Genomic DNA, 71,512 nt, shown 5'->3' with positions numbered 1-71,512 from the left:
TGACTGGCTAGCTCTGCTGTGCCTAATGTGCCCCAGGAGATGGCTGCGTCAAGGGGAGTGCATTCTCCACCCCTTATTCCATACCACTTACGTCATGCTCATGTCTCATGCTATCCAAAACAGTCTCTCTAACCACCACCCCCCTTCCCATCCTTTGATACAATACACAGATACCATTCCCTTAGTCTGTGGATCACCCCTGTGAAATGTCTGTAAAATGTCCATAAATGTCCACAAAACGTCCATTGAGTTAATTTGACTTTGGGCTCCATCTGTTATGGTGGTCACTCAGGACAGGAGAGATGTTGTATGGCATGGGGTTATGGGGCACTAAAGCCAGCTCAGGTGGGGTCACTGCTGCACTTGCACTGCTTCTTGTAAGGCTTGTCCTCCCTTGGTTCATGCAGTTCTTGCTGTAGTTATTCCTATAACATGCAACTCCAATCATGGGCTACAACAATTTAAAGGTATTTCCATTACAATCTCTACCCGTCTTCCCTTTGGACCAGACCACAGGGTTTAACATTGCAATGAAGTCCTCCCCTTGCCCCTGCTCCGGCTTGGACTTATCCACAGATTGCAGTCCCTTAGGGTTGTACCTGCTCCAAGTGGAGCCTTATCTGTGCACCACAGTCTCTTCAGGGGTATACCTGCTGCGGCATAGAGCTATCCACAGCCACAGTCACACTGAGGTGCACCTGTTCCAGCATGGCCTTATCCATGGGTCACAATACCTTCTGAGATATACCTGCTCCAGCATGGCCTTACCCACAGCCACAGTCCCTTCAGAAGTAAACCTGCTCCACCATTACCTTTCCCATGGCTGCAGTCTCTCCAGGGGTGTACCTGCTCTGTTGTGGGCTTATCCATGCCCACACGCTTTGAGGTGCTCCAGCATGACCTCATGCACAGCCACTGATGCTTCCAGGTGTACCTGCTGCAGCATGGACTTATCCTCGGCCACAGATGCTTCGAGGTGTACCTTCTCCTGCGTGGGCTTATCCTTGGGCCACAATCCCTTCAGTGGTACACCTGCTGCAGCACAGACATAACCCCGGCCACAGACGCGTCGAGATGTACCTGCTCTGATGTGGATTTATTCACAGCCACAGACGCTTCGGGGTGTCCTGCTCCCATGTGGACTCATCCAGTCCCTTTCACTCGAGTTCACACTGGAGTTCCAGCCTGTCCAGTACAGCAGCACAGAAAGAGCAGCGATGCCCTGGCCATCTGCCAGCCCAGGCGCATGGCCATTGCTGTTATCAAAATGTTCCTAGGCACAGCAGAGCAAGATGATAAGCAGTATGGCAGTACAGCAAGCAGCGAAAGCAAAAAGCAGCCACTAATGAGCGCTAGACTCTAATATACAGTAAGGCAAGCAAACCCCATGGCAAGCACAGGAGCCTGCCGATTAATAGCTAAACAGCAATAACAGCTATAAATTCGATCTAGCACATTCTAATCAAACCTGTCGTTATCTTGAACCCTTCGAGCGCCACACTGGGTGCCAAAAAGGACTGTCGTGGTTTAAGCCCAGCTGGCAACTAAAGACCACACAGCCACTCACTCACTCCCCCCAGGTGGGATGGGGGTGAGAATTGGAAGAGTAAAAGTGAGAAAACTCATGGGTTGAGATAAAGACAGTTTAATAGGTAAAGCAAAAGCTGCACAGGCAAGCAAAGCAAAACAAGGAATTCATTCACTACTTCCCATCGGCAGGCAGGTGTTCAACCATCTCCAGGAAAGCACGGCTCCATCACGCGTAACGGTTACTTGGGAAGACAAAGACCATCACTCCGAATGTCCCCCCCTTCCTTCTTCTTCTCCCAGCTTTATATGCTGAGCATGACATCATATGGTATGGAATGTCCCTTTGGTCAGTTGGGGTCAGCTGTCCCAGCTGTGTCCCCTCCCAACTTTCTGTGCACCCCCAGCCCACTCACTGGCGGGGCGGTGTGAGAAGCAGAAAAGGCCTCGACTCTGTGTAAGCACTGCTCAGCAGTAACTAAAACATCCCTGCTTTATCAACACTGTTTCCAGCAAAAATCCAAAACACAGCCCCATACGAGCTACTATGAAGAAAATTAGCTCTACCCTAGCCAAAACCAGCACAAATAGTTTCATGCCGCGACTGAAGCCAGCCATTGGGGTGGGCAGCGCCTTAGAAGGTTGGAGTCTCCGTGAGGATGATGCTGTCTCCAGCCTGCTCGTGCACCTGCAGCCCCGCTGTGGGCATGCCTTCCACCTGAAGCTGGGCACCACGGATGATATGCCGGTGAGGGAGTCCAGCTTCCACGTGGAGCCAGAGTGCACCTGCACGAGAGAGCAGCTGGTGGAGGACATGCTGTGCTTCCTCCACCACCTCAAGGAACAGCTGGGGAAAAATCAGGAGCCCAGCGTCCTAGGCACCCTCTGCACCGGCAATGATTCTGTAACTGAATCAGTGATTCTATAACTGTCCGTGCTCCTGCGCTGGCACCATCGGAATAATTTGTCACCCTCCACAGCTGTGCGCATTGCCTGTGTACCGCAGGGAGCCTGAAGTGGCTTCCTTGGGGGCCATACGCAAACCAAGTGCTGGGAGCCCGACAGCATTGCCCTTGGGCGACCCCAGTGAGGTGGGTATCATACTGTTGGAGTGGGGAGCCCTTTGCACAGCGGACAAGTGCCATGACTGTGGAGCTGGGCTGTGGATGCTCTGGCTCCTGTACAAGTGTGAGGCTCGTTCACCTTACCTTGTCATGACTCGCAAGCTCAGGTTCCCACCACCTTAACGAGGGAGACTTAACACGTGCAGCAAGGTTTAAGAAAGCTTTTCAGATGTCTCCCGTTCAAAGCCTGCACTTGCGCAGTCTATGCCACATTTAGGAGAAGCAGTGGCCTGACGGCAACTGTGTGGCAGAAGAGGTGCACTCGTATCTGCATTCGGGACACCTCCAGTGGAAATCCAACGATGGTATATGGGCGAAGATTTACAAGATCTTTGATAATTATCACATCAAAAGAACTGTCTGACTGTCCATGTCCGAGTGCTAGAGAAGGCCAGACTTCTCCCAGTCTTCAAGTTAGACATTGCCGAACATGGCCAGTTCTTCCATGATACGCAAAGCTACCAGAACCTTCCTCACCTAATGATGTATCTTTGGAAAATGAAGTTAAAATTAAGGTGAGATGCTATCTGCATCTTTCACATCAGTGGTTTTCATTCTGTGGCCTAATCTTTCTCCCCAAAATTTTGTTTCATTGGAAAATGGCCATAATAACGCTGTATTTACCATGCATCTTTGGTGTTTCAAAGAGCTATAGCACATTATGGTTTTGGTATATGAATGCAAGAAGAGAAACATGTTATTTAAGATCCCCTTGTGAATTTTTTCATTTGAATACAGCCATGGTATTCTTTTTTAGTGCTTTGCATCCCTCCAGCTTCAAAGAGCAAGCTTTGAGCTACAGTTAATGATCTTTTGCTGATCTCTCCTCTTGAACCTGTTGCTAGTTTCTTGGGGCTTGTTTCCCTCTTGTGTACCTTTGAGCTTTTGAACCAATGTAAATGCTTACCTAGCAGGTTCATCTCGCCAAGTTCTTTTGATCAAGGACAAGGCTGAGAATCCGGGGAACAAAGAAGAATGACAAGCACTGATTGACTCCATGAAGACAATGCAATCTGCTCAGCCCTCTGCATCCCAACAGATTGTTACCACAAAGTCAGGCTTGCCAATGACCCAGGCCATCACATTAACTGGTTCCCGTTCCAAGAGGGTCCGGGTTTTCCAGGCTCTTTGGCAATTTCCTGTCACTTCCTCAGACTTGCTTACCCTTCTGCAGTCTCTTCTCAGAGAGAAGAGTATCCTAGATTTAATTTTCTCTCTTTTGTATTCGGTAAAAATCCTGATACACTGACAACTCTGGTCACAGCAGCATTATTAAAAACTTTTCTTGACTAGTCTGTTTTCTGACTCCCAGAGGATAACTGGCACAGATAGCCAGATGCTGCAGGATGTCTGTCCCAGCTGTGTTCAGGCACAACTGAACACCCACAGTACAGCCCCTGGGTCCCAGCAGTGCCCCAGCCAGCAGCTGTTTCTTGCCCAAGAGCATGCTGCAGGACCCGCCTGGCAGCACTGGCAGCTTGCTGCCAGTTGTCATCTTTCCCTGAGTCCCTTGGCTGTCATGCTGCAGAGACACGATTCCTCTCAAGAAGGGAATTACTACAGTCCAGGGCTAGCTCCTGGGAGTCCCAAGATGCCAAGGAAGGAGGACTGTCAGGAGCAGGCTGCCTAAGAAGGAAGGTTGTTGTCTGGTTTTCTGTGCCACTGTGAAGACCTTTAAATGCCGAGAGTCTGTAGGCACAAGGGATGCTCACGTTGCAAGCTTACAAGCATGAGAAAAGCTCGCAAAGAAAGAAGTGCTTCAGGCAGTACATAGATTCATCCATGCCTGACACTATTCACTGTGTAATAGCCAGGTCGCAGTTGCATGTGAGCCTGCGGGCTATGACAGTGGCCCTGAGCAAGCATGCCAAGAGGTGTGCCTAGGTGCAGAGGTGGTTAAGGACAGCACAATGTCTAGAGAGGATCCCATAGGTTATACTGTCCCTGTCTGTGTGCAGAGGCTGCTCTGGGGGCAGTTGGTTTCAAGTCGGGGGTGCCCTGGCTTGGCAACAGGCTGATGCCGCAGCTCTGTCGACAGGTAGCAGGATCACAGCCATACGCTGCACCACACCACAGCTGTCTGGCACCACATGTCTCCGAGTAGGAAGGCTGAGGGAGATCTAATTGCTGTGTTCCACCACCCAGAGCCTGTCTTTTCTGAGAGGTGCACAGTGAAAGAACATAAGGAAATGGTCACACATTGCACCGAGGGAAGTATGCCATGAGAGCAGATAAGCCCTGGAAGAGATAGCCAGAACGGGTGGAGAATCTCCTTCTTTGGCATCTTTAAAAGTTCAGCTGGACAAGACCCTGAGCGACATGTCCTAACTTTGGTGTTGGCCCTGCTTTGAGTAGGGGGCTAGACTAAAGACCTCCAGAGGTCTCTCCCAACACAAATTCTCTATGTTACTCCGATTGTGACAGTGAGGATCAAATGGCCTTGGTGACCTTGTTGTGTGGGTGAAAGACCTTATAATGCAGGTGTTTCCATTGCTCTGGAGGCCTTCAGGTAGAGCTACCAGTAATGAAAGCATTGTCCAAAGATTGTTGGAGGGGGCACTGTTGATGCTGGGGGGAGTCTTTTCTTTGATAATGACAACAGCGTAGATGAGCTTGTACAAAACTGCATTAGTTGAATCCCTAATGTATATGATGAACAAAGAAAGAGCCAGCACATGTCCCCTGATGAGCTGTTAGTGATGGCAGATATATCACTGAGCAAAAGGAGTTGCTGTTTACAGTTGCCAACACTGTGACCAGGAATCACCCAGCACTTGGGCAGTTTTCCATGCTGGGCTGCCTGGCACAGCAGCCCTTACCTCCTGCATACTAGAGCTCTTATCTAAGTGTCAGCCAGCTAGCAAAGGCAAGTGATCAGCTTTAGCATTTTCTTCAGTCATGGAAATCAGCCCATTTCCTTGACAGCTGATAGTTATCTGCAGGAATTTGGCTTTGCAGATCTTAAATAACAAATCAGGAAGTCTGAAGATCTCTGTTGAAGAAAGCTTTGGCATAAGTCTTTAATAGCCTGGCATAAGATCACAGCGTAAAAACCAAAATGACCCATGTTAGAAGACTGAATGTTCTGACCACAGTTATGAGTAACAGGTATTTATAGGAGAACTGTAAGAAAGTGTAGAAGTGAGGGTCATCTAATGGTTTTAGCCCTAAGCACAACAGGAAGTACAACCACAATCACATGGTAAGGCATTTCCATGGCAACTGATAACATTTTCCATTAAGCTGGAATTAATTTCAGGCTATAATCTGCCTAAGGACACAGAACACATAAGGATGCAGTAAGATAGCTAACGCCGTATTTAAAAAAGGAAATGGCTGGACTGTGGGTGTGATGGGAGTGGGAAGGAGCAAGAGCAGGACTCAGCGTAAGAAAACCCTGTCCCAGCGTGTCATGTCACGGGCAGGAAATGCTCCACGCCCTCCATTACCACCGGATCTCACTATGTGGGTTTCCCTGCAATGGACTGGGCAAATAATGCAGTTGGGAGAAGTCTGCATTGCTTCTCTTTCCCTGGTCCCATAACTGCATCATGGGTCTCTCCTAGCTTTGGAACAAAAAGTATCAATTAAGTGCCTTACCAGACACGCTGCCTCCATGGTTGCCAGGGCCCTGACCAGCCCCCCAGGGCTTCTCTCCACCCTGTCCATGGCCCAGGACCCCCCTCCAGCCTAAACCAGGGCTGTCAGTCCTGTCCCAGTGACACTGCAGGTTGTCAGTTTCCCCCAGCCTTGCCTGGCCTAGCCATGGGCCCCAACGAGCCAGGCCCACCATTGGGCCAACATCCCAGTCTGTCCTCGGCCTGGCCCCGTCCCCACAGACCTGTCCGGCCATCCCTGGACTTGACTCTGAGCTGCAGATCATCCTGCCTCACCAACATGATCCTGCTTGATGATCTGCAGGCATGATTGATCCTGCTGAGGGTCTCCAGGCCTGCTCTGTTCCCTGGATGGGAGTGGTGGGACAGGCCTTGGTGTTAGCACACTCAGCTCCTGACCCTCGGGCCCTGAGGAAGCTGCCGGCCCTCCCTGCACCCTGGCACAAGTGTCCACAGTGCTGTGATACCTAGGTTCTGCTGCAAGTCCTTGCTAGGAAACGACACCCCAACCCACTCACAGCCTCCTGCACCCTAATAGGTCCTGTTGTTGCTGTAACTGCAAGCACAGATTCAGTGGCAGTGGGGCAGTCCCAAGGGGAGGCTGAACTGGGCCAGCGGAAGTCCTCCTGTCAATTTATGAGTTGTGGAGAAGCGTTACTGCTTGATAGCTGGATCTGTTGGTTTCCCACAACTGAAAACTACAGTGATGAGGCATTACATCCTCTTCTTCAGCTCCTTGAGGAACGAGGGGCATTGAATAGGTCTGTTAGACCATCTGGCCCAAGGTCTTGGGGAATGTGAGAGAAGAACTGCCCTCACCAGTGATTTATTTTGATTAACTAGCATCTAGGAGGGTTGTATTAACTTGCATCTAGGTGGGGGATAATGGCTGCTAGTTCATCAGATAGACTGTCCCCATTTGCCTTCCCAGCTATCTAGACAGGTTATCACCCTGATTATGAAGCAGATGTGAGTTGCCAGCATCAGCCCTTGGATGAGGATGTTGTACCTACAGCAGCTCCCAGCACTTAGGAAATGCTTAGTTTCATGACTGGGGTGAGTGACATCAGGCTAACCCAGTGTGCAGATCCCTGGGGTGGGACGGAGTCAGTGATGGCGCTTTGGCTCAGCCCAGATCCCTCTTCTCTCAGTGACTCTCACTCAGTAGCTACAACAATTGGCACACCTCCAGCAGCCTCCACCAAGAGCGTGTTTTGCAGCTTTTAATCTAGGCAAAATAAGGAGAGGAACACAGTCACAGCTAACGGAAATTATTCTTACCTTTATGAGGAATGGCTTCAAGTGGAGCACTCCACTGAGTGAATATGGATTCCCCCTTTGATTTTTCCCCAAAGCAACTTATTTGTGAAGATCCCAGTAGTGAAAAGATACTGTGCTTTCTTTCCCTCTTTCCTTCTGCAAGTGTCAACCCAAGTATGAAAAAGATGCTGTCTGATGGGACACTCCTCTCATGTCAGAACAATCTGTAGTGATTACTAAAGATTCGCAGGCAGATATGAAGAAACAGACTGAGAAAAGATGTGTATTCCCTGTTGCAGAGCTAGAGGAAAACAAAGGTCACCAATCTTCTGAATGCTTCCTTGCAGTCAAGGGCTTCTGGAGATGCATGCACAAATAGCAAACCTGCTATCTTGGAGATGGGGCTAGAGGGAAACCCAGCTTAGTATATATACACTTCAGAGGAGACAGCATGAGAAAGATGAGGTTTCCTAGCACCTTACCCACCCTGCTGCAACTGAAGTCAGTATCAAAGTTCTCACCGTCTTCCATGAGTTTCATTGTTTTCCATCCATTTTCCCTGAGATGTATTGAGGAAAGAATCCACCTGTATTATTTTCATGTCTGCTGTGCAGACAAGGAAATGCTGCATTTGTACATGTAAAGGGATTTCTCTTGTCTGAGAGACAGAAAAGGGTGAAGCCATAGGTGTCATTATTTGTATAGATTGACACGCGGAAACGAACTTCGTAACTCACACACAGTTATAAAGCAGGCATGTTTATTGTGGCGCCGGGTGCAAGGGGATTTCTCCACAAAGCTTGCACACAGGGTTAAAATCATGACAGGTATTTAAAACAGTTAACAAAGTTAGTTACGCCTACTGGTGCTACCCCTTAATTAACTATTGGTTAATACTTTTCTTACTTCATCTTAAAGTTACAGTTCTCTTTTAATTCACCACGCATGCTCAGAGAGTAGGGGGCTCAATTGGGTTGAGGCTTCTCTAGCTAGGAGGTGTGTTTTTTAGTATTAAAATGAGATTATAATGAGACAAGTTAACTCTAGGGCACTATTTTGGCAGTCTTTTCTATTTTCCTACGATTCGTCCTTGCGCTAATCATTATTGCTAGTTAGCAGAGAGTCAGTGGAGACAGTCTTTATCTCTAATATGTCTAAGTACCGGGTGCAGTTGTTACAAAGTATCTTCTCTACACTTTTCTTTCTTACTTTTAGCCCTTGTTTCTCAAGATGCCCTGTAACATTCCCCCCTTTTCTTTCCCTTAAGCAAATTCTTTTGCTCTTAAAAGTGGTTTGTTATGTTTCATCATTACTTTTAGTGTCCATACTTGCCCAATAATTTCCTTTAGTTTACACCAAAGGATAAGATTCACTATTGTTAATGTTGTGGTGGCTATTAGTAACCCCAATATCGGGTGGGTCATTATGTTTAAGATTTTGGTAGCTGACGGGGAATAACCCCTAAACACATCCCACCAATTGTGCTCTCCGTCTGCCTTCACTCGTTCCACTACTTGGTGTATTTCCTCTGTATCATGATGGACAGTAATTAAAGTCTTTCTTCCACTTCCTTGAACTTGTTTTAACAATCTTTTTAAATTTTCATGTTGTAATAGTTTTTTTATTAGAGTGAGATTCATTCCAATAGGGGTGGGCTGTATATCCTGAATCTACGTATAATTAAATTGTAGCAATTGATAAGTAGTAACAGGAGCTGTGTAGTTAAAATCACATCCTGTAAGACTAACAAAGTTGTCCACCATTTGATCATCTGCTTGTACAAGATCACATTGAGATCTCAGACAAACACATCCCATACCCCTGTAAATTATGATGGTTCTTAGGGTCTCGTTGGGATGCACCTCAAAGTGACAAACATTTTGTTCAGTGTCAAGACAAATATCTTGCCCTTTGATGGTGTTTCCTTCACAAATAAATCCTTGCTGGTCTCGTACGATACAGGCCTCGACATTAATAGTTTGCCACTTATTCCTGTTTTTCATAGCCCATACCCTATGTCCTAGGGGATAAAGCACAGTTCCATGGTAATTTAATCCTAGTGCAACAATCGGGTATATGTTATACACTAAAGCTTTATATATTGTTAGTACAAAAGCTGTAGCTGTGTTGTTAGTAGGGTCAAAGGTAAAATTAACCAAATGCCACCACAATTGGAATCTCCTTTCAAATTTCGTTGCGTTATTCCAAATCACCTTTCGGATTTCTTTTGGTAGGATTCCGTCTTCTCCTTCCCTAATGATTGCAGCTGCTATTGTCTGTAACCATAATTGAGCTTGGATACAACTGAGTGCTGTAGAAACATTAGTCTGAGCCATGTCTAATGCATTTATAATCAATTCATTGTCCTTTCATTAAGCTTTTCCCACTGTGGTAACATATTTGCTGTAAGCCATTGGCTGGTTCCTAAAGTTAGGAGGGAAGATCTTAAAGGGTTCTGTATTTTGTTTAGATCACTGGTCAGCGTTGGGAGTTTGTTCCTTATTATCTCAGTATCTATACTATTTAAAACTCCCAGTCCTGTTCCTACTGCACCAATCACATGTCTCCTTTTTCTCTTTCGGGAAGGAAGGGTCCTCTTATGTAACCATGACGTCCACCCTATGTGTAAGGGTCTTATAAATGATGAACAGGCTGGTTGAACGGTGGAAATATCGTTCTGTATTAATAATTCCACTCGCTTAAGAGACCATATTGGATTAGACATTACCTGTTGCTGACCGACATATTTAATTACGTATGCTCCTGTCGGATACACATATGGTCCTATTTGCTCAGGCTCTGTGGGACTTGATTTAGTAGCCTGAGTCGAGGAAGTGTAGGCAGGGGGAGTAGTGGTTTCCTCTGGTGTCTGCAACCGAAATCTAAAAGTTAGAGCTTGGGCCCCCTTTTGAGTTGCCCCCAGACATATTATGGTCACCGTTTGAATTGTATTGAAGGGATACCGACAAACGTCCTTTCTTTTACATATTGTGCTACCTGTTCTATTGGCAGAGTCCCAGACAGAATCATTTTTGACAGGAATTTGGGTCTGGAGAGGAAGCGGCTTACTTACATTAAGGAGTTTACAACCTATCTGGACCTCCTTTCCTTTCTCAATCATCCAGGTATAGACCAATTCTATTCTTTCCCATTCAGTTGGTCGCAGTGTCATGTTATTATTACATATTGCCACAGTTGCCAAATTCAACCCGTTCCCGAGCTTCCCATATACCCAAAATAAGCGTTTGTCCAAGGCCACTCCCAACAGTGGCTACAGTTCAGTAGAGTCATAAGAATCCATATCACCGCTTTCGAATGCGAAGCTTCAATGGTCCCATAGGTGTCAATTCCCATCATGGCTTAGGGGCTTTCTTCACTCTGGTGTGATGTACCCACGAGATCTGCTCTTTAATCTTGATCGCTGTAGGGGTTGTCAGCAGCACCTGGAAGGGGCCTTCCCATTTCGGTTTCAGAGGTGAATCTGTAAAGGACTTCACATACACATAATCACCAGGCTTAACATTATGCACCAGCCCATCAAGACCTCGGGCTCTGGTTCCTAAGACAAGTTTCTCTATCTCCCGAAGTTGTTTTTGCAGGTTTACAATATAATCAGATAACATTTCATCTCCAATCTGAGTTGATATTCCCGCCTGTACAATATAGGGCCTCCTGTACAGTATTTCAAAAGGGCTCAACTCCTCTTTAGTTCTGGGCTTAGTTCTAATTCTCAGGAGTGCCAGAGATTGTGGCAATCCGGCCTTCTCCTGCCCAATTTTACAATCTGTAACTTAATTAAGTGGTTCATCTTTTCCACTTGACCACTTGCTTGTGGCCTATATGAGGTATGTAACTGCCAATCTATTCCCAAGAGTCTACTAACTTGCTGAACAATTTTTGCAATGAAATGTGATTCTCTGTCCGAGGAGATTGTTGCAGGAATTCCAAATCTCGGTATTATTTCTTGTAATAGTGCTTTAGTTACTTCTCTAGCCTTATTAGTTCGGCAAGGGAATGCTTCTGGCCAGCCTGAAAAGGTGTCTGATAGAACCAGCAGATATCGAAACCCCCCTTTTCTTGGAAGTTCTGAGAAATCAATTTGCCACTGCTGCCCTGGATAGTTTCCTTTCCCTATCTGTCCAAGTTGGACTTTAGGGCTTACCTTAGGATTATTTTTCAAACATATTTCACACTGCTGTGTCACTCGTTTAACAGTGGTGTAGAGGTTCCGGGCAACTATACGCTGACTCAGATGTTTATACAAGGCCTCAGCTCCCCAGTGGGATTTCCTGTGTTCTGCTATAACTATGGCCCACAATAACGCAAATGGGATTATTATTTTGCCCTGCGGAGTCTTTGCCCACTTACCTTTCTCTACTTCTCCCCCTACATCTTCAACTAATTCCTGATCTTCTTTGGAATACCTGGGTTCACAATCAATTTGTATTTTACCGTCTGGGACCAAAGACTGCACCTCTCATTCACCTTTCTCAGCTGCTCTTTTGGCTTCTCGGTCTGCCATAGCATTGCCCAATTCTTGAGCGGTATGTCCTTTCTGATGAGCCTTGCGATGCATGATAGTCACTTTTTCAGGTTGCGGTACTGCTTCCAGGAGCCTAAGAATTTCTTCAGCATGTTTTATATGTTTCCCTTGGGTGGATAGGAGTCCCCTTTCTTTCAATATGGCTCCATGGGCATGGACTACCCCAAAAGCGTATTTGGAGTCTGTCCAGATATTAATCTTTTTGTCTTTGGCTAGCTCCAACGTTCGGGTTAAAGCGATTATTTCTGCTTTTTGTGCCGTAGTATTTGGGGCAAGGGCTGCGGATTCTATTACCTGATTCACGGTGGTTATTGCATACCCTGCTCTGTGGACGCCTTGTCGAACAAAGCTACTTCCATCTGTGTACCAGGAATCCTCAGCGTCTTCCAGTGGCTCCTCCTTTAGATCTGGTCGGCTGGAATAGACCGCTTCAATCCTTTCCAGGCAGTCACGTGATACCGGTTCTCCCGTGGTTCCACTGAGGAAAGTTGCTGGATTGACAATATTAGTAACAAATATTTCCACATCATCCTGTTCCACCAGAACAGCTTGATATTTAAGGAATCTCTGTGGTGAGAGCCAATGCCCCCCTTTTACCGCTAATACTGTGGATACAGTATGAGATGTCAGCACTGTAATCTTTTGGCCCAATGTAAATTTACGTGCTTCTTGAAAATTTAGCACCAATGCTGCTACCGCCCTTAAGCAGCTAGGCCAACCTTTACTTACTTCATCAAGTTGTTTGGAGAAATACGCCACTGCTCTTCTATATGGTCCCAAGTTTTGGGCTAGGATTCCCAGAGCTATTCCCTGTTTCTCATGGGAGAGCAACCAGAACGTCTTAGTAATATCTGGTAACCCCAAGGCAGGGGCTTCCATTAATTTCCTTTTCAGTTGCTGAAATGCTCTTTCTGCTTCCCCATTCCAGGTGAGGTCTTTTGGATTAGATTTTAACAGTTTATAGAGTGGTCTTACCAAGAGTCCGTAGTTATAGATCCATAGACAACACCATCCCGTCATCCCTAAAAACGTACGGAGTTCTTTAGCCATCTGTGGTCGAGGAGTTTGGCAGATGGCCTCCTTTCTTGCTGTTCCTAGGGTCCTTTGGCCAGCAGTTATCTCGTACCCGAGGTAAGTTACCTGCTGCTGAGCTATTTGGGCTTTCTGTGGAGAGACTCGATAGCCATTAAGTCCAAGGAAATTCAGCAGACTAACTGTCCATAGTATACATAGTTCTTTTGTTTTAGTGGCTATCAATAGATCATCTACATATTGTAACATTATTCCATCTCCATGTGGTTGCTCCCCCTGTTCCAAGTCTTTAGCTAGTTGGTTCCCAAAAAGAGTGGGGCTATTTTTAAACCCCTGTGGTAACACAGTCCACGTTAGTTGTGTCTTTCTCCCAGAGTCCGGGTTTTCCCCCTCAAATGCAAACAGCAACTGGCTCTCTGGAGTCAAAGGTAGGCAAAAGAAGGCGTCTTTTAGGTCCAATACGGTAAACCAGGCCAATTCAAGTGTCAACTTAGTTAATAATGTATATGGGTTTGCCACGACAGGATGCAAATCCTCAACAATTTTATTAATAGCTCTGAGGTCCTGTACCATTCGATAATTACCATCTGGCTTTTTGATAGGTAGAATGGGAGTGTTATATTCCGATTCATACTCTGTTAGTATCCCATATTTGATAAATCGGTTGATTATTGGTCGGATTCCTTCCCTATCTTCAGTTCTGAGGGGATATTGCTTAATTCTTACAGGCCGCGCCCCCAGTTTGAGCCTGATCATTATTGGGGAGGCATTTTTGCTTTCCCTGGTATTTCTGAGGCCCATACTCCTGGATATACTTGGTTCTGGATTTCGTCAGGTATTTCTGAGCTAACAGGAGTATCTATGAGGGCCAGACTCAGAAGTTCAATTAGCTGGTCATCCCCCACTCGAAGCTCTATTTTTCCTTTTTCAAATTTTATTTCCGCTTTTAGTTGTTCCAGTAAGTCTCGCCCCCAATTGAGGTTTTGGTGAGTTGGGCATATATAAGAATTTGTGTATCCCAAATTGTTTTCTCAATCTAAATTTAAGAGGCTTTGAAAAGTACGCCTTTTCACTTTGGCCAGTAGCTCCTTTACCGTTACAAAATCATCATCCGTAGGTTTTAAAGCTTGGTTAATAGGTTTCATCTTGAGAAAATAAAATCAAGGACAGGGTCTGCCCTTTCTCTGTGATTCTAAGCAGCTGTGCTGCTGCCTCCGAGAAGCACCTTTGAGGCAGGAGAGGCCCCCTTGGGCACACACCACGCAGCACCGAGCTCAGGCCTCGTCACAGTGGTTTTACTGGGCTCCAGCTCCGTTTCCTAGCTGGGGGAGGCCACGGGACCATTTCCCTGCTTCCACCCCATCTGGGAAAGGTGGTACCGGCTCCCCCTCAAAAACAACATCAGTTGCAACAAGATATTGTAATTCAAGGTTCCGTTAAAGGGCCATTTCTCCTCATCATTTTTATTAAAGTCTTTCTGCTCACACTCCCTCCTGGCAGCTCTCCTATCTCCTTCCAGTGAGCTAAAATACAGCCTAGAAGGCTCCTTTTCAATATTTTGCCACTTTGTTTACCTCCCATAATGAACACCCTGCCCACAGGGGCTTATTCCTCAGCCTAAGAATACAACTGGATTGAATTGACAACAATAATACCTTGTCCAAGGCAAAAGATGCAAGGGTGTACTCGCCCCACAGCGAATGCACCTAAATTCAAGACAATTGTCAAAAAGGAAATAATGTACTTATGACACTCCAAACACTTAGCACAAACAAACAAGCAACACCAATGGCAAATCAGACAGTGCTCCACGCCAAATAAATCCGTCACTATTCTGTTCTACATTCCCCCCCCCCCCACATTCCAGCGACATTCTTACTGATTCCTTATACCTTTTATATTTTCACAAAGCACCTGCTTCCTTGACACTCACTACGCCAAAAATCATCTCGTCCCCAAACCGTACTCAAACGTTCTGTTTACAACCAAAACATTCAACAACATCATGAAAAATCCTGATATCTGTGTATAGGACAATAAGGGTTAACAATCAGTTCGGTTAACACAGTCTGTCATACGCTTCGTCCGTCTCCGGCCGCTCTCCTCGCGGAGAACATGGAACCGCGGATCAGGACCCCGCACTCGCCCCGCAGTCCGACTGCGTCTCACTCACTCAAACACTCACCCAACTTAAAACAACTAACAACAACATTAATTGTATATAATGAAGCACTTTTCACAAAATACACAGTACCGGGCACAAAACTTCTTAAGTATATAGATTGTAGTGACTATCATAAAATGCCAGTTATAGCCACAATAATATAAATTTCAATTCCCATGGGTTATAATAGTTGGTACAAACGATAGCAACTCTGCGTACTTCCCTTAATCAGGGATTCCCGCGTTCCTGTAGCTATCCCATACTCCCGCAATTTCAGCGAAGAGCACCCCCCGCGCGTACTTCCCTATCCAGGGATTCCCGCGCCCTCACTACTGGATTCCAATCCCTCCTGGGGCGAGCACCAATACTCTTTACCTCACGTAGGACATCTCCTCACGACTTACAGGTTCCCCTTCCTTAACATACCTGGTCCGCTGATGGTCCTTGTCTGTCCCTGCAGTGATCGGGCGAGCGAGGGAGGTCCTCCGAGAAATCTCGGGGCGCGCCAAGGATGTCCCCCTCTCAGCCGGTCCCGCAGCCGGGCAGAGAGGGTCCCATCTGGGGTGCCAAAATTGACACGCGGAAACGAACTTCGTAACTCACACACAGTTATAAAGCAGGCATGTTTATTGCGGCGCCGGGTGCAAGGGGATTTCTCCACAAAGCTTGCACACCGGGTTAAAATCATGACAGGTATTTAAAACAGTTAACAAAGTTAGTTACGCCTACTGGTGCTACCCCTTAATTAACTATTGGTTAATACTTTTCTTACTTCATCTTAAAGTTACAGTTCTCTATTAATTCACCACGCATGCTCGGAGAGTAGGGGGCTAAATTGGGTTGGGGCTTCTCTAGCTAGGAGGTGTGTTTTTTAGTATTAAAATGAGATTATAATGAGACAAGTTAACTCTAGGGCACTATTTTGGCAGTCTTTTCTATTTTTCTACCATTCGTCCTTGTGCTAATCATTATTGCTAGTTAGCAGAGAGTCAGTGACGGCAATCTTTATCAGCAGAGAGTCAGTGAAGACAGTCTTTATCTCTAATATGACTAAGTACCGGGTGCAGTTGTTGCAAAGTATCTTCTCTACATTTTTCTTTCTTACTTTTAACCCTTATTTCTCAAGATGCCCTGTAGCAGGAGTCTGATCCACGCTCAATCCCTTCCAGTCTCACTCGCAAGGTCCCATCTGGGTCGCCAAAACTGTTACAAATCTGTAATATAAAAAGTCATCTACACAATGTACGTAGGTGAGCAGGTGCTTCTTTATTGCAGCGCTGGACACACAGGGGATCACTCCACCTAGTACCGCGTGCTTAGTTTCTCGGCTGCAAAAGTTATATACAATCAAAGTATACATATTCATCATATGTCCAAGAAACAGTTAACACATTCATACAATTTCCGAGAACTCATTAATCTATGTAAATGCTCGTGACCCATGTGCCTCCAGGTACACAGCTGGTCGGCTAAGATCCTCTGGTGGTCGTCCATAGTCTTCCTCATGGCATTCGCTAGTTGAACCCAATCTTTGCGCATGCTCAGCTTACTTGCAAAATTCCATTCTTGGAATCTTCCTAAGTTTTCCTCCGTTTACTGACCAGGCCTACAATTTATCATTCTCTTGACTAGCAAATCCTACCTATTCACAATGCTACATTGTTCAGCAGTTAGTTGATGGTTAAATCACAGATAAGTCATACCTAGTTATCATTACACAAAATACATAATTTAATTTTTCATTAATCGCTCTCTTGATTATACCATTCTATCAATATCCTTACTTGAAATAATCAATGTTTATTTCTATTAATACCTATTGTTTGGCATTCTTGATATTCAAATCAAGATGGGAAACGTAAGGAAATTTCCAAGCAGCATCACTGGTTCCTATCAGGTCACATTGTTACAGGACTCAAACAAAACTTCTCTATTGGATTCTTCATTGTTCCATCCTGTTACGATTAGTTCCTTACTATGGAACAGTGACTACCTGGTGAGGTTCCTACCAGTATAGTTTCAAACTTAACAATCCTAACTTATACATTTCTACATTATTATTTTATTTATTAATCAAACTTAACTTTTCTGTATGATCAAACGGTGATTATTTGAAAATTAGAGTATTTGCAAGATCGTAGTCTTCACCGACTGCAGCGCTGGGGAGACCATTGAGAGGAGGATGGTGCCGCTCTCGGCAGAGGGCTGCTGTGCAGGGATTTCCCTTTCCTTTCTGTGTCCCACGTTCTCCCCTCTTTTTCCCTGGGGTATGGGGTCAGGTGAATGCCATCAGCTCCCAACAAACCTGGCTTCTCAAAGGTAGAGCCATGATCAGAGAAGCCAAAACCTTGAGTACCAGCTACGCAGCCAGGCATTCAGTGCTCAGTTTGTCTGCTCCTTCCCGAACCCCTTCCTCCTCCTGGTGAGATAGAGGAGAACACCACCTGTGCTCCTGATCCTTTTGGCCTTGCTCCGAGGGACACGCAGCCTCTTTTGCCGCTTCTAAGTTGCCTCGTCACAGTATTGTTTGACCCTACTTTGCGTAGCAGGACTGGATGATATCTTGTACCATTCAGCAGGCTTGGCAGCCTCTCAGTGGCGTCAGGAATGTGAGCTGCTGGTGGGCAGCAAACTTCTCTAGACAAATTGTCTGGATGGCAAACAGGCGCTTCAGTGCCCCTCAGTAAGGAATCTCCAGTTGCTAATAGCTTACGCGCTTTCCTGGTGGCACTGGTTCTAATGCGGGCGGGTGGGTGGCTCACCTTTGCCTGCTTGACTTTTCCGGGATCCTGTCCCTTACTCACGTGCTCTGAATTCTCCAATCCCAGACTATCATGCCTGCTTCCTAGCCCCTGGAACACCTCTGTGAAACCCTCCCCGTATCTGGCATCATTGATAAGTAACTGTAGCAAGACCAACTCAGGGTCGTTTAGATCAAGAAGGAAGCAGGGGGATGGTGACGCCGCAGATTTATAGCTGCTTTGCAAAATAGTAGTACGCGTGTGTTAAGTAGCGATTGGTCAAATCCTGTTGTACCTGGTCGCCCAGTGTCGCGTTAAAAAGAATGCAGTTTGGAAATTTGTCTGTCAGAGTCCCAGGACTTTCACTGACCCATTTATCAGAGCCCCAACAAAAGGACTTGCACTGAGCAGATGCACAAAAATCGAAATTAGTTATTTTATTGAAAGCGACAGAAACAGATTCGAGATTGCCGTTGATAAATTCACTAACTACAATAGTGCTACTAATTAAGGTTAATATTGCTAGCAAACTTGATAGTAATACAAGAACCCGGGGATGACTTTCACCCAGAGGGTGAGAGGCGCAGCGCTTACCCAGAGAGGCGTCCCTGCCTGGGGTGGAGGAAGAGAACACAGCCCGTCGACTGGTCCGTCAGGTATCGAGGTTCTTCTCTCCCACCTTAACAATCATTTTCTCTGTCTTTTATCCCCAAAACTATGAGGTTCCCCCCCCATATGTGACGTGTAGCATGATTTGGGTGGAGAGACGAGTGCTATAGTCATATATGTTTAGCATGACCTCTATAATCTTCATTAGCATATGCAGGGGTGTGAGTTGTAATATGCATTTCACAGGTAATGAGGCAAAGGTCAGTTATCGGACACGAAGCCTTTTCAAAGAACAAAGGACCTCTCACATTCCTGTTATCTTACTGTCTTTGCTGACCATAAGCAGGGCTGTCCTGCCTCCACAGGGCCCCCTCCTTATCTGCACCCTGTGTTAGCCGGGTGAGTCTCCACTTCCCCGGGTCGCACAAGAGATAGCAAGGGCAGTCTTAACAGATCTTTGTGCACAGGAATCCCACCTCATTATCCAAATTCCACATTATCCACCCCGTGACTATAGTCACTCGGATCGAAATCCAAATCACACTCGCATAAAATCGCTTTTGGGGGTATCCCTCACATTAGACTTCTTTTCCTCCACTCCAGGACTCACCTTTGATTCTGTACAGTCAGAGATCATACGCACCTGATGAGTTAACACCCGGGTAAGCATAGATTTGGCACAAGCCAGTATCATACAAAAAACAATTATTACAATAACTACAATAATCACAGATTGCAATAAAGAAGCAAGCCAACCTGATAGTGAAAATCCCAATCCATGTAGCAGCTTATTCAACCAGGTTGTTTCCATCCCTTCTCTCAATTCCCGGCTGGCCTTTGCCACACGTTTTATGTGATCTAGTTGTTCGTCAAGATCTTTAGTTACATTTGGTATATGAACACAACAAGTATCATTTGCTAAATCCAAATATCTGCATACTCCATTTTCATGCAGCAATAACAGATCCAAAGCTAGTCTATTTTGCAATGTCATTCTCGACGTTGCCTGCAGTTGTTCATTTAATTTCTCCAGTCCAACCCGAGTCGCATTAGCCAATGCTTCAATTTGTCCTGTAAGGTTATACAGCATCATGCGATTCTGGAAAGCCATTATCTGGGGTGTAAAGATAGACTCCAAAGTCCATCCAACTACCGTTCCTGTGGTCGGATGCTGCCAAGGGTCTTCTGGTTCCCGTTTGATCCGCCCCCACAGGGGTGGCACAAGAGGTTGTTTTCGACAGAGAGGACAAAGTGTCAACAATCCCAATGTGTGCTGATGTCGTGGACCTTCCACTGGCAGATCAGTAGTCCATGTTCCATCACTACTAACCCAAACAGTGCGTCCCATAGACGGCAATGTTAGCTTCTTACAATTTATATGGGTATTGTTAACTGTCAAGCGTGACCAGGTGTCATTGATAGAGGTGGCATAGTTACGGCAAATACAACCAAGGCGAAGGGCTCGAGCTATCGGGCCCAGTTTCTGAATTTCACTCTTTTTGCTATTGCAATTGTAAACTTTTAGTACAGTTCCAATTATAGTGTTTTGGTTTAACCGAATGGGAAATCTTAAAATTGGTATATACATCAATGAGGGTATTTGATGGTCCAATAGTCCCATCCCAATCAATGCACCAGTCAGTGCTCTGCATGTAATGCCAGTCACCCGTTTGGGGTGCGTCCCATATTTTGGGTAAGTGCAGTCCCCAGGGAAATTTGTCACATGTGGTTTTGATTGTCGCAGGAGAATATTTACCCTCCCAGCAGGTCTCCTTTTGACCAACGTATGACCAGCCAAGAGAATATATTGTAATGTTTCCAAACTTCATCTTGCCCACACTAGTTTTTGTCATGGCTGTGAAGGTTCGATTTAGATCAAGGGTTAAAATTCCCCAGTCCAAAGCTGAAGCAGCCGACTTGGGTAGAGGCAAACATGCAGTTATTTGACTGACATTATGTATATGCCCAAAAGCACGGATCAATTGCAATATCAGGTTTGAGGAAAAACCCCATCCACAGCTAGTCAACAACAGAATACTCAAACTATATTTTACCAGCATCATGGTTAAAACTTCCAGTTGCCAAACTATCATCAATACTATGAGAGCAAGTCAGATTGTTAGAGCTATTAGCAAGCCTTGAGGACGCTCCAACTCCATGTAGGATAGACCGTGGTTCCAGGTGTAATTTTGTTGTTGTCAATGTTTCTGCAAGGAAAAACAAAAGAGAATGCTCGGTCGTATTGTGACCGGCAGAGTTAAGTTAAAAGGTAGGTACCACCCATCTGGTACTAATTCGGTGTATTTTCCCAGAACTGTTCTTTGCTTCTCAAGTATAGAAATTCTTTGGGGTTGTTAATACCATTGCCACTGTTAAAAACATATCCTTTATATCTAGGGTTGCCATCCATGTGTGAGATGCTCTCTGGATTTGGGTCACTACCTCTGCAATATTTGGTACAGCGGCAGTTAAAGGTGCTGTATTGGCATTAAATTGGCTATAGTCAATCGTAAGCCACCACTGTCCGTTTGGCTTTTTTACCGGCCAGACAGGAGAATTATACGGGGAGTGAATGCGAGTGATAATATCTCTTTTTTCCAAGTCTGTTACCACCCCGTCAATGCCCGACTGCATGGTCGCTGGCAGTGGGTATTGTCTCACATTAGTAATTTTTGTTGGGGGCAAGGGTATGGACATCTCTAATAAATTTATGCTTTTTGTCTCATCCCCTTTTGTGTTAACTTGCCCAGCAAAGCTCCAAACTGAGCCATCAGGGAGTGTCCATGTTCTACCAAATAATAAATTAAATCCCAATATGTTAGTATTGGCTGCACCTACCAATACCTCAGTTCGAGTCAGTTTATCTTCTCCTGGGAGCCATAAAGTGATCTTTGCTGTGGGGCATTCTTTTACGATCCCATCAATCCCTGTGAACTTTAGTTTGCGGTGACCAGGTTTGACATTTAGGCGTTCTGCCGTCTCCTTAGTAATCACTGATATTTGGGCGCCAGTATCAATGAGAAAATCTACAAAAACTCTCCGGGGTCCCACTGGTATAGCAATAATTGGTTCATGATATTTACTAGAGAGCCACTGCATAGCTAACACCCTCCGGGCAGGATGGCTCACTGTCCTCCCCGGGGACATGCATTTTTTGGCAGGTTATCTTTCATGCCAATCAAATCCCCCTGTGGCGCTGAGGGTGTGGGTTTATCAGGGGCCAAAGGCCTCCCTGGTGACAGACCTCCCTTTAGCGAGTCACTTCTCCTGCTCAGCGCTTTTACCAGAGCTCGGACATCAGCAGTGCATGAGCCGTGTAACAACCGTCGAGGCATTCCTATCGCCACAGCCTGTCGCCAGAGTTCATTACGCTCCTTATCAAATTTAGTTTTGACCTCAGGTTTTGGCTTAGGAGTATGGACTTGACGGACTCGGTGAGGGGTGTGGTTGTGGGGCTTCTCAACAGTCAAATCGACCCAGCCCATCCTGCATCTGTAATCTACCAATTCCTGTACAAACTCCCCCCAAGTAGTTACACGAGCCTGTTCTGCCTGTCTTCTCTGTCGTGCACCACCCTGTTGCCCAGCATTGTGGGTGGCCCGTAAGCAATCTTGCACATTTGCCACATACGTCTTTAGACTGTCTGGGAGTCCACGGATAAGGGGGGTTAATCTAGCTGGATCAATAGGGGCTAACATCGGGGAGCTCCGTAACAAGCTTCGCTCATACATGGCCTGTATACAGGCTGCCTTTTGCACAGATGCATTCAAGTCAGAGAACCCCAAAGTCTTTATCACACGGGGGTCTCCCCTATCTTGCGGGTCAATACCACCAGCCCAATAAGCAGCCCTTGTTGTCAATGAATAATTATGATCACCCAGCGTGGTGGTTAAAAACACTCCAGGACCCCAGTAACCTCTTGCTTCCTCTTCACTTAACAAAATGTTATCCCCTCCTGTGAGGGAGACGCGCCACACATACTCAGTCTCAGACTCCCCTGGGCGCCGCGAGTATTTTTCCCGCAGCTTGGCTAAGTCAGTAGGAGACCATGGGACAGTTCGCATAGTGGTACGAACATCATCTCTCCCCTCATTTGTGACTTCAGTTTTAATAAGTGGCCGTACAGATACCGGCTCTGGGGTATAATCATAATTGGAACCCTCCTCTGGTTCATCAGAATCATAATCATCACACCAGATATCTCCATCCCATATTTCAGGGTCAGTATGCCGAACAATTTTGCGGATCTGTGCTGCGGGATTGCTAGCTGTCTGCATTGATTCCAGCACAGAGCGCAACTTTTCCCGGAATGGACTTTCTATAGATTTTTCACCAACAGCCAACAATAGCGTCTTAAGCAGCTCATTTTCCTTCTTTAAATTTGCATTTTCTATTAGGAGGATATCTACTCGCCTTCCTAACTGTTCACGTTCAAAATTTAGCGATTTCTGTAACACATCATTGTGTGACTTTAAGGTAACGTATTCCACATCTGCAATTCGTTCAGGAGGTGGGGATTCCTTAGCCTCCTTCTGTGCACAGGATAAACAAGCTCCTAAAATAGCACAAACAATTCCTTTACCCTTACCATCTTTAACCTTCTGCTCACTCCTGCACTGTTCAATTCGCTCTATTATTTTATTTTCATTTTTCCAGAATTTCTGGGCCCATTCTAGTCCCGCTTGGGACGGTGCACATTTATATTTTTGTAGCAGTTTATCCATGGCAATCCTGACCGTGACGCCAATTTTTACTGTCGCGTTAAAAAGAATGCAGTTTGGAAATTTGTCTGTCAGAGTCCCAGGACTTTCACTGACCCATTTATCAGAGCCCCAACAAAAGGACTTGCACTGAGCAGATGCACAAAAATCGAAATTAGTTATTTTATTGAAAGCGACAGAAACAGATTCGAGATTGCCGTTGATAAATTCACTAACTACAATAGTGCTACTAATTAAGGTTAATATTGCTAGCAAACTTGATAGTAATACAAGAACCCGGGGATGACTTTCACCCAGAGGGTGAGAGGCGCAGCGCTTACCCAGAGAGGCGTCCCTGCCTGGGGTGGAGGAAGAGAACACAGCCCGTCGACTGGTCCGTCAGGTATCGAGGTTCTTCTCTCCCACCTTAACAATCATTTTCTCTGTCTTTTATCCCCAAAACTATGAGGTTCCCCCCCCATATGTGACGTGTAGCATGATTTGGGTGGAGAGACGAGTGCTATAGTCATATATGTTTAGCATGACCTCTATAATCTTCATTAGCATATGCAGGGGTGTGAGTTGTAATATGCATTTCACAGGTAATGAGGCAAAGGTCAGTTATCGGACACGAAGCCTTTTCAAAGAACAAAGGACCTCTCACATTCCTGTTATCTTACTGTCTTTGCTGACCATAAGCAGGGCTGTCCTGCCTCCACAGGGCCCCCTCCTTATCTGCACCCTGTGTTAGCCGGGTGAGTCTCCACTTCCCCGGGTCGCACAAGAGATAGCAAGGGCAGTCTTAACAGATCTTTGTGCACAGGAATCCCACCTCATTATCCAAATTCCACACCCAGGAAAGGTATAAGAACCTCGTGTAAAACCTCGTTCGGGGTGCCCCAATTTGAATAGGACACCTCATGCGCACGAATAAAGAATTGCTCTTGTAATTCTGTCCTTTGCATCCTGGGTTCTCCCTGGGTCGGCACGGGCCCCTACAAAGTGATACACAGACACCCAGAAACGCAGCGCTTATTCAAACACACCATTTATTGGCAACTTTGCACAGAGTAAAGCTCCCAGAGGGAATGGACTCTCTCAAAAAGGCAGGGGTGGTCGCTGTCCAGGTGGTAGCGGGAGTCTCTGTCACAAGCCTCCTTGCAACAGCCTCTTCAGCTGCATCGGCTCAGACTCCCCAGAGTGTGCTTTTGCTCTGGAGGAAAGGTCTGTTCAGCAGTTCCCACTGCCAACTGAGCAGTGTCTTCTCCATATGCTGCATGCTCGGTTCTGCGGCACCAGCCTCCCGGGGAGCGTCTAGGATGGGTAGACTCTCCACCCGGCCCCCAGTGAGCACACCGAGGCACATCAGCAGTGCCTCTTGCTTGGTCCTTGCACAGCCGGAGCTGCCAGCAAGAATGTCTGAGCCCCTGTGAAATGCCATCCCGGCCGCAGCCAGTGCGAGGGGAAAGCAGGGCGAAACTCGTCTTTGTCGCCACCATCGTCATCACCATCTGCTGCGCTGGGGACACCATTGAGAGGAGAACGCTGCTGCTCTTGGCAGAGGGCTGCTGCGCACGGGGTTTTCCCTTTCCTTCCTGTGTCCAGCCTTCTCCCCTCTTTTTCCCTGGGGTACGAGGTGGTTGTGTGCCATCAGCTGTGAGCCGCGCAAACACAGCTCTGCATGAAGACCTCTTTCATTGTCCATAGAACAGCAGCCTCGTGAGCCTATCTTGCAGCTCATCGAACTCACGCAGTGCCTCAGCATGGGCAGCAGGATCCTGTGCCAGGTGCTGGAAGAGGTTGAGTGGCTCGGCCGTTTGGAAGGCTGGGGGCAAGGTGATCTCCTCGGGCACGGTCTCATTGCCAAAGAAGAAGTGATCAAGGCGTTTCTCCTCCAGGCAGCAGCGCAGGTACTGCATGATATCCTGCAGCCGTGGCAGGAAATCTCCCCCCTGGTGCCCAGCTCCAGGTGGAAGGCATGCCTACGGGGGGGCCGAAGGGGCACAAGCAGGCAGTAGACAGCATCATCCTCATGGGGACTCCAACCTTCAAAGGCACTGCCCACCCCAATGGCTGGTTGCAGCACCGGGAAGAACGTATTTGACAAGAGCACTTGGAAGACACGGAGGAGGTCACGCACCAGCTCCTCCACCAGGTTCCTGTAGGCCAGCTTTTGCACTGGCCACTGGATGCGCTTTGCAAACACCCTGCTCACATCCCTCTCATCATCAGCATCTTCTCCTTCACTTTCTTCCACCTCCTGCTCCTCTTCCTCCTCCTGCTCTGTGTTGCTGCTGGAGCTTTCCTCTTCCCCGCTGCTGTCCACCTCACGGCTTCTTTTCGTGCGCTGCCAGCAGAGCGCAAAGAGCAGGACCAGGACTCCAGCAACGGCCCAGAATTGCCACTGCTGCAAGGCAGCAAAGAGCAGGGCTCCCCAGGCAAAGCCGCTCTGCTCCTGGCTACTCAGCTCCAGGCTCCTCAGCTCCTGGCTCCTTTGCTCCAGCTCCTGCAGCAGCCGAGTCATCTCCTGGCTCAGCTGCTCCGCACGCTGCTGCATGCGCTCGCGTGTGGCCTCATCCAGCTCATCACCGACCATCTGCGGGTACTGGAGGAGGCTTTGCACAATGAGTGCGAAGAATTCTGTGACAGCCATGGCCTGCAGGAGGAGGGAGAGAAGGGGTTCAGTGGGGCTGGGAGGGAGAGAGCTGGGGGGCGGGGGGGGGGACGGGGACGGGAGTCGCAGGGATCTAGGGGAAGGTAGGAGAGGGGGCAAGGCATCTGGGAGGCAGCAAGGCCTGCTCTCAGCCCCGGCGGTGGCGGCGGCACAGCGCCCTGCTGCAGGAGCTCCCATGAGCGTGGTGAGAACCCACCGCCCTGGGGCTCCGCGTTCCTGCCCACGCCCTCCTCCAGCTCAGCCTCCCCCCGCGTGCGCACTCACCGCTGGCCCAGGCCGGACTGGGGCAGCGCTGCCTGCTGGCGCCCCTTATAACCACCCCCATTGTGACTCGTGCCCTGTGCTGTCACAGGCGCCAGAGCGCATCACAGGCACGCCCGCCAGCCAGCCCCAGCCTTTGGCCCTACCCCGGCTCAGCGACTCACAGCTGCCCCAGGCAGCCAAAGCCCCGACACCCACAAAGTACAGACCCACCCAGCAGGACGTGCCTCCCAGGGGCTCCCTTTACAAAGCAGACAGAAGCCTCCCAAGCCCTTACCAAACATAAAATCGGGTGACGTAACCCGTGGATGCTTGTTCCTTGAGATGCCATCCTGTGAGATGGGATCGGCTCCCTCGGTGCTGACCTCTGTGCTTGTGGACATGGGTGTGCTCTTGGTGCCTTCGTGACACCGATGGGGGGTGGTGGTGTATATCCTGGTGGTGGGGTGGGACCTGCCCATGGCAGGACCTCTGCTCCTGCTGTGCCACTGCGAGAGGACATTGCTTCCAAAGAGACATTTCCCAGGGTGATGAGGAGGTGCGGGTGGAGATTTCCCATGGGGAAACTCGCTCTGCCGATAGAGCAGCGTCTTCTCCATGTCCAGCATGTTCAGCTCTGCGGTACCAAGTCCCTGGGGAGTGTCTGGGACAGGCAGATTCTCTACCCGGAACCCAGTGAACAAGCCTCTTGCTTGGTCCCTGCCCAGACGGAGCTGCCAGGGAGTTTCCCGGCCCTTGTGAAATCAGCACCATGGCCGTGACAGTGCGAGGGGAAAGCAGGCGAAAATCATCTTCGTAGCCACTGTGGTCTTCACCGGCTGCTGCGCTGGGGAGACCATTGAGAGGAGGATGGTGCCGCTCTCGGCAGAGGGCTGCTGTGCAGGGATTTCCCTTTCCTTTCTGTGTCCCACGTTCTCCCCTCTTTTTCCCTGGGGTATGGGGTCAGGTGAATGCCATCAGCTCCCAACAAACCTGGCTTCTCAAAGGTAGAGCCATGACCAGAGAAGCCAAAACCTTGAGTACCAGCTACGCAGCCAGGCATTCAGTGCTCAGTTTGTCTGCTCCTCCTGAACCCCTTCCTCTTCCTGGCGGGATAGAGGAGAACACCACCTGTGCACCAGGATGCGGGCGCAGATCTGCAGGCATTTGAGGTGGCAGCTGTCATGCGGGGCGTGCCTGGTCATATGCCTGAAGAACTACTGCCACAGCGTAGCTCTCTGGCCGCATTGTTGTTGGGGTGAAGATGGCCTCCGTAGTCTGGCTTCTCCAGAAGATGTCCAAGTCGCATTTCTGCACCCCAATCTTCACCTCAATGAAGAGGCTATACTTGCTGCCTTTTGTCACCTGGAGTTTGGAGGAGTGGCTGGACGGCAGCACTGTTATATGGCATTTGGACAACAGAGTCAAAACCACCCATGCTGCTTCAGAGGCATGAGCAGGCAATAGTTGATGTCTGACCTGGCCACTGTATGTGGTCGTTCCCTGAGGCTCATGTTAAAGCTGTGATTAGAAATGTTCCCAGTCTGGTATGGCCCTCAGTTTATTATCTGTTATTGTTTTTTTATGTAGGCAGCGATGAAGTTGCAATAAGAAGACCAAGGGTGATCAAAAGAGACTTCAGAGCCTTGGGACGAATGGTTAAGGGATCAGGAGCACAAGCAGGGTTTTACTTTGTGCTTAAGTAGTGTTTTCCTCTGTGCCTTCAGTTGCAGGGAATGAAGAGGGAAGAAACAAGAAGACCCAGCTGATCAACACCTGGCTCTGTGACTGGTGTCACCAGCAGAATTTTGGGGTTTTTGATCACAGGTCAGCCTCCATGACACTTGGCCAGCTAGCGACAGATGGGGTTCACCTTTCTCAAAGCGGGAAATGGTTGAGAGCCTCTCTGTAAAGATTCAGAGAAAAGCTAATAAAGCAGATGTTCTTGCAGGACTCTACTATAGATCACCCAGCCAGGATGACAGCACCGATGTATTACTCTCTAAGGAATCAAGGGAAATTTCTAGATCAGTCACCCTAGATTGTCCTTATGGGCGACTTCAATGTCCCAGCTGCGAACTGGGACTGTCATAGAGCAGACACGAACAGGCCCAGGAAATTCCTGAAGGCCACATTGATGATAACGTTTTGATATGGGTACTAAGGGAGCCGACTAGGAAAGACGCCCTCCTAGATTTGTTGTTTGTGAACAGAGAGGGACTCGTGGGCAAAGTGGTGATTAGTGGCATTCTTGGTCACAGTGACCACGAAATAGCTGAGTTTCCAGTTGTTGGCAACAGGAGGAAAACTGCCAGCAAAACTTCGAGCCTGGCTGTGGGGACAGCAGACTTCAGGCTGCTCAAGGAACTAGTTAGTAAGGTCCCCTGGGCCTCTTCGTTAGAGGGTATTGGGGTCCATTAGTGCTGGTCACTTTTTAAGAGCCATCCCTTAAGAGTGCCGGACCAGGCAATTACAAAGTGTTGGAAGTCAAGCAAGCAGTGCAGAAGGCTGTTTTTGCCGAGCAGGGATCTTCTTCTAGAACATAGGTGCAGAAGGAAAAGTGTATAGCCACTGGAAGCAAGGACAGGCAACACGGGAGGACTACAGAGATGCTGTTCGCCACTGTAGGGAGAAATTCATGCGGCCAAAGCTTGATTAGAGTTCAAGCTGTCTAGCACTGTGAAGGACAACAAAAATGGCTTTTTAAAATATGTTAACAGCAAAAGGAGGATCAGAGATAACATTGGTCCCTTACTTGATGAGGTTGGTCACGTCACAAATAGGGATGTAGACAAAGCAGAGAAGTTTAACGCCTTCTTGGCTTCTGTCTTTAACACCAATGATGGGCCCTGGGACCCCCGGAGCCTTGTGTTGGAAGATCGTGACTGGGGGGATGATGAGCTCCCAGCTGACTCTGAACTTGTTTGAGACTTGCTGCTCCAGCTGAATGCGAAAAAATCTATGCAGCCTGACGGGATTCATACCAGGGTACTGAAAGAGCTGGCCAATGTTATCGCAGGACCTTTCTCGATTATTTTTCAGCAGTCTGGGGAGTCTGGAGAGGTTGCAGTTGACTGGAAGCTGGTAAATGTTGTCCCAATTTTCAAGAATGGAAAGAAGGAAGACCCTGGTAATTACAGGCCTGTCAGTCTCACTTCAGTGCCTGGTAAAATTACGGAGAAGGTTATTCTGGGAGTTACTGAAAAACACTTGAGAGACAATGCAGTCATTGGTCATAGCCAACATGGGTTCATGAGGGGAAAGTTCTGCTTAACTGACTTAATTTCCTTTTATGACAAGGTCACCCATTTAATTGACCAAGGGAAGCCAGTAAATGTGGGGTTTTTTGGATTTTAGCAAAGCTTTTGGTACTGTCTCTCCCAGTATCCTTCCGGACAAAATGTCCAGCACACAGCTAGACAAGTCCATAGTATGTTGGGTGAGCAACTGGCTGATGGGTTGGGCTCAAAGAGTTATGGTAAATGGGGTTACATGAGGCTGGTGACCAGTCACCAGTGGGGTCCCACAGGGCTTGATTTTAGGGCCAGCGCTCTTTAATGTTTTTATAAATGATCTGGGTGCAGCAATCGAATGTACATTAATTAAGTTTGCTGATGATACTGAACTAGGAGGAGCTGTGGACTCCCTCAAGGGTAGAGAGGCCTTACAGAGAGATCTGGATAGACTAGAGAGCTGGGCAATCACCAGCCGTGTGAAATGTAACAAGAGCAAGTGCGCGATTCTCCACCTGGAATGGGGTAATCAAATCGGGGGATGAGAGGCTGGAGAGCAGCGCTGCAGAATGAGATCTGGGGGTTTGGGTTGAATGCAAATTTAATAGGAGTCAACAGCGTGCCCTGGCAGCCCAAAGGGCCAACTGGGTCCTGGGCTGCATCGAGCACAGCATAGCTAGCTGGTTGAGGGAGGAGATTGTCCCACTCGACACTGCACTGGTGCAGCCCCACCTCGAGTACTGTGTGCAGTTTTGGGCGCCTCAATGTAAGAAGGACATCAGACTATTAGAGTGTGTCTAGGTGTCTAGAGGAGGGCGACCAAGATGGTGAAAGGCCTCGAGGGTAGGGCTTAGGAGGAGCAGCTGAGGTCGCTTGGCTTGATCAGCTTGGAGAAGAGAAGGCTGAGGGGTGACCTCATCGCAGTCTACAACTTCCCCAAGGCGGGCAGCAGAGAGGCAGGTGCTGATCTCCTCTCTCTGGTGACCAGCGACAGGACACGAGGAAATAGAATAATGCTGTGTCAGGGGAAATTCAGACTGGGCCTTAGGAAAAGGTTCTTCCCTAAGAGGGTGGTTGGTCACTGGAACAGGCTCCCCAGGGAAGTGGTCATGGCACTAAGCCTGTCAGAGTTCAAGGAGCCTCTGGATGATGCTCTTAGTCATATGATATAGTTTTAGACAGTCCTGCAAGGAGCAGGGACTCAGACTCAATGATGCTTATGGGTCCCATCCAGCTTGAGATATTCTATGATTCTATGATTCTATGATAACAAACTGAGGGACATAAAAGGCTAGGAAATTTCATGGTAACCTGAGCCGCAGGGAGGCAGGCGGCTTCCTAAAAAGGTAGGTCTGCTCAGCAGACCAGAGGAGTAGTGAATGAATTCTTTATTTTGCTTGGCCTGGGCATGTAGCTCTTGCTTTACGTACTAAACTGTCCTCTCTCAACCCACACGTTTTCCCACTTTTATGCTTCAGAGTCTCTCCTCCATCCCACTGGGGGAAAGGGACTAAGTAGCTGTGTGATGCCAAGCTGCCTACTGGCATTAACCCACAACACCTGGGAAGCCAAAGCCCAGGGAATCATTGAAACCAGAGCCCACTGCATCAGCTCTTCTGCAAAATGCTCGCTGACTCTGCCGCAGCTGAGCTGTCAGCACCCTATGCCCGCGTTCGCCATCAAAGTGATGCACAGAGACTCATGGATGCAGCGTTTCTTCAAACAAGTGATTTATTGCCATCTTTGTCCACGGCCAGTCTCCCGGAGGGAATGGACTCTCTCGAAGAGGGAGGGCAGTCACCGTCCAGGTGGTAACGGAGTCTCTGTTGCAAGGCTCCTTGCAATGGCCCCTTCAGCTGCATCGGGTCCCACTCCCCAGAGTGTGCTTCTGCTGTGGAGGAAAGATGCGGCAGCAATTCCCACTGCCGCATGAGCAGCGTGTTCTCTGTGTCCAGCCTGCTCAGTTCTGCAGCACGAGCTCTCCGGGGAGTGTCCTCAGGCCTGGCCCTGTGCTTGGAGAACTGCTCGTCTGGCACAGCACAGCTCTCTGGCCACGTCCTGCTGCTGGTAACACTGGCCTCTACCTACTCGATGCTCAGGAAGGTGTCTGAGCCATCTTGCTGCACCCCAAACATCACCTCAATCAGGAGGGTAATATCGTCAGTGTTTGTCAGCCGGAGCTTGCCTGAGCGCCTGGAAGGTAGCACTGTTAGACGGCAGTGTTGCGACAGAGGCAAAGCCACCCAGGCTGCTTTTACCAATATCTGGAACCAGAGGGTGGTTTTCTCCATGTCTAGGTAGGGGCCGGTGCAGAGGGTGTCTAGGAGGCTGGCGCCCTGATTCCTCCTCAGCTCCTCCTCGGGGTGGTGGAGGAAGCACAGCATGTCCTCCACCAGCTGCTCCCTCGTGCAGGTGCACTCGAGCTCCACGCGGAGACTGGCATGCCTCGCTGGCATCTCCTCCATGGTGCCCAGTTCCAGGTGGAAGGTGTGCCCACGGGGGGGCTTCAGGGGCACAAGCAGGCAGAAGACAGCATCATGCTTATGAGGACTCCAACTTTCTAAGGCACTGCCCACCCCAATGGCTGGCTTCAGTTGCGGCATGAAAGTATTCCTGGAAAGCTTTCGGCAGATGCGGAGAAGTTCATCCACCAGCTCCTCCACCATCACGAACGATTCTGGCAGGTCCAGGAGGCGACTGGACAAAACTCTGCCCACATGCAGTGCAACACTGGGTTTTACTGCCTGCTCCTTATTATGTGCCTTCTTTCTGGAGCTGCCCTCCTTGCGGCTGCTGGCTGGCTGACGGCTCCCTTTCCTGAGCCACCAGCAGAGCCCAAAGAGCAGGACCAGGACTCCAGCAACGGCCCAGAATTGCCACTGCTGCAAGGCAGCAAAGAGCAGGGCTCCCCAGGCAAAGGCGCTCTGCTCCTGGCTCCTCTGCTCCAGCTCCTGCAGCAGCCGAGTCATCTCCTGGCTCAGCTGCTCCGCACACTGCTGCATGCACTCGCGCGTGGCCTCATCCAGCTCATCCCTGACCATCTGCGGGTACTGGATGATGCTTTGCACAATGAGTGCGAGGAATACTGCGACAGCCATGGCCTGCAGGAGGAGGGAGAGAAGGGGTTCAGTGGGGCTGGGAGGGAGGGAGCTGCTGGTGGTGGGGGGACAGGGATGAGAGCCGCAGGGATCTGGGGACATGTAGGAGAGGGGCCGAGGCATCGTGGGAGGCAGGAAGGCCTGCTGTCAGCCCCGGCGGCGGCAGCAGCACAGTGCCCTGCCCAAGGCGCTCCCACGAGTGTCTGGGCCCTCGAGGCAGGGTGAGAACCCACCCCCCTGGGGCTCCGCGTTCCTGCCCACGCCCTCCTCCAGCTCAGCCTCCCCCCGCGTGCGCACTCACCGCTGGCCCAGGCCGGACTGGGGCAGCGCTGCCTGCTGGCGCCCCTTATAACCACCCCCATTGTGACTCGTGCCCTGTGCTGTCACAGGCGCCAGAGCGCATCACAGGCACGCCCGCCAGCCAGCCCCAGCCTTTGGCCCTACCCCGGCTCAGCGACTCACAGCTGCCCTGGGCTACTGGTTAACGCTGGACTAGAGTTAATTTTCTTCACAGGAGCTTGCGTCGTGCTTTATTTTGGATTTATTATCATCTGCCTGCCAACAGCAACCTCATAATCATAGTATACCCTGAGTTGGAAGGGAGCCACGAGGATCATTGAGTCCAACCGCTGACTCCACGCTGGGCAACCTTAAGGTTAAATCGTATATCAAAGAGCCTTGTCCAATTGCTTCTTGAATACCAGCAGGCTTCGGGCCGTGGCCGTTTCCTGGGGAGATCTTGTTCCACTGCCTGATACCCTCTCAGTGAAGCACTTTTTCCTAATATCCAAGCTGAAGTGCCCTTGACGCAGCTTTAAGCCATTCCTTTGCATCCTATGACTGGACCCCAGAGAGAAGAGATCAGCCCCTCCCTCTCCGCTCCCCGTCCTGAGGAAGTTGTAGGCAGCAATGAGGTCACCCCTCAGTCTCCTCTCCTCTCAGCTGAACAAACCCAGTGTCCTCAGCTGCGCCTCATAAGGATATGCCCGCTCGTCCTTTCACCATCTTTGTTGCCCTCCTTCAGGCACATTCTAACCCTTTTATAAGCTTCTTACACCATGGTGCCCAAAACTACGCACAGTACTCGAGGTGAGGCCGCACCAGTACTGGGTGTAGTGGCTCAATCCTTTCTTTTGACTGGCTAGCTCTGCTGTGCCTAATGTGCCCCAGGAGATGGCTGCGTCAAGGGGAGTGCATTCTCCACCCCTTATTCCATACCACTTACGTCATGCTCATGTCTCATGCTATCCAAAACAGTCTCTCTAACCACCACCCCCCTTCCCATCCTTTGATACAATACACAGATACCATTCCCTTAGTCTGTGGATCACCCCTGTGAAATGTCTGTAAAATGTCCATAAATGTCCACAAAACGTCCATTGAGTTAATTTGACTTTGGGCTCCATCTGTTATGGTGGTCACTCAGGACAGGAGAGATGTTGTATGGCATGGGGTTATGGGGCACTAAAGCCAGCTCAGGTGGGGTCACTGCTGCACTTGCACTGCTTCTTGTAAGGCTTGTCCTCCCTTGGTTCATGCAGTTCTTGCTGTAGTTATTCCTATAACATGCAACTCCAATCATGGGCTACAACAATTTAAAGGTATTTCCATTACAATCTCTACCCGTCTTCCCTTTGGACCAGACCACAGGGTTTAACATTGCAATGAAGTCCTCCCCTTGCCCCTGCTCCGGCTTGGACTTATCCACAGATTGCAGTCCCTTAGGGTTGTACCTGCTCCAAGTGGAGCCTTATCTGTGCACCACAGTCTCTTCAGGGGTATACCTGCTGCGGCATAGAGCTATCCACAGCCACAGTCACACTGAGGTGCACCTGTTCCAGCATGGCCTTATCCATGGGTCACAATACCTTCTGAGATATACCTGCTCCAGCATGGCCTTACCCACAGCCACAGTCCCTTCAGAAGTAAACCTGCTCCACCATTACCTTTCCCATGGCTGCAGTCTCTCCAGGGGTGTACCTGCTCTGTTGTGGGCTTATCCATGCCCACACGCTTTGAGGTGCTCCAGCATGACCTCATGCACAGCCACTGATGCTTCCAGGTGTACCTGCTGCAGCATGGACTTATCCTCGGCCACAGATGCTTCGAGGTGTACCTTCTCCTGCGTGGGCTTATCCTTGGGCCACAATCCCTTCAGCGGTACACCTGCTGCAGCACAGACATAACCCCGGCCACAAACGCGTCGAGATGTACCTGCTCTGATGTGGATTTATTCACAGCCACAGATGCTTCGGGGTGTCCTGCTCCCATGTGGACTCATCCAGTCCCTTTCACTCGAGTTCACACTGGAGTTCCAGCCTGTCCAGTACAGCAGCACAGAAAGAGCAGCGATGCCCTGGCCATCTGCCAGCCCAGGCGCATGGCCATTGCTGTTATCAAAATGTTCCTAGGCACAGCAGAGCAAGATGATAAGCAGTATGGCAGTACAGCAAGCAGCGAAAGCAAAAAGCAGCCACTAATGAGCACTAGACTCTAATATACAGTAAGGCAAGCAAACCCCATGGCAAGCACAGGAGCCTGCCGATTAATAGCTAAACAGCAATAACAGCTATAAATTCGATCTAGCACATTCTAATCAAACCTGTCGTTATCTTGAACCCTTCGAGCGCCACACTGGGTGCCAAAAAGGACTGTCGTGGTTTAAGCCCAGCTGGCAACTAAAGACCACACAGCCACTCACTCACTCCCCCCAGGTGGGATGGGGGTGAGAATTGGAAGAGTAAAAGTGAGAAAACTCATGGGTTGAGATAAAGACAGTTTAATAGGTAAAGCAAAAGCTGCACAGGCAAGCAAAGCAAAACAAGGAATTCATTCACTACTTCCCATCGGCAGGCAGGTGTTCAACCATCTCCAGGAAAGCACGGCTCCATCACGCGTAACGGTTACTTGGGAAGACAAAGACCATCACTCCGAATGTCCCCCCCTTCCTTCTTCTTCTCCCAGCTTTATATGCTGAGCATGACGTCATATGGTATGGAATGTCCCTTTGGTCAGTTGGGGTCAGCTGTCCCAGCTGTGTCCCCTCCCAACTTTCTGTGCACCCCCAGCCCACTCACTGGCGGGGCGGTGTGAGAAGCAGAAAAGGCCTCGACTCTGTGTAAGCACTGCTCAGCAGTAACTAAAACATCCCTGCTTTATCAACACTGTTTCCAGCAAAAATCCAAAACACAGCCCCATACGAGCTACTATGAAGAAAATTAGCTCTACCCTAGCCAAAACCAGCACAAATAGTTTCATGCCGCGACTGAAGCCAGCCATTGGGGTGGGCAGCGCCTTAGAAGGTTGGAGTCTCCGTGAGGATGATGCTGTCTCCAGCCTGCTCGTGCACCTGCAGCCCCGCTGTGGGCATGCCTTCCACCTGAAGCTGGGCACCACGGATGATATGCCGGTGAGGAAGTCCAGCTTCCACGTGGAGCCAGAGTGCACCTGCACGAGAGAGCAGCTGGTGGAGGACATGCTGTGCTTCCTCCACCACCTCAAGGAACAGCTGGGGAAAAATCAGGAGCCCAGCGTCCTAGGCACCCTCTGCACCGGCAATGATTCTGTAACTGAATCAGGGATTCTATAACTGTCCGTGCTCCTGCGCTGGCACCATCGGAATAATTTGTCACCCTCCACAGCTGTGCGCATTGCCTGTGTACCGCAGGGAGCCTGAAGTGGCTTCCTTGGGGGCCATACGCAAACCAAGTGCTGGGAGCCCGACAGCATTGCCCTTGGGCGACCCCAGTGAGGTGGGTATCATACTGTTGGAGTGGGGAGCCCTTTGCACAGCGGACAAGTGCCATAACTGTGGAGCTGGGCTGTGGATGCTCTGGCTCCTGTACAAGTGTGAGGCTCGTTCACCTTACCTTGTCATGACTCGCAAGCTCAGGTTCCCACCACCTTAACGAGGGAGACTTAACACGTGCAGCAAGGTTTAAGAAAGCTTTTCAGATGTCTCCCGTTCAAAGCCTGCACTTGCGCAGTCTATGCCACATTTAGGAGAAGCAGTGGCCTGACGGCAACTGTGTGGCAGAAGAGGTGCACTTGTATCTGCATTCGGGACACCTCCAGTGGAAATCCAACGATGGTATATGGGCGAAGATTTACAAGATCTTTGATAATTATCACATCAAAAGAACTGTCTGACTGTCCATGTCCGAGTGCTAGAGAAGGCCAGACTTCTCCCAGTCTTCAAGTTAGACATTGCCGAACATGGCCAGTTCTTCCATGATACGCAAAGCTACCAGAACCTTCCTCACCTAATGATGTATCTTTGGAAAATGAAGTTAAAATTAAGGTGAGATGCTATCTGCATCTTTCACATCAGTGGTTTTCATTCTGTGGCCTAATCTTTCTCCCCAAAATTTTGTTTCATTGGAAAATGGCCATAATAACGCTGTATTTACCATGCATCTTTGGTGTTTCAAAGAGCTATAGCACATTATGGTTTTGGTATATGAATGCAAGAAGAGAAACATGTTATTTAAGATCCCCTTGTGAATTTTTTCATTTGAATACAGCCATGGTATTCTTTTTTAGTGCTTTGCATCCCTCCAGCTTCAAAGAGCAAGCTTTGAGCTACAGTTAATGATCTTTTGCTGATCTCTCCTCTTGAACCTGTTGCTAGTTTCTTGGGGCTTGTTTCCCTCTTGTGTACCTTTGAGCTTTTGAACCAATGTAAATGCTTACCTAGCAGGTTCATCTCGCCAAGTTCTTTTGATCAAGGACAAGGCTGAGAATCCGGGGAACAAAGAAGAATGACAAGCACTGATTGACTCCATGAAGACAATGCAATCTGCTCAGCCCTCTGCATCCCAACAGATTGTTACCACAAAGTCAGGCTTGCCAATGACCCAGGCCATCACATTAACTGGTTCCCGTTCCAAGAGGGTCCGGGTTTTCCAGGCTCTTTGGCAATTTCCTGTCACTTCCTCAGACTTGCTTACCCTTCTGCAGTCTCTTCTCAGAGAGAAGAGTATCCTAGATTTAATTTTCTCTCTTTTGTATTCGGTAAAAATCCTGATACACTGACAACTCTGGTCACAGCAGCATTATTAAAAACTTTTCTTGACTAGTCTGTTTTCTGACTCCCAGAGGATAACTGGCACAGATAGCCAGATGCTGCAGGATGTCTGTCCCAGCTGTGTTCAGGCACAACTGAACACCCACAGTACAGCCCCTGGGTCCCAGCAGTGCCCCAGCCAGCAGCTGTTTCTTGCCCAAGAGCATGCTGCAGGACCCGCCTGGCAGCACTGGCAGCTTGCTGCCAGTTGTCATCTTTCCCTGAGTCCCTTGGCTGTCATGCTGCAGAGACACGATTCCTCTCAAGAAGGGAATTACTACAGTCCAGGGCTAGCTCCTGGGAGTCCCAAGATGCCAAGGAAGGAGGACTGTCAGGAGCAGGCTGCCTAAGAAGGAAGGTTGTTGTCTGGTTTTCTGTGCCACTGTGAAGACCTTTAAATGCCGAGAGTCTGTAGGCACAAGGGATGCTCACGTTGCAAGCTTACAAGCATGAGAAAAGCTCGCAAAGAAAGAAGTGCTTCAGGCAGTACATAGATTCATCCATGCCTGACACTATTCACTGTGTAATAGCCAGGTCGCAGTTGCATGTGAGCCTGCGGGCTATGACAGTGGCCCTGAGCAAGCATGCCAAGAGGTGTGCCTAGGTGCAGAGGTGGTTAAGGACAGCACAATGTCTAGAGAGGATCCCATAGGTTATACTGTCCCTGTCTGTGTGCAGAGGCTGCTCTGGGGGCAGTTGGTTTCAAGTCGGGGGTGCCCTGGCTTGGCAACAGGCTGATGCCGCAGCTCTGTCGACAGGTAGCAGGATCACAGCCATACGCTGCACCACACCACAGCTGTCTGGCACCACATGTCTCCGAGTAGGAAGGCTGAGGGAGATCTAATTGCTGTGTTCCACCACCCAGAGCCTGTCTTTTCTGAGAGGTGCACAGTGAAAGAACATAAGGAAATGGTCACACATTGCACCGAGGGAAGTATGCCATGAGAGCAGATAAGCCCTGGAAGAGATAGCCAGAACGGGTGGAGAATCTCCTTCTTTGGCATCTTTAAAAGTTCAGCTGGACAAGACCCTGAGCGACATGTCCTAACTTTGGTGTTGGCCCTGCTTTGAGTAGGGGGCTAGACTAAAGACCTCCAGAGGTCTCTCCCAACACAAATTCTCTATGTTACTCCGATTGTGACAGTGAGGATCAAATGGCCTTGGTGACCTTGTTGTGTGGGTGAAAGACCTTATAATGCAGGTGTTTCCATTGCTCTGGAGGCCTTCAGGTAGAGCTACCAGTAATGAAAGCATTGTCCAAAGATTGTTGGAGGGGGCACTGTTGATGCTGGGGGGAGTCTTTTCTTTGATAATGACAACAGCGTAGATGAGCTTGTACAAAACTGCATTAGTTGAATCCCTAATGTATATGATGAACAAAGAAAGAGCCAGCACATGTCCCCTGATGAGCTGTTAGTGATGGCAGATATATCACTGAGCAAAAGGAGTTGCTGTTTACAGTTGCCAACACTGTGACCAGGAATCACCCAGCACTTGGGCAGTTTTCCATGCTGGGCTGCCTGGCACAGCAGCCCTTACCTCCTGCATACTAGAGCTCTTATCTAAGTGTCAGCCAGCTAGCAAAGGCAAGTGATCAGCTTTAGCATTTTCTTCAGTCATGGAAATCAGCCCATTTCCTTGACAGCTGATAGTTATCTGCAGGAATTTGGCTTTGCAGATCTTAAATAACAAATCAGGAAGTCTGAAGATCTCTGTTGAAGAAAGCTTTGGCATAAGTCTTTAATAGCCTGGCATAAGATCACAGCGTAAAAACCAAAATGACCCATGTTAGAAGACTGAATGTTCTGACCACAGTTATGAGTAACAGGTATTTATAGGAGAACTGTAAGAAAGTGTAGAAGTGAGGGTCATCTAATGGTTTTAGCCCTAAGCACAACAGGAAGTACAACCACAATCACATGGTAAGGCATTTCCATGGCAACTGATAACATTTTCCATTAAGCTGGAATTAATTTCAGGCTATAATCTGCCTAAGGACACAGAACACATAAGGATGCAGTAAGATAGCTAACGCCGTATTTAAAAAAGGAAATGGCTGGACTGTGGGTGTGATGGGAGTGGGAAGGAGCAAGAGCAGGACTCAGCGTAAGAAAACCCTGTCCCAGCGTGTCATGTCACGGGCAGGAAATGCTCCCTGCCCTCCATTACCACCGGATCTCACTATGTGGGTTTCCCTGCAATGGACTGGGCAAATAATGCAGTTGGGAGAAGTCTGCATTGCTTCTCTTTCCCTGGTCCCATAACTGCATCATGGGTCTCTCCTAGCTTTGGAACAAAAAGTATCAATTAAGTGCCTTACCAGACACGCTGCCTCCATGGTTGCCAGGGCCCTGACCAGCCCCCCAGGGCTTCTCTCCACCCTGTCCATGGCCCAGGACCCCCCTCCAGCCTAAACCAGGGCTGTCAGTCCTGTCCCAGTGACACTGCAGGTTGTCAGTTTCCCCCAGCCTTGCCTGGCCTAGCCATGGGCCCCAACGAGCCAGGCCCACCATTGGGCCAACATCCCAGTCTGTCCTCGGCCTGGCCCCGTCCCCACAGACCTGTCCGGCCATCCCTGGACTTGACTCTGAGCTGCAGATCATCCTGCCTCACCAACATGATCCTGCTTGATGATCTGCAGGCATGATTGATCCTGCTGAGGGTCTCCAGGCCTGCTCTGTTCCCTGGATGGGAGTGGTGGGACAGGCCTTGGTGTTAGCACACTCAGCTCCTGACCCTCGGGCCCTGAGGAAGCTGCCGGCCCTCCCTGCACCCTGGCACAAGTGTCCACAGTGCTGTGATACCTAGGTTCTGCTGCAAGTCCTTGCTAGGAAACGACACCCCAACCCACTCACAGCCTCCTGCACCCTAATAGGTCCTGTTGTTGCTGTAACTGCAAGCACAGATTCAGTGGCAGTGGGGCAGTCCCAAGGGGAGGCTGAACTGGGCCAGCGGAAGTCCTCCTGTCAATTTATGAGTTGTGGAGAAGCGTTACTGCTTGATAGCTGGATCTGTTGGTTTCCCACAACTGAAAACTACAGTGATGAGGCATTACATCCTCTTCTTCAGCTCCTTGAGGAACGAGGGGCATTGAATAGGTCTGTTAGACCATCTGGCCCAAGGTCTTGGGGAATGTGAGAGAAGAACTGCCCTCACCAGTGATTTATTTTGATTAACTAGCATCTAGGAGGGTTGTATTAACTTGCATCTAGGTGGGGGATAATGGCTGCTAGTTCATCAGATAGACTGTCCCCATTTGCCTTCCCAGCTATCTAGACAGGTTATCACCCTGATTATGAAGCAGATGTGAGTTGCCAGCATCAGCCCTTGGATGAGGATGTTGTACCTACAGCAGCTCCCAGCACTTAGGAAATGCTTAGTTTCATGACTGGGGTGAGTGACATCAGGCTAACCCAGTGTGCAGATCCCTGGGGTGGGACGGAGTCAGTGATGGCGCTTTGGCTCAGCCCAGATCCCTCTTCTCTCAGTGACTCTCACTCAGTAGCTACAACAATTGGCACACCTCCAGCAGCCTCCACCAAGAGCGTGTTTTGCAGCTTTTAATCTAGGCAAAATAAGGAGAGGAACACAGTCACAGCTAACGGAAATTATTCTTACCTTTATGAGGAATGGCTTCAAGTGGAGCACTCCACTGAGTGAATATGGATTCCCCCTTTGATTTTTCCCCAAAGCAACTTATTTGTGAAGATCCCAGTAGTGAAAAGATACTGTGCTTTCTTTCCCTCTTTCCTTCTGCAAGTGTCAACCCAAGTATGAAAAAGATGCTGTCTGATGGGACACTCCTCTCATGTCAGAACAATCTGTAGTGATTACTAAAGATTCGCAGGCAGATATGAAGAAACAGACTGAGAAAAGATGTGTATTCCCTGTTGCAGAGCTAGAGGAAAACAAAGGTCACCAATCTTCTGAATGCTTCCTTGCAGTCAAGGGCTTCTGGAGATGCATGCACAAATAGCAAACCTGCTATCTTGGAGATGGGGCTAGAGGGAAACCCAGCTTAGTATATATACACTTCAGAGGAGACAGCATGAGAAAGATGAGGTTTCCTAGCACCTTACCCACCCTGCTGCAACTGAAGTCAGTATCAAAGTTCTCACCATCTTCCATGAGTTTCATTGTTTTCCATCCATTTTCCCTGAGATGTATTGAGGAAAGAATCCACCTGTATTATTTTCATGTCTGCTGTGCAGACGAGGAAATGCTGCATTTGTACATGTAAAGGGATTTCTCTTGTCTGAGAGACAGAAAAGGGTGAAGCCATAGGTGTCATTATTTGTATAGATATAGTCTAAATCTGAGGAAGAAACACACCTTCGACACCCTGTAGCTTCAAAAGAAGTGAAAGGAAACATGACACATCCTGTTTCTACAAACCCTTTTCCAGTAAATCCAAAGAATATCTTTAAACTTTTAAGGATTTGCAAAGCTACTTACCTCCATTCATAGTTTTCCTGTTTTCATCTGAGGTCAAACAGATTTATGTGTGAAAGGACAACCTGCACTTGACAGAGAGAAGCCATCTGCCACTTCATGTTTACACCAGTTCTGCAATGGTAATCCCATAGTCTCTGCCTTTTCTTGTGTTTTCAAACTCAATAAAAACACAAAGGCTTGTAGAGCAGCATAGGTGGCACATTTTAAATGCTTCTTCAAAGGCTGATTTGCTTCAGTGTTTTCTCATGATTAAAGTAGGACATCTGCTGAAATAACAAAGAAATTCTGCACAAAGCATATGAAAGTGCTGGAAAATCTAAGGTCTCTTCTATCTGTTCTGAAGTCAATATCTTCATTCAAGGACTTTGCTTTCCCACCCTACAAATTCTTCTCAGTGGCAGCTGAGAAGAAGTGGCAGCTTCTGAGAAGAAGCGGCAGCTTCTTTTTGAAGCTGATGGGAACAAGCTCTGACACTTAAATTTAAGTGAGTTCCCAATGCATGGGAACCATCCCGCTGAAATCAGTAGAGGCTACATTACTGTAGGTAACATGGAATCATAGGTTGGATAAGACCCTTAAGATCACCGAGTCGAACCGCAAACCTCACACTGCCAACTTTACCACTAAACCATGTCCCTGGGTGCCACATCTACACATCTTTTAAATACCTCCAGGGATGGTGCCTCAACCACTTCCCTGGGCAGCCTGTTCCAATGTCTGACAACCCTTTCAGTGAAGAAATTTTTCCTAATATCCAATCTAAGCCTCCCCTGGTGAAACTTAAGGCCGTTTCCTCTTGTCCTATCACTTGTTATGTGGGAAAAGAGATCGACACCCACCTCTCCACAGCCTCTTTTCAGGTAGCTGTAGAGAACAATAACGTTTCCGCTCAGCCTCCTGTTCTCCATACTAAAAAACCCCCGTTCCCTCGGCCACTCCTCATAAGACTTGTGCTCCAGACCCTTCACCAGTTTCGCTGCTTTTCTTTGGACACACTCCAGCACCTCAATGTCTTTCATGTAGTGAGGGGCCCAAAACTGAACACAGTATTCAAGGTGCAGCCTCACCAGTGCCGAGTACAAAGGTACAATCACTTCCCTACTCCTGCTGGCCACACTGTTTCTGATACAGGCCAGGATGCTATTGGCCTTCTTGGCCACCTGAGCACATCACCAGCCATCAACCAACACCCCCAGGTCCTTTTCTGCCAGGCAGCCTTCCAGCCACTCTTCCCCAAGCCTATAACATTGCATGGGGTTGTTGTGACCAAAGTGCAGGACCCAGCACTAAACCTTGTTGAACCTCATACATTTGGCCTCGGTCCATCAATCCAGCCTGTCCAGATCCCTCTGTAGAGCCTTCCTACCCTCAAGCAGATCAACACTCCCACCCAACTTGCTGTCATCTGCAAACTTACTGAGCAGGCACTTGATCCCCTATCCAGATCATCAATAAAGATATTGAACAGAACTGGCCCCAATACTGAGCCCTGGGGAACACCACTTGTGACCAGCTACCAACTGAATTTAATTCCATACACCACCACTCTTTGGGCCATCATGCTGAGCATGATGTTATACGATATGGTGTATCTCTTTGGTTAGTTCAGATAATCTGCCTCGTTGTGTCCCCTCCTAACATATTGCGCCCCCCCCCCCGTCTATTTACTAGAGGGGCAGAGTGTGAAACAGAGAAAGCCTTGATGCTATGCAAACACTCTTCAGTAAAAGCTAGAACATTAATGTGTTATCAGTACTGTTTGGATCAAAAATCTAAAACACAGCAGCATATGAGCTGCTATGAAGAAAATTAACTCTATCCTAGCCACTTCGGGACATGCTTTAGTGGTGGCCTTGGTAGTGTTAGGTTAACGTTTGGACCTGATAATCATAAAGATCTTTTCCAACCTAAACGATTCTATGATTCTATGAATCTGATGGCATAACCATTTCCTTATCCATCTAACTGTGCACCCAGTGACACTGTGATGTCCTCTCTTTGATACACTGCTTAGGAAATGTTGGCAGAAGAACCTGTCCAGGCCTAGCACACATGCAACCTGCAGCTGTTTGCCTCTATTTCCAAGGTTTTTCTGTGAGCTGTTGTGGTCATGTAGGGCTGCATGTCCCTGCCCTGTGCTGTAAGCAGACAAGTGAAGCCCAGGAGAGCAGCCCAGCTGCATTTCCCTGAAGCTGCCCGTGAACACAGGGCACGAAGGGGCTTCCGGGGTCATTGGGGCTTGCCCTGGAGTCCAGTTCTCGGGGTTAGCAGGAGGCAGAGGAGGGAAAATAATGTTTTTCCAAGCAAGATCCCCTGTGGGCCCTTTGCAGGCTATCCTCACCTGTCCCCAGAGCCTCTTGAGCAAGAGATGGACACCTGCCAGCTCCTCACATCCTGACCCACTTTTCCTGAGAACTCAGCAAGGCAGAGTTTCACAGACAAGAGGAAATCCCTAAACAACATGCAGCCCAGAGAGTGGAAAGTTTTTTTGGGGGCGGGTTGGGTTTGGTTAGGGTTTTTTTCACCAACTTCCCCATGAATGTATTTGACAGCTCGCTGTCCCTGTCATCGCAGGATCCCAGTGGAAACAGGAGCTAGGAGGGTTCTTCCTGCCTGGGGGAGACATCCCAGGAGTGCGAGGGATTTACCAATCACCACCTTTCACTCCCCGTCCCTTGCGTTATCCCACCGAAGGTCATGTGCAGTGGCAAGCTGCAGACGGGTTTGCTGGTGGGGGGCTACTTCGTCTACCTGCTGGTGGGTGCAGCTGTGTTCCAGGCACTGGAGAGGACTGCTGAGAAGCAGGAGAAAATAGCAGCTGCCCAGATGAAGGAGGCTTTTCTGCAGAACTTCACCCACCTCACAGTGGCAGAGATGGAGCAGTTTATGAAAGTAAGTGCCAGCCCTGCGGAAGCCCTTTCTCCCTCCTGTTTCCCCATCAGATGTTGTTTCCTACTCAGCCTTGCTACACAGATAACTATGACTGCATTCCTAATGATGTGGTCATTTAGATGATTTTAGCAAACCCCAAACCCACTCTCCAGTCTGAGCAGGCAGGTCACAGTGATGGTAAGTACAGCTTGTGTAGTTTGACGAAACCTTGTGCGTTAGCTGTTAACAGTCCCCATCCTGCATTGTCCTGATTCCTTGGGGTCTTGCTTCCTGTTGATTCAGCTTTCGGTGGGTCTGTGCTCATCTACAATGATGTGTGGCATGGCAGGAAAAATGAGGCTCTCTGAAATGAATGGGTGTGGTTGCTACTTATAACAGTGTCACAGATAGCACAAAGGAACAATACGGCAAGGTCTGAAATAATCTGTTGGGAGAAAAAAAAGAAGCCCTAATCACTACAAGGGGGGTAGCATAGTCAGGGTTTACTTTCAGAAGATGCTGCAGAAGTGAAACAGGTAGCCTGGCCGAGGGAAAGGTGTTTCTGGTCATGGCACAGGAAGCTGAGAATGAGTACGGTTGTCTCTTCATCTTTGGTATTTCCTAGCTCTATCTGCTACAATGCAGAAGAAAATGGGGAGTGCAAATAGCCTTGCTGTAAGCATTTCCACATGGGAAACTAATGGAGCTCTTAATGGGCCAGTTTGCAGGATAAGGAAAGGAGAGGAAGAACTGGTATTTCTAACAACACAACCAGCGATCCAGCCCCCAGTTCACACAGGCATGCACCTTCTTCACCTTGGATATTTTTGTGGGTAGGGGAGGAGAAAAATAAGAGAAATTTTCAGCAAGGGCTGTGGAATGATTTCTGTTAGCTTGATTTTCTGGAACACCAGCAAAAAAGATAGTGAGGGCGGAAGTGGGGGGAAGAGTTTTCTGGTGCAGTTTATTCCAGCTTGTGCCTTGCCTCTGGCAGGGCTCAGCCCTGCATTTTATCTAGGCTGTTTCTGTACAAACCAGCCTGCCTTCCAGGTGTCCAGTCCAATGTTCTCTGTTTGCTAAAGGCAGGGACAGCTTGATACTGTTTGGGCTTTTTTAATTTTTTTTTTTTTTTTAACTTTAAAAAAAAAATTAACAGCACTTAGAATTAAAACCAAGGAAGGAGGGAAGAGTCTGAAAATGCATAACATGATAGATGATAGGGCTGGAGGGGCTTGGGAGAAACATCTAGTCAAACCCCCTGTAGCAGGGCAGTCTCAGCTCAACCCAAACCATCTCTGACAGATGTTCACCTAACCTCATCTCAAAGGTCACATTGTAAATATTGTGCATGTGTGTTCATGCATGCAGTTCGGAGAAAAGTGTATATGTCAGGCTGAGTTCTGATTGTGGTCGCACCAAAAATAATGTTTGGCAAATCAATGGACTTTCTCTGAATTTAAATCTGTGACACCAATCAGAATACAGCCTTAGAATGAAATTCTTTGTGTATGTCACGTGTACCCTGCTATAACTCATTGATGCCGTCCTGGAAGGGATCAGAGTCACTGCTCAGTGCGCCCGCATACAGGTTGATGATTAGATCTTGGATCCACCACTGCCATCTCAGGGGCAAACTCAAAACCAGCAGCCAGCCACCCCATCACTTAAGCCAGTGGACCGTCTTGCTCTGTCATGTCCTAGTCATCTATAGGATCATTTTTTTCCAAAGTACTTAGCCTAAAAGAATCGAGGTCCTTGATCACGCTAAGAGAAACAAGTTCTCCTAACACCCACTAGAGCAGTCAGCATAAACAGGACAAAAGACTAACACTCAAAAACACCAGCTGGCTGCTACCCAACCTTGGAGCTAAAGGTGTGAATAAGTGTCAGAGTATCACTGAGGACAGGTGAGTGGTATTCACAGGAAAGGAGCAGTAGCTGGCTAAATCTGTAGTATTCTTGCAGTAAGCACTTGAGAAAAACAGCCATGTTGATACCAAACTTTGCTTTCCCTCCCAGAACCTGACTGAAGCCATTCAGAATGGAGTATACCCCATTGGAAATGAATCACAGATTGAAGACAGCAACTGGGATTTCAGTAACTCCTTCTTCTTTGCAGGCACGGTTGTCTCCACAATAGGTAGGTCTAATGCTTTCCATGTATGTACGTTTGTGTGTGCGTGATGCTTATTATGTTTGGTTATTAGGACCAGAATGGATAATACTTTCAAGGATAAAAACTCTACCCCTTCATTGTCATGGATGGTAAGCAGTAATGGACTTGGTCCTGAGATCTCACCACTGCACAGCTCTTTGTGCATCATTTTGGCTTGTGAAATACCAGTGGCCTTCCGTATTATTTCCCGCTTGTTTCTTCTTTTTGAGCCATATGTTAAAATGTTTGCTCTGCTGCCAGTTGTGGGTTGGAGATAAACTTCACTTTCCTTGTCTTTATTATGGGGTCAAATAGCCTTTAAATCCGAGAGTGCTGTAATGCAAAAAAGGATGGTAGGAAAGAACTGAACTCTGCTGGGGCATGGATGCTGTCTCAATAACCTGTGCTGAGCTGTTAGTGCACATATTGAATTAGTAATATGCCGGGAGGAAAAAAATGGGAAGGGGGCAAGGCAAATACTGAGACTTTTACACTGCTGCTTCAAGCTGTTCTGACCTTTTCAGAGGCTGCTTGCCCCTGCCTGCCTCTCCCTTTCTCTCAAATATGCATCCCAAAAAGTGCAGGCCTGCCAAATTTAAGCATAAACTTCACACTGTTGGCTCCTGCTTCACACTCTCATGCAGTGAAAGTCAAATCTATGTTTTTGCAGATTGCAGCTGAGGCCTCACTCCCGCTACACCCTAGGCACAGCTGCTCCACTGATCTGTGAGTGTGACATGTCACAAGGGCCCCAGAGGTGTTCCAGCATCATGGCAGGTGCAGAGGTGTTGCATAAACCCATGTGGAGACCTCTTGCTGTAGAAGAAAGAAAGGCTTCTGACCCATCACATCAATGACAAATGTTCCATGGTTACAACATTCACATATCGATAAAGCTTCCCTAGTTTGACAGACCCTGCTACTAGCCAGTCCATTCCTTGCCACCACCTGTACTATTGTATTTTTTCATTACAGCGTTTCTCTGCCAAACAAATAAGTTGCTTCCCATCAAATTTGTTTCCCTAATGAGGCAGACAGGCTGTCCCAGGAAAAGTGCAACTTTGCCTGTTTCTCTGCACCTTCACCACAGAGGTCTGTTGTAAAGGTACAGCAGGTACTTTCACTCATCTTCACCAGGTTTTGTCATTAAAATGGAATATTTCTGCAACAGGGAGCACAAGACAGCTCAAGCATTTGGGACCCTAGTAGCCAATAAATCACTCAGCTGTTTTATTTGCCTTTTCCCCCAAAGTCAATATTGCATTTTCCAAGTAATGAATGCCTTGAAATGAACTGTGCTCAGGAAAATGCCTTTTCTCAGGGTCACTGATAGAGTAAGGACATACACAAAGTACAGGACTCTTGCACTCCGGGATGTACCTCATGTGGTCTAAGAGGAACTCTCCAGTCCATTAAAGGACATGTTTGGAGTTCTACAGCCGTTGTTCCACTACTTAGATAAATCCTCTTTTAGTAGGACTTTAAGACAAATATCTCGCTGACATGAATAAATCAGCCACCAGTAAGGTCTGGACTAATTAGCACTGTCTATTCTAAAGCACACTGCACTGCCTCCAGGACTGGAGCCAGTATCTGGACATACCAACTTACTGGCATTTAGCCAGGGAAGTCACTAACACACAGGCAGATCGACAAGAAACTAGAGATGGCTATATGTGATTCTAACATGACAAACAGCCTGGGACTCCAGCCTTGATGTCTTGCAAGTCCCCAGACTTCTGGTTTCTGTCTTTCCATGTATTTGTCACAGGACAGATCATGTTTTCCATAACTGCTTTTAGATTGTGCTTTCATTCCCACTAAGGCTGGGTTGGGAGCACACAGTGCTCTCTGCATCCCCCAAAACATGCAGGGTGAATCACTTAATCTGCTTACTGCCTTTTTCAGAGAAGAAAGAGTGCATGTGGACTGAGAAGTGCTAGCCACATCTTTTGGGGTCAAAGGCAGGCCAGGTTGGGGTAGAGGTGAATGTGACTGGACTGCTACAGTTCTCTGGAATATCTCCTCTGACCCATCTTTTTTCATAGGCTATGGCACGCTACGTCCTAAAACTGCTGGGGGCCAGATCTTCTGTGTCTTTTTTGCTCTGTTTGGAATCCCTCTGAATATTGTTTTTCTGCACCGTGTCGGTAAGATGCTCTCACTGCTGTGTAAAAAGCTGGGGAAATTCCTGTACGAGAAAGGAATGAGAAAGGTAATTGGGTTTACTTACTCACACACAGTTATATGCTCATATCTAGTTTTTTTCTCAAGATATATGCTGCATTATCCTCTATTATACTTGTTCTCATGCTGTGTTAGACATTGTGCTAGGAGAGGGAAAGAGACATTCTTCACTTGCAGAGCTAAACAGACAAGGCAACCATGAAGGAGATATTCAGAGAAAGGGATGCATTTTGTCTACCCATGTAAATGGCAAGCATCCAGCCCGCTTCAGCAGTGAAGAGAGTGGGTGCCTCACCCCACTTCTCTAGACACTTATCTCAGGAACTAACACTCTAGGGAAGTACCTGTCTCCTTTCATAACCAGTAAAGAGAGAGATGATTGAACATCTTATCTTGAGGCAGCAAAAAGCAGGTGCTCTGTAAAAAGCTGTAAAAAGCAGGTGAGCTGTAGGGGTTTCAATGGATATTGACTCAGTGCCTAGTGTGTCACCCCTCCTTATTCATTATGTAGTCCTTTAATCCCTCTCCTCCCTTGACTTTGACAGAAAGGAAACATCAGGCTGAAGTTGTCCATTTGAGCCCAGTTGCTGAAAGGTGAGGAGGCACCTGTAAAGGGCTAGAGACAGAATGTGTCTTGCCTTGTTATGCCCCAAGTTATTTGCAGCCCCTCCCCTTCTCTCACCACTACTGAGGAAGTAAGAGTAGCTTTTCTGTGCTTCCTACTGTAATTCTCTTTCAGGACCACATATGAATGCTACAGCCAACCCTGTTCAAATTGCTAAATTTCTCCCCATGTCTGGTGAACTTAAATAGGACATAAGGCTTGATCAGATATAGACTCAAGCACATGCACAATGCACGAAGGCATGAAAAATTATCCAACAGTTGCCATTAATTTCCAGACAATCTGGACTTACAAAATTCTATACATAAGCTCTATGTGTGTCTGGCTGATAAATCTTAACATATAACAAGTCTTTTTCTCCAGTCAAGGCTTCTTCATGACCGCTGGGAAGTAGAATGGTTCAAAAGCCACTGTCCAGGCACTTCTTCATCAGGAGCTACAGGTCTTCCTGTAGTAAGGTATCCACTGGGTAGGAGCCAAGTTGTGACATTGCTGCAATGAGAAATAAAGTCAACAAACAAGACTCTTGGAGATAATACAATCAGAAACGGTGTAAATATTTTTTTTAAAAGTCTATTTTCCCAGGAAAAATTAAATGTTCTTTAGGTGCCACACCTGATTACCTAAAAACTAAAACTGAAGTTGTCTGGTGAAAAGTGGAAATAGTCTGAGTCCAGTAGAAGTTATTACATAGGAATACCTCCTATACTCATGGTCATTGGAGGTTGATACAATCAGATAAAAGCGTACATCTCCCAGGGCTACTGTGGACATGCAACACCCATACTACATGGCTTCCCCCCGCTTCAGAGCAAGGCTAGGGTACTTTTAGAGGAAGAGTACTCTATACAAATCCTTCCGTTCCTGCGGTCCTAGTAGGTATTCCTGGATAGCCACCCATTTTGAATAGTCACCATTATATATGGCTTGCTAGTGTGTCAAAACATGATTATAATTGAATTGGTTTCTTTCTTTTTCAGAAGAAGATCAAATTTCTGACCCTTTTGTTCTTCCTGGCAACGGGCATCCTAGTTTTTCTGTTCTTGCCATCACTCTTCTTCCAGATAACAGAGGGCTGGTCCTACAGTGAAGGAATTTACTTTGCATTTATCACCCTCAGCACCATTGGCTTTGGAGATTATGTAGTAGGTAAGGTTGATTTCAGAGAGGAGACACAGCAAAGTGCCAGGTTATGACTGTAATTGCCATGGGTTGACTGCACAGGCCACCAATGTACTGTAGAGACAAATCTGTCTGAATCTTTGACTAGTCTTTGCCTTGTACAGTTCTAGGGGAAATACTCAATTCTCTGGGATTTCATGTGCTGACAAAAGCACAGAATTGTCTAAATATAATGAAATGTGGTGGTTTGGGGTGCAAAGAAGCCAAGTATTTTGGGGACGGAAGGGGAAGTGTAGGGGAACAATTCAAGGAGCCTATGAATTTGCATATACCAAAAGGGAACAGTTTGTGACGGTCATACAAAATAAGGCATGTATCCCTGTTTTAGCTGTCTAAGACTTATGTTTCAAAGTGTAAAGAAATAAGTGGTCATGATTCTAGACAACAGACTGAGAGGTGGAAATCCAAGTCATGGGAAAGTGGGGAAATCTACTCACTGTATGAGAAGTTGGACTTAAACATATATATCACTGTGAAAGCATCCTTCTTTAGTCTCCTATGCATCATTGGAGGCTCCTGTCTTCACAAGCCAGAGCTCAGGATTTCCCCTGAAGACGAACTGTTTAAGCTACACTCCAGCATGCTGGAGTGCTTCTCAAAATGTTTCTGTGGATCTGCTGACCAAAATACACTCTCCATGGAATAAGCTTCCAGAGGAACTCCAAAATGATCACCAGGAGCCAAATCAGTGTCCACAGAAGAAAAATCAAACACCTGGACTCCATGGAGAATCAAAGATTTCTTACAACAACCTGTCCTGCCAGCATCTTGCCAGCCTGAAGTTCTCTTCAGTGGGGATATGAGAAGGAAGCTCTGAAGCTAATAATTGAGCACCAGTGCTGTCCCTTCAGAGAATCTGGAAGTCTCATGTCCCTTTCCGATGGACAGACATCCACCACACAACAAACCCTAGGCTCTCAAGCCTTGCAGAGATGCAAGAGGGGCCTTGGAGAGTGTTTGAAAGTTTTCTTACATCAGGCTGAGGGACCCCACAAGCTTTTCCAGGCACTGTCTGATGTTCCCTGCTGACCTTAATTTCTCTGAGTCTGCTGAAGAGTCTGGGTAGTGCTTTGATGATCCAGTGGACATCTTGCTTGTTTGCATGAGTTTAGTGATCTTAATGATCTTGTAGCCTAGCTGATGGTTAATTCATGCAATGGCAATGAGTTGATTAGGCCACATTTCCTTTCCCCAAGTGATCCTAGCCAGCTAACTGCTCCCTCCTGCTACAAAGCACAGGAATCCAGTGTCCCCTGAAATTCCCCTTTACACATAACCCAAAGAAAGACTCTTTGTCTCCAACAGCGGTTGAGCAGTGTTGCCATGAACATGACACAGAACTCGGGCATCAGCAAGAAATCTGTATCACACAACAGTGGCCTCTTTGCTCACTGTTTCCTCCAGCCAGGGACAATTTTTGTCACTGCAGTGGAGGACAATAGGGCACAGGCATTTCTTTCCTAACCATCTGTAGGACTGATAACCCTGGCCTGTGTGATACTGAGCACCTCGAAATTCAGTGACATGGAAAACAGGAAGCTGGAGAGTGACTGGTGCCGTGCAGGAGAAAAAGTGGACACCAAACTGGTGCATTCTCTTCCATTGTCCAAATTACAAGTGCTTTTTACAATAACAACAGCAAGTCACAGCCTGAAAACCACTACCTCCATAGCACTTTCCTCCTCTGCAGCCATAATATTTTACAAATACAGTTAAAAAATAACAATTAGATAGGCCTCCTGGCTCTTTGATTTCTTCTTCATTAGGATGAATTAACTGGTGCTGAAATATTTTTCCCCTCAGTATTTATCTCAATTGGCATTAAACAACAGTGATACAATGATAAGTTTAATGCCTCACACCTTCACAATGAAACAAGCAGAATCAATGACTGTTCTGAGTATTATGCATTTAGAATTGATTACAAATGACAAATAGATTTGGGCTGGCCAAGTGGAACAGAAAAGGTTTGAGTTTATTTGCATTTTAGTAATTCAAAACTGGTTTGTAGCTGTTGTGTTTCAAGCATAATATAAAGCCTGTTTTGGATAGGGAGACATCCTAAGAAGATGGCAGAGTCTGGATTTAACTGTTTGCAATACATGTACACATAGGTGATGCTTCTAGGGTGAAACTCCCCTTGGGCGGTAAACTGAATTTATGACCTGCTGAAATCCGTTTTTGAGTTAACATTACAAAATATTAGTAGTTGTTTTGCTAACCCCATATCACAAACTTCAGATAAGATCACCAAAAGAGATGCTTTTTAGCAAGGCTGGCATCCCCTCTGCCAACTCAGCCCCAGCAGAACAAAAAGAAACAGCTGTCGGATACCTATCCATGAGGACAAACCAGCCCACTCCTGCCCCATTTCCAGAGCTCTTGCATGATGAAGTACAAAAATCCTGGACATTGATCTACGCAGTACAGAGTACTGCGGGACTTGAAAAGAGTTGCCAGCATCCTACCTCCTTCTGGGCAGCTTCACAATGGGAAATAATCCAACAGGTTTGTAGCAATCTCCCTGTCTGTGCACATTGCTGTGTTATCTAATATATGGAGTCACTCTTGACAGTGACTTGTAGCACTCAATAAGCAGTATCACTAAGTTTTCCTGCAGATGCCAGGGCTGTATCAGCTGTATCACGATGATAATGTTGTGTGGGACTAAGCGCAGTAGGAGCAAATGCTCTTTGTACGTTGGTGGTGGACTGCTGATGTCTGAAGAAACTAACGAAATAACCCATGCAGAAAAGCAGGTGTGCGATACTGGCTGATGCTAAGAGGTTTGAACTGCATGAAATAATCTTCAGTCCACTGGTTTCCAACACAGTAAGTTGTGTTCTTGGAATGTGTCAGTGAGTTCTCATCAGTCAGTTAGTTTTTTAATGGAGGAAGATCCTGAAGCTGTTCAAAAGTAAAGTAGGAATTGCAACTACTCTCTTTGTATGATCAAGGGTACCTATATAAAGCAAATATTTATTAGGTTATAATCACACTTTATAGAAATACACAGAATTACAATAACCTAGGCAGTAATAATTGTGTGGTTATAGTAGCCCACTGTGCTCTGCTTTTTGTGCTTTTGGAGTTTGGGAATATTTTGAAGATAATACAATACAATTTTACAGTACTTCCCACATCATTGCATCTACCTGTAGATACAGAAGTTGAATTGGGATTGGTATGCTATAAGGCAAAAAATATATCCTGCTCTGCTGCTAATTCACCTCAATCCCAGGATATCTTTTTGATAGGCCAGCATGTTTGTGCTAGCATATATCGGTTTATTGCAACAAGAGACTTGCCCAGCCTTAACCTAATGCTGGGGAGGTGAGAGACTCCACTACAATGAAAAGTCACCTTAAAGTACTCAACATAAAATACACTGATCAATCCATTAGGTTGGGCCACTTTATACAGGCAAAGCAATTTTAACTTGTTAATTTTCTTCTTCTTTCTTTCCCCTTATCTGCAGGTAAACAGCCTGGCAGGAATTATTTTTCCTACTACCGAATGCTGGTGGCCATTTGGATTCTTTTTGGCCTTGCCTGGATTGCTCTCCTGTTTAATTTATTGACAACGGTACTAGAAGATACTGAAAAAATAATTGTCAAGGATCTCCATCAAATTGGAAAGGTGAGTAAGGACAATGAAACAAGCCGACAAAGAAGATGCTGGCCTGCTCAATTTATTCCAGAAGAAGAACTGCTACCACCACGTGCTGGAAGGGATGCACAGCAAATGGAGTCATTAGCAGCAGATTCTGAACACACAAAAATTGAAAAAAATGTTTTTTCTTATAGCGAAACTATTGCCATAACATATGAGAATTGAATTCTTCATTGGAGAGTTGATAGTGAATTATTATAAAGAAATTCCCATGGAAATAAAATTTCTCCTACCTTTTGCTGAGATATGACCTTTCAGAACTCAAGAATTACAGTTACACAACACCTGAATATTAATCGTAAGAAATTTGCTCCTCAATTTGCAGCTAGATTGTGCTAACAACCTGAGAAGTGCACTTGTTTTGCAAGGCGCTTCCACAAAAATGCAGAGGAGGGGCATGGTAGAGCTTGCTGGTTCTGTTTGGATTTTGCTGATTTCAAGAAATCATGTCTCTTCCAGGAACTGACATGCACAAGATTTTCTGAGGCATTGCATAGCACCTTTGGAAGAAGAAATAAGGGTATATAACTTAATAGATGCCCGATTTGAGCCATCATATTGGATAAACTATTATGTTCTGAAAGCCATGTTTAAAGGACAAGACCTGGGCTCAATTCAGAGACACTAGAAGCATCTAATGGACAGGGTTAGAAAAAGGTTAGCATGTTAGAAATTGTTTATTCTACCTCGTCCTGTTTTATACTAAGATGAATAAAGGCACTTTCACCTTTTATCCCTGTGGCTTTGAAAAGCCTTTCTGATGGTGTTTATAAAGAACATGTAAACCCATGTCTTTAACTGAAATTTTATAATAATTTATTCTACAAACATTTTATAAGAACAGAGACTGGTTTGAATGGAGGAGTCCTCACTGCATCGGAGCATTGCTGCTATGTTTGTATTCCATAGGAGCTGTAAAGTCATTTAAAAACAATTCTGTTGTGCTGTACTAAGGTAGCTTTCCAAGTGCGAGTGTTGTCTAAACAGTGCAGCCTTACCTTCAACTAGGAAAAAAAAGGATGTCAAATCTGGGCATGGTGTTTCAAATGTACCACCAGGCATGCAGGCCATCCCTGGGTGAAGACCCTGACCTTTAAAGGCTTGATGTACATGTCAGGTGCCTTGGGTGTGTCAGGAGTGCACAAAAACCCTACCCTGAAGTGCTGGCAAAGTAGCTGTGGTAGACACAGTCATAGGGTGAAAAGTCCCATGGGTGTATATGGTTACATTAAAAGTCAGTCTAGTCCAATAACCTGTCTCTGACAATGCCTACTAGCATACGCCTCCAGTTAGCATAAGAACAAGGCAGCTCTGCCATGCTTCTGCGCTGGGGTGCAACCCCTCTTCCAGTAGTTGGTGGCTCAAAGGCTGCCCAAACAAGAGATGGGATCTCTGTACTTCAAAGTCCATTAACTTGCCCAAATGCTGAACTCAGATCAGCACCCACAGGACTCACCGAAGGCAGTCCATAGGTTCAGTACATGAAGTGCCTCCCTTTGACAAGGCTGAACATGTCGCTTGACAGGTTTTTGTGATATCCTCAAGTTCCTATTTTGTCAGACAGTGAATAATTGTTCTCGGCTCACTCTCTGGGTGATAGTTACAGCAAGACCAGCCCTTGCCAGAGCTATTCCTGTATGAAAGGGAGAATAAATTACAGCTATAAAGCAATTTTAAGCCATAAAGATGCAATCAGCCTTGAAGTTGAATTCATAGCTATTTCAGTCAAACAAAACCACACTTCTTGCCAGAACAGCTCTGCTAGTTCAAGACCTGGCATGTAGATCTGACCAAATATGTACTTTCTTTCCCTCCCCAAATTATTTTCCAGTGTTGCCCTCAAGGCTGACTTCTTGCCTAATATGTGGCAGTGGCTCTTCAAGCAGAATAGGACAAATTCTCTGTCCTTCACACTGATGGGTATTTAACAACGAAGAACCATGAAAACCAAACTCTTCCCATTTCCAAAAGTCAGTCTGCCCTGTGCAGCTATTGTCATAGGGTGCAGGCAATTCACCTTTTAGCTCATCCCGCCTCGCCACGCTCCCCGCGTAAGGATGTGCCCCTCCAGGCAAGGCACAGAGGGACCGAACAACTTACCCAGGGCCAGGAGATGTGGGAAATGCGAGCCAGGAACGGCCGTCATGGGGCTGTCCTCCTTCAGGCCCCAAGAACTGAGGTGTTCCTTCAGCCGTAGATGCCAGCCTGGGAACAGAAAAAACACATCCACAAGCATAAAAAACACGAAAGGTCTCAGGAGGATTTCAGATATCTGCCCTAAGAAAGAAGACTAGCTAGTCATAAATCCTCACACCGGCAGGGAGGCCTTTTGAAGAAGGTCTCAGCTTTGCTTCTTGTGCCCTCTCGTGGCTGTGTGCAGCAGACCCCCTCCCTTTGCGTTTCTGTCAAGTTTGGGCAGTTTTACTCTATCTCCTACTGTGGAGTTCAGCTGCTGTAGCTGGTACAGCTCTGGCCTGTGCAAGTCCCAGGGCAGCAGCTTTGTCAGTGTGAACCAGAGGAAGCCATCCTGTATTTTTATGCATTTCTTACAAGCTCGCTAAGGGCTAAACCATGCCTCATTCTCAAGAAAGAGACAGGGATGGACACCCTGAACTGGTCCGGTCAGGGATCCTGCCTTGTACCCACCCTGAAACAGCTTTGTGGAGGTCAGCTGGGGATGTGACAGCTTTCTGTCAGCAAACCATTGTGCAAAGGACCCTCATGGGCAGCATGGATGGTGCTGACAATGGGGTATGCTCCCACCATGTGCCCCAGGCACCAGCTTCCCCTGCACAACATCTGTTGCAGGACCGAGGCATACATTCACGCCCTCTGTCCCACAGGGAAAGGGATTGTTCCAGGAAAATATCTGCAAAATGGCAGGTTTGGGTGCAAGCTTTGGGGCCGCTCTGCAGCAACCTCGAGGGCAGGCAGTGCCTCATGCGGCAGAAGGGGTGGAGACAGAAGCTGCAGATATGTGGAACAAAGAACCAGCACCAAAGGGTGTGTGGTCCTCTCCGCTGGGAAAGGCAAGGGAAAAGCCCAGGAAAGCTGCAAGCCAAGGTGGGAGAGGAACTTTTTTGGATGCGATACTGTTCCTCATGCTTACGCTGAACAATAAAGCTGTCTCCAGAAGGGCTTAGGCACAGCAACAAATCTCTCCAGGGCTGGAGCAAGCAGCCTCTTACAGCATTACCATCCTCTGAACACCGCACAACCGCAGCAGATCTTGTCCTCGCATCACCCCTGAAAGGGAGAGCTGTTGCTTTCTATGCAGATAGTAGGGGCCCCAGGGAAAATTAAACATATCACCTAAGCTCATGTGAGACCTTTGGCAAACACCTGGTCTGGTGCTCGCTAAACAAGGACCAGGTGTCGGGTATTGCTTACTAATAAATTAGACCCAGCCAGTGATTCTGTAGTTGCTGAGGTTAAGAAAAATAATCTCAAATTGAGAGAAAAGTTAGAATTGAGCTTCTCCTCCACAGCTGGAGATTTAAAATGGTCCCAAGACTTCTAATTCATGAGTATAAGCCAGGCTCCGGCTCTTCTGCACATTGCCCTTGCCCGAGGGACAGAAAACAGGAATAAAATCCATTCCAAAATCCCTGTTCTGCCAAGCGGCGAGGCGGCAGCAACCCTCCGGAGACCAGGCGGAGGGGTTCTCCATCAGCAGATCTGCACAGCCTGGAGCCTTTCCCAGGAGCTGTTCAAAAGACCTCGCTGTGACCCAGCCCCACTGCGCTGCTGAGGGAAATCCAATTTTCACGGAGCAGCCTTCTGTGCAACTGCCAGCTCTCCCACTGCAGCTTGTTTTCAAATGGGAAACATTTCCAAGGCAAGCCAAATACTTTCCCAGACATTAAACTAGTTGCTGAAAAACTCCAGGAGTGTGATCATGAAATATATTATCTTCGATTAAATGGCAGCAGCATGTTCCTGCATTCAGTCTGGGCTGCTCCTCAGACATCACCCTATCTTTGCTGCCAGCTAGCAAACAGTGTGCATTTCTGCACTTGAAACCAAGGAAATGCCAAGAGAAATTTTCTTTCCCTCAGAAATTCAATTGCCTCCAGAGAAAACAGGAGAAACCGCACTTAGGTTTGTCTTCAATTAGTATATGGGATTGTTTAGGGATCTTTTGAGGTCTCTTTCAATTAATAGCCAGTTCATGGGGAGAGATTAGTTTTTTTCTGGAAGCAAAGAGACTACTCTAACCAGCGGAATAGCTTGGCTAACGTAACATCATATAGCCAGTGGGATAATTTTTTTACAGAAATTACTAAATGTGGGCCACACGCATGCTGTTTTCCACTCTGTCACACTTGGACATGTGCTTTCTCACCTGATTCATGACCAAAAGGCACTGGATCCAGCTCAGAACTGGTTTAACAAACATAACTAATCACTCTCCAAAGGCCTGTTCTCCATCCCTCACGATCACACCCAAAGAAACAAAAAAATCAGATTTTGGTGTCAGCCAAGTCCCCTTGTACCACTCCAGCAGGATTCAAAGTGTTCTTGAAGGTTTTCTGCAAGGTTTTATACCAGCTCTCACACTGCAAGGAAAGGGGATCCCTGGGATTCCTGGCACGTGCGGCTGAGGACCAGCCTGGGGCAACATTGCTAGTTCCATGCTAGAAAAGTCAGTATTTAGCTATTCTGGGGCTAAAAAGTTGGGGGGAAGCAGAAATGCTGCCCTCCAGAGAACCTTGCCCATGCTCTTGCATCCCTGCAAACAGCCTCACCTCCATCTCAGGACATGAACTTAAACAGCTACACATCTGCTTAGAAAATTCAGCATTTTCTATCACGAGGAGTTCTGGACTTGATTAGGGTAATTCTCTACCAGAGGTTTGGAAAGGCTCATTTTGCTGAGTTAAAGTTAGGGCAATTATTTAATCCATTTAATTACCGGTTCAACATGATTTAGGAGACATGTCTCCTGAATAAAGACCTTCCAAATTTCTCTTTCAGTTATTATCACATATGTAGTTGGAAACCATAGCTGTACTTCTGTGGTGAGATGCTGAAGCATGAAATAATACATTCCCAGAAAGAGAGATATACTGATAAGCAGAACGATAATAATAACAAGCATGCGTCATTGAAAAATGAAGGGAGGTACAACTTACAATTTAAGTTAATGGCTTCTTTGAGAGGGATTAGCTAGAAAGATGCTGATAGTCTCAAAGAACAAATGTGGCTTGAGGTGAATCCAGCTTCTCAAAGTAGAAGATGATTGTTCATCATAGCAAGGCATGGAGAAAAACATGCATCAAGACCAGAAAAGAACATAAGTTACAATTTTTGCTGAAAATCCCCCACAGTTCACAGTTCCATTCATTTAAATGACTCATTGAGTGCTTTAAAAACAAGGTTAAGGTCTTAAATTTAAAATGGCTTTAGACATTTACTAGAAACCAAGGATGAAACCCGAGCAGAGTTCTGTCTATTCTCAACTTCGAAAGTCCAGGCTTTCATCTCAAAATATAATACACACTGGCTCAGAAAGAGAAAGATGCAAGAAGCCCAGTATAGGCATCTTCCAGTTGCTAGATACCAATTCTCCCTCTTCGAGCAGTCTGCCTCTTCACAAAACATGCAGGAGCTATTCGGCATCTCTATTGTGCAAGTCTGTTGCAACAGAAATGCTGGGGTCGGGGCATGTATATTGCCCAAAAGTAGATATAAATCAACTAGAGATTAAATGCCCACCTCTGCAGAACTTCGGCCAGTTTCCCAATTGCCAGTATAAAATTCCAATACACAAATGTTTTTTTAATAGATTTGTTTTTCTTTCTTCCTTTCCTTCCTTATTTCTTTATTCCTTACAGCCCTCCAGTTGGTGATGGGATGAAGAATGGATGCAGCAGAGCTCACTACAGTCCCAGAAATGCTTGGGCAGCTCCTAGAGAAACATGGCCCAGCAGCAAGGTCTACACAGCACTTAAAAATTGAGTGTGATAGCAGCAGTGGTAGGACAATGTAGTGATGCCAAATAACCAAAAATCGCCAGGAGGAAACCAAAAAGAGGAATTCCCAGCAGTGGTTGTAAAAGTCTATTCCTTGCTTGCAGAAGGTCTCTGAGCAAAAGCCTGAATACAAGATGTCCAGGCTCTTTGCTCAAACGTGCCTCATTTATAGGGCTGGGGCTTGGTAACGACTCTTCCTAGTCATCATCCCACAGCCCTCTGTGGGGGCTCAGCTTGCCTTGGCAAACCAACCAGCAAAGGTGGAAAACATCCTCTTAGGATGCAAATGTTAAGCGAGAAGCACGATTTCTGGTGCATGACAATTTGCATACTGGTATTTGTAGTAATAAACAGTGATAAACCATACCAAAGTGGGTAGGGCTTTGATGTAGCGGCCAGGGTGCCTTTCAGCTACACTTCTAGGAAGTTAAAAGCACAACTAGAAATTTCCATATAAAGAGCCTTGCTTTGGCACACAGTTTTCTTAGTTAATATGGTTTGTGGGCAAAAGCAGAGAATGGCAACCTCATGCTAAAAACCCCAAAGCCCTTACTTACCTCACAGATGCCAAAAAGCAGAGACGTGAGTCACAGAAATGTTGTCACTCCACCACCAGGGCCATCCGTCATACGTGGTGACAGCATGGCGAGAAGAGGTGGCACAGAGAAGGACAGGCAGAGCACTCTTCCTTATGGGATTATGGATAGCGGTTCATTTTTGGGGTCAGCAGTGTAAGACAGCCTGCATTGTAGGTGAACACCCCTTATGAACTTCAACGATGCTCCAGATGTCCATCAGCTGAGACAATAAGTCCATTTTACATCATCTGAAAGCCTAATTCAGTTTTCCCTGACTTTTAAACTTGGTCAGATCACAGCTTGTCTTTTATCCAGACCTGCCTTATTCAAGTTTGGGCTCATGTCTACTGACCACATCACAAGCAGACGTCACTAACAGAGCGAACCAGAGCAAACACGCTAAATGCTACCCAAATCAGCAACAGGATTACAGCAAATATATCCAGACAATTTGGCATGCCCCAGGGTCAAATCACCCTGGCATAGCAGGATAGCCAAAAGGTGCTTCTTACAAAATGCAGCTATGAAAATGAGCAAAAAGCCATGTAGAAATAACTGTGCGTGCACACTGCCGCGCCATAGCCTCCAGATGTCAGCATCAACCCAAGCAAGAGAGAGGCAAGCGCAAACGGTGCAGAAGAACCTCACTTGCAGGCTATGACTTCCAGAAACACTCTCCTGCAGTCCCTGCTCTCCTGCCTGGAACAGACAGACAGACAGACAGGAGGGTTTCCGATTCACCTGAAAAAAGCGCTCGGTTCACAGACAAAACCAAGGGATGTAGTTTGTAGCCATGCACACAAGCATTTTACATGCATATTATACTGATGTAGACCACATCTGTGCTTCTGTGTGTGTAGATGCTCATCACCTATATGTATATGTATATACGTGAGAGATAGATAGATAGATAGATAGATGATAAATAGATAGATAGATAGATAGATACAACTTTTGGTATTAAGAATAAAAGGCTCTTTGCCAACAGCTTTACATGAAGGCAAAAGCAAGTCATGTCCTCCAGCACCTTTTCTAACCATATGCATATTCATCTCTTCCAGTACACACTCCTGTGTGGCATGCAGCTGATGAGCTGAGAAACACAGCAATCAGCCCTGGATAAAGGATCTGATAACATAAGCAGGTGTCTCGGATCCCCCATTTGTGTAAGGCAGCATGCCTTCAAGTCTGTGTAGTAAGGTCAGTGTTAACTGATCAAGAAATTGGTTGTATCCTCTATTCCCCTTACCCTGTTAAGTTCATTTTTTGCCAGTCTTCTAGCAATGTAAATTTGTCTATTAGGAAAAAAAAAAGGCTTAAAAAAATCCCATCTCTGCCTCTTCTTACCCTTAACTCTGCCCTCTTCTTACAGCCCGCAAGATTTAAATGAGTTCAAAATTTATTGGGAAGGAAAAGGCCCCAAATCCTGCTCAAAGCAGGCATTTACATTGTCCCTGTCACAGTGTGGAGCTGTGATGCAGAATAAAGTCACAAGTACAGGAGCGTGGCCCCTGACACCAAGCATTGAGGCAGCAGAGGTGTGAGACCTAATGGAGCCTGCTGATCACCCTTCCACAGGCTGCAGAGGGGTGCACAGGGTGGCAGAGAGTATCCTCCAGCCCAACCTTGCACCTGCAGGTAAGTGGAGGGAGATTCAGGGGTTGTTTATTTAAACAGATACTCCCCCTTAACACCAGATCAAAAAAAAAATAAATGAAGGAGATGCCAGATTCCCCAACTCTTGCAGGGCACAGAGGTGGTGTTTTTACATGAAAAGACCCTCAAGATCCTCCTGCACCAAAGTGTTCATCCTAAGAGTAGAGCTGCACATAGCAAAGTTTGAGTAGGGCCGGGGGGTGCCTGGAGGGATTGTGACACAGAAGATTAATGGATGTCTTCCAGCCATAGGTTGTCAGTTAAGTCAAGCACTGCTAATGCGGGATGTTGTCCCGAGACCTCTGTTAGCACAATGACGCTTTTTTTAAGTCCTCTGTGTAAAACGCATAATCCTCGTATGCCAATGGATCATATCCTTGAGATCCCTAGAGAGCAGGGCAAATGTGGAAAGAAAGGGAAAGGAAATCCCTCATTTCATAATGGTGCAAACAGACATGTCAGGAGAATTACATCAACATGCAGCACATGTGAAATTTAATACTCCTCCTAATGCATTTAGATGAGGCAAAATGCAAAGTCTATACTGCCTCTGGGAATAATTCTGGTAGGAAGCTTTCACCACTAGGAACCAAGGACTTTCTACTTACTCTGGAATTTGAGCCTTTGTTTTCAAAGCCTTCCTGAGAGACTTCAAAATCAAGTTTGTTAAGTGTACATTACTGTTTGAAGATCTGTCTTCCAGAATGAAACACCAGTGCTCTTCCCAGCAATACTGGTGTAAATCAAGAGTAGCATGCTTGAAAATCAGTAAACATTCATGGGAACGCAGACAATCTGCAAAAGAGGAGAGAGCCTGATCCTTTGCATTGCAGAAAGCCAAGATATGCAAACACACGCAGCCTCATCCTTTGCCTAGTGTCAGCTGGCATTGCTGCAAGGGTGCATCAGACTTGCATGGATTTCCACGAGCTTTGACTGTGGCCCATAAGGCTCTCAAAGGCTTATAAATGCAAGCAATATTTGTTTTGGAGTCCTTGCAGACAGGAGGAGTGTGAGATCTTCTGTCTGGTTTCCCTCCCCCCCCCCCCCCCCCCCCATATCTGACTATAGATATGAGATTCAGCAAAGGACGCGGCTCAGATGTGGCTTGAATTCAGACAAGTGACTTGAAGTGATGATTTCACCCCCACCAGGCTGCAGATGATCGATGTATTATGCATGAAAATAGTGCCAGGCACAGATGGAGTGGGAGTAGAAGGTGTGAGCTGATAATGACAGCAGCCAAGCTCTGCTAGAAAAGACTCTACAACACACTTGCATATTGGGCTGAAAAAGGATGCAACATGCATGAGAGACTAGCCATGGTTTAAAGGGCCAAACAGTCTAATTACCACCAAAACTGAGGTTTATGCAAGGATTTGAGTAGCACGGTTGCCAGAGGGAGCAGGGGATTAGTCTTGATGATTCAAGGAAGTGTCTTCCCATCTTGTGTTCTTGAATAACCAAAGGGAGATGAGTGAAATACTTATTCTGGGTTTTAAAAGCTGAAGACAGGGCATCCAAAGTGGTGACATGGTGCTGCATCAGATACTGCCTCCAGCAGGATCCTGGCTCATACTCAGCACAGTGCTGAGAACTTGGCACCAGGTCCAAAGCTGAAACAAACAGGAATTTCTCTTCTTCTAGGGTTAGGATCCAAGCCGTTGAAGACCAGCACTCATGGCCTGATCCTGAAGATACAGTGGCAGTTTGGATGGGCAACATGTCACTGACTTGGAGCCAGATGGATACAGACTTTTGTGGGAGGATGAGTCAAGAGAGTTCCAGCACCATCCGCAAAAGGACCTAGCACTGTGAGAAAGAGCTTAGCAAGCGTGCTATCCATAAAGACCCACGAGGAAGCAGTAATGGTCCAAAGAAAAGCCCAGGACTTCCCTGGTCAGCCTTGCAGCACTCTGGAGCTCACTGCAAGACCAGATGCTTAAAATAAGCTGCTTCCCTTCTACAATCAAACCATGAGAAGGGGATACTCTGTTCCTTACAAGCTTCTTTGAAGAAGCTCCAGCCTTGGAGTACACATCTGACAGCTGGCAAGACGTCATTGGGTTTACCAAATCTGACCACAGCTGATCCCAGATGCAGTAAAATGTTGGCCTTGAATCACCAGAGGTTGAAAATGTGCTTGTCTGGAGGATCATCAGGCAAAGGCAGAAAAGATTTGCTGGCAACTTGCAATGCATTTGCCAGTTCCTGGCTCTGTGGAAGCCTGACCCTACACAAAAAGATCCCTGTGTGAGTCCACTCTTTGCTACCAGCACTGCCCAGGGTGCCAGTGACATAACAGCTATAGGAAATCTGTGTCTGAGGGATCTAAGCTATGCATTCAGAGACATGCAATAATCCTTGCAATGCTGAGACATAACAATGTTTTGGGAAGTCAGGCCGGCAAGCATTGCACAGAGGAGATGAATATTTTACATTGCTTAGGGGCGAGGGCCCTATGAAATGTAGCTGTTTCACTGCTCAGAAAGCAATCTGGTCAAATTTCCTCCACACAGGGTTCAGATGCTCAAATTCGTCTGTGGGAATAAGCATTGCTGATAACACTGCCCAACTTAAGCTTGCAAAGAAACCTCCCACAGACGGAGCATCACAAGGGATAAGGTTTCAACTCACACATTTCCCATAGCCCAAGGGATTGCAGCCCACTTATGGGTGTGGTAACTCACCTAAAACCAAGAGCAAATGTGTAATAGAAAGAGTGCATTAGGAGACTGGAGGAGCCCAATGCTTATGATGGTTCATGATGGGACATGTTGCATAATCACAGAATCACAGAATCACCAAGGTTGAAAAAGACCTGTAAGATCAAGTCCAACTATCAAACAACACCACCATGCCCATTAAACCACGTCCCACAATGCCACGTCCACACGCTCCTTGAACACCTCCAGTGACGGTGACTCCACCACTTCCCTGGGCAGCTTGTTCCAGTGTTTCACCACTCTCTCAGTAAAGAAATTTTTCCTAATATCCAGCCTAAACTTCCCCTGGCACAACTTGAGGCCATTTTCTCTTGTCCTGTCGCTAGTCACTTGGGAAAAGAGACCAACACTCACCTCTCTGCAACCCCCTTTCAGGTAATTGTAGAGAGCGATGAGGTCTCCCCTCAGCCTCCTCTTCTCCAGACTGAACAACCCCAGTTCCCTCAGCTTCTCCTCATAAGACTTGTGCTCCAGACCCCTCACCAGCTTTGTTGCCCTTCTCTGGACATGCTCTGGCACCTCAATGTCCTTCTTGTAGTGAGGGGCCCAAAACTGAACACCGTATTCGAGGTGCTGCCTCATCAGCGCTGAGTAGAGGGGCACAATCACCTCCCTACTCCTGCTGGCCACACTATTTCTGATACAGGCCAATATGCCATTGGCCTTCTTGGCCACCTGGGCACGCTGCTGGCTCATAGTTAGCCGGCTGTCAATCAACACCCCCGGGTCCTTTTCCGCCGGGCAGCTTTCCAGCCACTCGTCCCCAAGCCTGTAGTGTTGCATGGGGTTGTTGTGACCCAATTGCAGGACCCGGCACTTGGCCTTGTTGAACTGCATACAATTGGCCTCGGCCCATCGATCCAGCCTGTCCAATGCTCTGCTAGCCACTAGTCTGGGTTGTCTCTGTAGATGTGGCACTTCAGGACATGGTTTAGTGGGCATGGTGGTGTTGGGTTGATGGTTGGACTTGATCTTACAGGTCTTTTCCAACCTTAATGATTCTGTGATTCTGTGATTCTGCTTCCCCTCCACCTCCCAGCTCAGCAAGCCATCTCCACAGGGCTTACTTCACACACATCCTGAGACACCTTAAAACAGGCTTCCCTGTCACCATGGGCCAACACAGTCTCCCTAAACTGTAGGAGGACCTGAAGGGCTTGAGTAGGGCCAGTTTCATTAGCTTTATACCCAGCCAAGACCCACCACAGACTAGTAAAAGCCCCTTTATTCCCACTCAAGTTGGCTTTAAGGTCACATTTTGTGATGCTAGCACCATCGAGACCTGTGCATCAGTCTGGATCTGGCTCCAGTCTATCCTGCATGGCTGTCCTTATCTCATGCATTTTCAAGGAGCTCAGCAGCAATTTATGGATCAAAGCTAATCAATAATACCAGAGCCCTTTCACCATATTGCTTTCACTGAATTACCGCATCCTTTAAAAAAAGAAATCTTAGCAGACTGCAGTACAATGCTAGACAGACTGTCACTACCAAATTATGTTTATTTATTCTCTCTCTGGCTCTCAGCTGGCCCCGTTACCAGCATATCTTAGTGTCTCTCAGCCATCAGCGTATTTGCCTTCCCTCCCTTCCCCCTACCCCGAGGTACATGTCTCTTCTCAAGTACAAAGCGGACTGACATGGCAAGTTTTTGAGCCTATTTAACACTGGCTTTATCTGAGGAGAACTAGATTCAGTGACAGAGCCTCAGAATTAATTACATGAAGGTGAATTCCCATCACAGAGCCTGGCAGAGTGTCACCGCAAACATTTTAACAGCCAGTCTCTGGCCCTCAGCTGCCTTTGTGCAGCGTAAAACAATTATTTGTACCTGCCTGGTGAAACATGTCAGCCCCCTCAGAGGTGCTGTGATAGAGCAAACACAGTTCACCCTCGTTATTCGCGAGCAGGGCAAAGAAAAGGGTGTATGGTGGATCTCGGCTGTGTGCACAGTCCCTGGTGCTGCTGTGCTCAAGCCCTTCAGGGCTGTGAATGCAGTTATTTTTGTACAATCCGTTCAGTGAATACTCTCTTGCATGTGAGATGCAGCCAGACTCAGTGATTTGGCCAAAAGCAGAAATGGGACTCCAGGCCAAGGAAGCAAAGTTCTAAGTGCAAATCTCAAACTCCAGCCCGTCCTTGCTGAGCCCCACCAGCAGGGAGCAAATAGGAGACTGAACCCCTTCTCCCATCTCCCTTTTGTCAAGGTCCTCAGCCCTTTCCTCTCCCTTTTCACCTTCCCTGCATCTCAGGGTATCCCTGGTGGAAATTCTTTTCATCCTTCATGCCCCAGCTCCAAATGCCTCCCCTTCCCCTTGTTGCAGCTGTTGCAGCTGGCACATTCCTAGTTGTCTTTTTTCTTCTTTTTTACAAAAAGAGTCATGTTTGGGGGTTTTCTTTACATACCTGTATTAGAAATTTGCACAGAGCTGAGCTGACACTGGGGTTAGCCTGTAAAGTTCATTGGAGATGATCATAGGAGAACAGAGGGTGAAAATTAGCAAAGTTGCATTTCAGGACGGAGCAAGGAAGGGAAACGGTGTTTATCTCTTCCGCTGCAACATGCAATTGTCCTTCATCTTCCTCAACAGCTACTAGCTCTAGGGCAAGGAAGGAGGGATGGAGGGATGAGGGGAGATTGGGTACAGAGAAGAGCAAAGGGAATTGACTGTATAAAGGGGGGTTGGGGCACAGGGAAGGGAACAAGCACTGGAGGAGATATCTCTGCCTTTCCTGGAGGAAAAGAGCTATCTGCACATCCCAAACTCTCCCTCCACTGGGACTAGCTGGGGCTGTGAGGCTCTTTTAAGAAATATTAGAGGTAGATCAGATTTACCCAGGGGCTTTGGGGTTTAGTCAGAGCTCGTGGACCTCCCCAAACTGACTGCTGGTTGCAGAGGACCTTGGGGTCACCCGAGGAAGAAGTGCTGAAGAGACCAAGCCACTCCTGGGCAGAAAGTCCCACAGGCTGGCATGTGGTGGGCTCCCCACGCACAGGGGGACAGGATAAGCCATCGGCCAGAGAAGGCCACGTGAGCCCCAAGAGAGGAAGTTTTCCAGCTGATCAGCAGGAAAACGAGGCTATTCTCAGTGAACTCAGCCGCGGGACAAAAACAAAGTTCTTCCTCATTAGGGAGGAATTCGACAGGCCTCACTGGGAGCCGGTGCCGCAGCACGCAAAAGGTCAGGTCTTATTCTGGAAGCCTTTCCTCCCCTTCTGCCAGCAGGAAAAATCATTTAAAATATCCCCTAAAGAACTCTACCCTCCCACACACCCCCCTTTCCAAATACAAAAAGGAGGAAATTGCCTCAATCTGGGGAACGGCACTGCAGTGGGGATGGCCAGTCTTCCTGCCCAGCCTACAGGACCCAGATCCCTTTGCCTCTGACAGCCTCATTATTAGAAGGCCATGTCTAATTAAGAGAGGAAAGAACAGGTACATCCTATTCCCGCAACATGGCACATGGCTGAGATTGCCACATCTGTGGAGACCCACGCCAATGTTAACTGTTGCAGTGTGGCTGGTTGCATATGAGATTTTCTTTGGGGAAATTCAGTCTGTTTAGATGTTCCAGTTACACCTTCAGTGCTGCGGGTGGCCTGGGTCTGCCTGCACCAGCTGGCATAAAGTCTCCCAGCACTTCACTAGCCTACAGAAACATGCCTCACAGTCTCATCTTGGGGTGAAGACAAAAGGAGTCAATTCTGGCAATCAGAGCGGTGACAACACAAAGATTTCTCACCTTCACAACCAGCCACCATCACCCGCTTCTGCTTCCTGTAGCTTCCGAAGAACCAGATTCATCCAGACCCATGGAGGACCATCTTCACAACCCATAGCACAGCGCATCGAAACCTTTTTAGAAACCATTTTGTGTCCACATTACATGGGAAAACTGACAACTGTCTGTTGTCTATTGTAATCTTTCTATACCAGCTCCATTTGCTTCTCAAATTGTTCATGAACGTGAAATTCCACTTCTGTGATTGAGGCTAATTATTTGGTTAAGATAATTTAGTATTATTCTGAACTTAACATCTTGACTCTCTAGTTATATGGATTTTCAAATGGACTTGTAGAGAGTAGCAGTCACATATTGTCCAAATCCTAGGACCTGAACTGAATAAGTTTTGTGTCAGCTCTCATCAGCTGCAGAGGTCACAGTTAAGTAAAATCAGCTTAAGCTGGGATTGGAAAGCTGTGTCTGCTACATTAGCAGAGAGATCAGATGACAGATTTGGTCTGGCTTCATTATCTAGCCATAAAAATGTAAGGGCCTGAAGTATGTGGGGCATGGGAATGCAGAGAGAAGGAGGGATTTCTGGAGGATCTCTATGCAGTATTTGCTGTCTGAGAAAATGAGACCAAAGGACCCCCCACCCAAACTGTCTGATGTGAGCTTTTATCTCCAACAACAAACTGAAACCAGGAGAATCAGTCTCTTCCTTTTGCAAACAGTTGGGGGAACAGGGGCTCCTGTGTGTCTACAACATCTCACATTTATTTTTAGCTTCATCTATTTGGTTAGTGAGGTCACTGGAACCCAGGCTTAAACATGTTTTAAGCAAATGTTACCCTGACCTGCCAAAGCTCTGAATTGCCTGTAGCTATACATACCCCAAAGAAACAGAGCTAATAGTGCAAGAGAATGTTATGTTAGCATTTTATGCTAGAGTTCAAATAACTATGTATCCTCATTTATTGCAACACTTTTTTTTTAATATGAAAAGTGTAAAATACACTTCGAGCAGTTTTGATCCAAAACACATTTGATGAAGCTATTTCCTCACTGAAGTAGTCCCTGTGCCTTTTCCAGTAATTCTGCATTTAGGATTTTACTCACACAGTTCAAGGATTAAATCACAATTTCCAATCCTCAGTATAAAACCAAAAAAATCCAGCCTGCCTTCCCCCAGAGCTGGGAAGCATTATCCAAATCACTGCAAGGAAACAAATGTCAGGGCACCCAGAGCCACCAGCTCCCATCATTTCCAGCCTCATCCAAACCAGAAAATGAATTTGTGAGGGAAAACCTTCTCATGGAGCTGCAGAGATATTAGCAAATAGCGCTTTTTGTAATGATAGCTTGTTCTATGAATGCAGTAAGGTCCTGATGAAGTCTCCAAGCCCAGTGCTGGAAGCACACTAGGACAGAGGTGCAGGGGAGTAGGCAATATTTATTACTGTTCCAAATGGGAGGTGAAGCTGAGGAGCCTGCAGAAAGCTTGGCAGGTGTTAGGTAAGGTAGCATGGCCCTGGATCTTGCAGGGTGAATGCTTGTCCTAACAGGCTTTTTGACTGCTTTGCTGGGAATCATGAGCACACTGGTGTAAACCTGGCCTCTGCACACACTACAAAACTACTGCTCAAAGAAAAGATGTCCCCCAAGGAGAAAAAAACACTTCAGAAGCCTGCATCTATCCTTATTTTTAGTCTTTAAGATGAGTCATTCTGGAAAAAGCCCTTTTCTAAATGTTGATATTACCATCTCTTCCCTAGGGAAATATTCATGTAGCTGCAGGTGACCAAATTGGGGAAGCTCAGCAAAAGTTACTGCTAACAAAGTAAGCAACGGTGACTACCCATGTGCAGACTTCTAGCCTCCTGCAAATGCAAAACAAAATGTCCCTGCAGGGTGACTGGCACTAATATGCTTTACTTTACTTTTGCATTTGGCTCAGAGTTGCACATGGCTTCTTGCCGGGGCAAAAGTGATAAAGAATCAAGCTCCTGTAACTGGAAGTACTTGCTATATCTCTGGTGGAAAAATGTTGCAGAAAAGTCACACCTCTTGCTCATAC

The 71,512-nt window shown here is 47.2% G+C and overlaps 2 protein-coding genes and 1 pseudogene across 2 annotated transcripts in view; 1 reads left to right on the top strand and 2 right to left on the bottom strand.

The window, feature by feature from the left end:
* The window catches only part of LOC132317280 (inositol 1,4,5-trisphosphate receptor-interacting protein-like 1), a 2,257-nt gene extending 2,148 nt beyond the window's left edge, over nt 1-109 (bottom strand). Inside the window, exon 1 of the mRNA XM_059819463.1 lies at nt 92-109. Within this exon, the coding sequence (XP_059675446.1) occupies nt 92-109 (18 nt within the window). The remainder of the gene's footprint in view (nt 1-91) is intronic.
* A 24,902-nt stretch (nt 110-25,011) lies between these two features.
* Nucleotides 25,012-33,805, bottom strand: LOC132317279 (inositol 1,4,5-trisphosphate receptor-interacting protein-like 1; annotated as a pseudogene).
* A 10,937-nt stretch (nt 33,806-44,742) lies between these two features.
* Nucleotides 44,743-55,209, top strand: LOC104256646 (potassium channel subfamily K member 16). Its single transcript, XM_009811157.2, has 5 exons — nt 44,743-44,974; nt 46,973-47,093; nt 49,157-49,323; nt 50,901-51,069; nt 54,581-55,209. Exons 1-5 carry the CDS (start codon nt 44,780-44,782, stop codon nt 54,937-54,939), a joined length of 1,011 nt encoding a protein of 336 aa, XP_009809459.1. The 5' UTR covers nt 44,743-44,779; the 3' UTR covers nt 54,940-55,209.
* Nucleotides 55,210-71,512: the final 16,303 nt, after the last annotated feature.

This window comes from Gavia stellata, chromosome 7 (assembly GCF_030936135.1).
Source record: "Gavia stellata isolate bGavSte3 chromosome 7, bGavSte3.hap2, whole genome shotgun sequence".
Taxonomy (NCBI): Eukaryota; Metazoa; Chordata; class Aves; order Gaviiformes; family Gaviidae; genus Gavia; species Gavia stellata.
Note: the sequence above shows the minus strand (reverse complement) of the source record. Positions and strands in the feature narration are given on the sequence as shown.

What these genes read in the sequence shown, in the direction of transcription:
- LOC104256646 (XM_009811157.2), top strand. Translation starts at nt 44,780, where the DNA reads ATGTGCAGTGGCAAGCTGCAGACGGGTTTGCTGGTGGGGGGCTACTTC. An exon ending in CACGGTTGTCTCCACAATAG is followed by an intron (nt 47,094 to 49,156) that starts GTAGGTCTAATG and finishes CTTTTTTCATAG; the next exon opens with GCTATGGCACGCTACGTCCT. An exon ending in ACGAGAAAGGAATGAGAAAG is followed by an intron (nt 49,324 to 50,900) that starts GTAATTGGGTTT and finishes TTTCTTTTTCAG; the next exon opens with AAGAAGATCAAATTTCTGAC.